General features: G+C 39.7%; 3 pseudogenes; 1 reads left to right on the plus strand and 2 right to left on the minus strand.

Moving 5' to 3' along the window:
* Window positions 1-5,982: 5,982 nt before the first annotated feature.
* On the plus strand, window positions 5,983-9,681 carry LOC147421961 (clavaminate synthase-like protein At3g21360; annotated as a pseudogene).
* Window positions 9,682-9,871: 190 nt separating this feature from the next.
* Window positions 9,872-11,665, minus strand: LOC147421962 (uncharacterized; annotated as a pseudogene).
* A 46,402-nt stretch (window positions 11,666-58,067) lies between these two features.
* On the minus strand, window positions 58,068-58,837 carry LOC147421963 (uncharacterized; annotated as a pseudogene).
* Window positions 58,838-72,089: the final 13,252 nt, after the last annotated feature.

The raw sequence follows: 72,089 nt of genomic DNA on the forward strand, positions 1-72,089 counted from the left end.
TGATCGCCGATGAGAGGCGCACTCTAACTGGGACATTCAAGGGATTAGTTGGCTAAGCATGGGCGCCCAAGTGTGAATGGGGTGAGCTCATATAAAAGCCAACTAAACCTAAAATTCACTCATTCTCTCATTTGTGCAATAGAAGAGTGCTCTTGCTCCATCTCCATCTCCATCTTCTTCTTCTTCACCTCCTTGTGTGTGTGTGTATGAGAGAGAGAGAGAGAGAGAGAGAGAGAGAGAGAGAGAGAGAGAGAGAGAGAGAGAGAGAGAGTGCGATCAAGCATTGCGGTGGCACGACGGCGGTGAAGCAGTTGAGCGCGACGTAGCGGCGTCTCCTTCTTCTTCGCGGCGAGGAATCCTCCACGACAGGAGCATAGAGCGGTGAGTGACACACCATTGCCCTCTTTTGAGCTTACTAGTTAAGCTAGTTGTGTGCTTGGAGCTGTCTGTGGCTCGCACACAGTGTTGGGCAAGGCCCTTGCTTCGACAGTGCGGCAAGGAGCGCACAGAGTTGCATTGAATGTGTGTGCGTGTACGTACACGTGCACGTGCACACGAGAGAGAGAGAGAGAGAGAGAGAGAGAGAGAGAGAGAGAGAGAGAGAGAGAGAGAGAGATTTTCCATTCGAGCTCATAGGGCTCCGTCTCACCAAGGACACCCTTCAAGCCCTTCAAATTTCTCGAGGGGTCACTTCATATTTGACTATCACGTGAGTACAACAAAAGGGGTTAATTTTTTTCCTCAGATTTTCACATACAAAAAGATACCATAAAATGTAATTGAATTTTTATATATATATATTGAATTGTTTGTCAAAAATTCGCAAATAAGGAGTTTAAAATGGTCCTTGAACACACGTGATATACAAAATTTATACTTAGTGACACACCAAGTCAAATTTCCAAGATAATATGGTTTTCTTAGAGTAACAGTGTAGTTTCAAAAGGGTAGCTAACATTTTTCACCCATAGAAAATAAATAAAATGCCTAACAAAAATCAACCCTCTCATTGGCACCCCAAATAGGGAGAGAGATTGCACAGTTAATGTACCTTTTACCAGTTCTTGGATATTTTGTCATTTTTGTTTTTAAGAGTGAAATCGTAAAAAATGGTTAAAAATCAATAAATTCTCTAAATTTTGATAGGCAAAGGTGCCTATCAAAAATCAACTCCCCCCCAACACACACACAGAGAAAAATATTTTAGTGTCGAATGAATGACGCAGCAAGTAGAAGGGAGAAGAGGAGAAAGAGATAATAAAATGTTTAAGGGTGTAAGAACAATCTAAAAAAGACGCTAAAGTTACACAACAAGTCTTTAACACTTGAATAAGAGAGAGAGAGAGAGAGAGAGAGAGAGAGAGAGAGAGAGAGAGAGAATAATAATAAATTTTTTAATCCCATAGGAACAATCATAGAAGATATATATGGCAACTTGGGTGAGAATAAAGTTATTTTTTGTTTCATCTTCTCTCTCTCTCTCACTCACACACACACACACACACACACACACACACACGCACGCGCATCTTGAAAAAAGAAGAATTTAAAATGTAGGAGCGATCCAATGAGATCTCAAAGATCTATTCGATGGTCTCAAGTTCAAGACCTGAGAGAGAGAGAGAGAGAGAGAGAGAGAGAGAGAGAGAGAGAGAGAGAGACCAATCATAGCCATCTATACTTTTCTTTACAGAGATTCAAAAAAGAAGTTTGCTCATCCTTTTTATGCATTGACTTGAGGTCATCACTTCAACCACACTGCCAAATTTTCAACTACTATACCATATGTGTATGCACACATGAGCTCCATGCAAACTGCTATCCATCTAATACGTGTGTGTGTGTGTGTGTGTGTGAGAGAGAGAGAGAGAGAGAGAGAGAGAGAGAGTTTGGGGGGGGGGGGGGGGGTGGGGGCGGGGGGCACGAAGGGAGCATAGTTATTGTACTATAACAAGAACAAGAAGCTTCAAGACCTACAAGACAAATCTTAGATATAAGAATATATATATGTATACACACACACACACACACACACACATGTATACATGTATATATATACACACACACACACACACACACACACACACACACACACACACACACACACACATATATATATGTGTATGTGTGTGTGTGTGTATAAATTTATATATTCTTATATATATATATATATATATATATATATATATATATATATAATATATATATATATAATATATATATATATATATATATGTATGTATGTATACACACACACACACACATACACATATATACATGTATGTGTGTGTGTGTGTGTGTGTGTGTACTCAAGTAGGGTATGATACTCATATTCTCAAAATTTCAAGGATCCTAATGTGTACACAAAAATAGGTTGTCCTACATTGCCTCATTGTCCAATCACACATTTAATAGAGCAATAATTAAGTCAAATGGTTGGTATAGTATAGATTGTGCGCAAGGAAATAGGTCAAGCTAGTTGAATTCAATCTGATCTCTCAAAGAGGAATATGGTTTTGTAATTAGAGGATAAAGATAGATAGAGATCAATGGCATGCATGATTTTAGTCACTACCTCAATTTTACACCACGCCCTTCAGTTTAGCATAATGGTGAAAACTCCTAACAAAATAAACAATTGAGCAACCTTACTTTGCTTTCATTTCTATCACATTTTAAGACGCAAATGATGTGAAAGTGTACATGAACAAATAGTGTGCACCTTATCATACTAAGATGCTTATGTATTGTTGTGATTAGGTGATGACGTAAATCATTACCATGCTTGGCAGCATAGATGTAATCAAATTCCTAATATGAAAAGAACGTCATCTCATCTCTTTGAAACTTGAAGGTTTTTTGATACATTGGAAACTACGAGCCCTTATATTTTCACAACTCTACTCTTAGACATGAAAAGTTTCATAATTACACACTATCTTAAAAAACTTGATGGCTTACCCAGTTTGTACTTCTCGACTTGGTAGCAGTTTTGTCAACTCTAGGTAGACCAAGGGAAAGATGGTCTTCTTGCCATATAAGAAGTTTTGATGTACACTTCTACCATGTCTTGCTCATAAAAAAGACGCAAGGATAGAAGTAAGTAAGAGAGTGGAGTAGAGAGATATTGAATTCAATTGTGTTCCTATGGTTGAAACCAATTCTAGAACGCACTCTATTTTCAAAAACAACTTTATTGCTACTGATTCCAAACGGCTTTCATCTCTTCATACCATGCTAACTTACCTAGTCTATATAATCAACATTGGTAGCATTGCTAAACCAAGATACACTAGAAGGAGGAGACTCTCTCTCTCTCTCTCTCTCTCTCTCTCTCTCTCTCTCTCTCTCTTACCACAATAGAAGTAGAGCACTCCTAAGTTTTTTGAACAAGGACTAGCATCTTATGAAAAACAATGTCTATGAGAAGCTCCCAAGCTTGGTATCAAAGAATTCTTTGTATAATCTTACATATATTTATGTTTGTTAGAATCTTCAAGAGGTTGTGAATGCGTTGCTTTTAGAAATGCAATAGAGTATACATGGAGGAATAGAGTATTGATAGTGTTTCAAGTGGAAGAGAAGATATCCCTACAAGAATAGAAGCCATGTTTCTTTGGCCGCAGCAACACGCGGGTCACATACTAGTTGTTTTCAATGCATGATGGAGACTTATCTTTCATTTCACATCCTGACATGTCTTTACCTTTTTTGCATTCTATTTTTTTAGAATGCTAAAGTGAAGCTTCACCTTGCATAATTTTAGTAAATTTTATACACACATACACATATATGTTTTCTTTTGCATTCTATTGTTTTAGAATGCTAAAGTGAAGCTTCACCTTGCGTAATTCTAATAAATTCTACTTACACACACATACATTAATTAGTTCTTTTTATTTTACCTTTCATTTCACAAGTTCACATGGTTTTACATTTTTTGCATTTTATAGCTTGATTCCAGTCAGTGTTAAGCGGCTGCTGCTCGAGTTTCCTCCTCACAAAGAAGAAAACTGAAAATACTAGCAGAAACTTTGAGATTTGCAAAATTTTTGGACGACTCTTTTACATATTTCATCGATTTTTCTTCCGTTTACCATGGTTTGTAGTCTCGATTTTCAATCGGCTCAAGACTAAGCTGAGACAATCCTTTCCCAAACACTGATACCACTTTAACTCAACCTAACAATTTTACCACTTTCTTATTGTTTTTGAAAGCTATCGTGACCATTTCACTTTTTTTCTTCTTGATCTACTTTTGTCATATAAAGAAGCTCTTGTTCTTTAACACTAGTTTGGTAACGTAACATGATATAAAAGTGTCCTTCCTGGTTTGGAAACAAGGTGAAAATTCACTATGGCCTACATAAGGCAATTGAGAAGAATTTCATAATAAGAGGCTTCTTTGTGTGAGAGAGAGAAATAGAAACCGGCACTAGTATTTTAAAACATGTGGTATCACAATAAAATATTGTGTTTTTTAATGGAAAAAAGTATGACTATCAACTATTTAGATTGCAATATATACAAAAAGCATAAAAAATAATGCTTGACACAATACTCAATGCTCCTCTTTAAAGAAAGAAGCACACAAATGTCAATATCCTCTCACAAGGATCTAAAAAAAATAATAAAAGAAAATTTTTTTATTAGTAGCCTGCCGTGTGGCTCTAATCTAAAAGCTTTATCCAATGGTCTAGAGATGCACCCAAAATCCAATATTTTATTAAGGACTACCTATGTAGTCCAATAATGAACAATTTAATCTTGAGATCCCATAATACCATCTAAAATTGTAGTTCTATCATGATCTTCTATTGAAAGATAACCAATCTTACTATGAAGAATTGCAAAATAAATTGTCTTTGGAGATGTTCGCAAGGTTAATGAGAAGTATTTTGGGAGTTTTGAAAAATTTGAAGGGCCTTTTTGAGTTTTTTGGCCGAATATGATATATCATTTTTTTTTTGAAATTTGATGGGTAATTTGAGAATTCAATAGTTTTCATAGGTATTTTGGTAATGCTCCCTAAAATCTCTCTGTGTGTGTGCGTGTGTATGTGCGCACACGTGTGTGCGTGTTGCATGCAACGGTGCCGATGGCCAGCCGATTGAGGGTGAACAATCACCATCGGGCCACCAAGAGTCTGCAAACATGCTGCAATTGCAATTGTCCTCAACAGCGTGGTCAATATCATCGATTGAGCTGTCATGTGTCATAGCCAATATGTTCTCTTCCCTCCATGGAAATGACTCTTCACCAAGGGTGACCATTTAGGTTTTAATACTGACGTCACATTGGTGTTGGTGAGAGCCTCGATAGCTGAGTGCAGGGGCGTGGTGAGGCTTTGGTGGGACTGTGGGGGGCTTTGTGCACTTTTGGATTTGAAGCAAGCACTGGTGGCCTGCTTGTGCGCAAGCTCTCTCTCTCTCTCTCTCTCTCTCTCTCTCTCTCTCTCTCTCTCTCTCTCTCTCTCGCGAAAGCTATTGATGGTACATATTACTATAAGGCGCGGTTCAGACAAGGCGGTGGCAGCCATGCAGTGTCCAGACTGGCATAAATTGATTGGGCTAAAAGAGAGGCTTGCATTTGTGGACGCTCCTTTTCATACACGAACAACCCCTCCCCCCCCCCCCCCCCCCCCCCCCCCCCCCCCCAAAAAAAAAAAAAAAAAACCCAGAAATATATTGCTATCGGACACTTTTCAGTGCCAATCGTGGGCGAGGAGATTTGAACAGGTAGCTGGAGGCATGTAAAACTCTCACATGCTGTCGTCGGATTCCTCTAAACCTAGCCTAGGATATGACTGATTTTTTGAACGATAAGACTGAATTTTAAATATGTATTACTATGGCCCCTGTCACACTTGGGCACCCAAAGCATGGCCAAGCAGAGATGGCACCCCCTGTCGTGATTTTGGGACCAGAAGCTTTGTCAGATGGATGGCCTCACCAGCCATCTGAATTTTAAATATGTATTACTATGGTCCCTGTCACACTTGGGCACCCAAAGCATGGCCAAGCAGAGATGGCACCCCCTGTCGTGATTTTGGGACCAGAAGCTTTGTCAGATGGCTGGCCTCACCAGCCCGACCAACTTTCCAAAGTGGTGGCCATCTCTCAAAAAGTACCCCGCGATCACATGTCATCAGTTTTGAGCTCTGATAGTCAGGGCAAGAGGGGGGAGGAAGTTGATTGTAATGGAAGGCCACCCACAATGCTATATCTCAGTGCCCACCCAAAAAATCCTTGTTTGGCAGGCGGCCCTGTGTTTTTACACACCAACCACCACTTGCACATTCCCCCTTTTTTTTTTGAGAGTACAAGAACTTTGAAACACATGCACACACCCTATGTACCACAGGTAGGGAGAGAGACATCCCATCACACACACACACACACACACACACACACACACACACACACACACACACACACACACACACACACACACACACACACACACACACACGCATATGGGAACAATCCCTAAGGACATGAAACATGTCTTGAGGTTGCTAAGGGGAGACTGATCTCAAGCCATTAGGTAGAGAGGCTATAACTCTACCAACTGAGCTAGCACCCGTTCACACATCCCCTTTCTAAATTTTACATCAAACGACGTAGTAGCCTATTGACTGAAGCTTTCGGCTTTTGTGCGGGTGGCAGCGTTCAGCTCGCGGAGTACCTGCCCATTAAGCGTGTGGTGTGCCGACTCTTGTACTGGGAGCTCGCGTACATCCCACGCAGAAGCTCCATGACTATGGCGGGGGAAGCTAGCTTGCTTTCCAGAGCAGCGTATGGTAGACGGCAAGGCCTTCCCTTTGGTAATCACTCCTTGTTCACCCCTGGAGTCCGCCATTGACGCATGCAAGCTATTCCACACATGCAGAGCTTTCTTGGAGCAGAAGCTCAAAGAGCATGGAACCATCTTTCTTCGTGGCTGCTGGCACACCCTTCCTTACATTGGTTGTAGGGTCTGTTCACACCGCCAATGACTCCGGTCCAGATGTTGTTATCAGCTTTCATCATGAGATGGCACACGTGTGAGAAGCGACACTGATTCGTGTGTGTGTGTGTGTGTGTGTGTGTGTGTGTGTGTGTGTGTGAGAGAGAGAGAGAGAGAGAGAGAGAGAGAGAGAGAGAGAGAGAGAGAGAGAGCTCTCGTCTTTCAAATCTCTTGCATCTGTGCAGGTGGTAGACGCATTGAGTTGGCCTTTCAAAGTTTTGTTCTTCTGTGAGACGCCATCGTCGGAAGGGGGGGAGACCCTCAGGACTAAGTAACACGGGGTATTGAATGATGTGGGAGCGGTGGGATTGACGAGCGGGAAGTGAGACACGAAAATAAAAAAGACGCTCAACTGTCCGATGTGTCCGAGTTTACTTTTTATGTCCTCCTAGTTTACCTTTCAGCATTTTCGTTTAATTTATATATTTATGTTTTCCCATCTTAGACAACCAAACGCTCGCGTGCACGTGATTAGGACGTGTGCCTCTCCCTGTGGCCGCCTGGATTTAAAACCTGCTCGCGACCCTGCGTTGACCTTTTGTGTGTCGTCCACCGTCCTCGAGATCCCCCCCCACTCAACCCCATCCGTCGATCCCACCGCTCGGGGTCATTTAAGACCCCGTGTTACTTAGTCATGAGGGAGAGAGACGTCGATGATCATGAGCCATAAAGTGACTCAAGGCCTATCACAAGAAGTTTTGGACAAATTCTCACAATAATTCCCACATTGTGACTTACCTCAACATCATGAGCTTCTGTGAGGGAGGCATCGCATACCTAGCTAGGTACGATTGGGGACAGGGGACCGCCGGCCCGATGGGGGGGCCGGTGGTCCCCTGCCCCCAATCGTACCTAGCTAGGTATGGGGTGCCTCTCGAGCAGAAGCATATGATGTTATTCATTGTATGAAAAACACTGGAAAAGGCTCCATTTTCCTACATGAGAAAATTTTGAAATCTTCTTGTGTATGGATGCAGTGCCCTGAGTTCATGCAGAAACTAGAGGACCTATGGTTGCTTTACCTCAAGGTTCTACCAATGGTGAAGTATCCCAAGTATTTAACAATCCAAGATTGGCCAATGGTGTTTGGGAGGAGCGATAAGAAAGAGGCTGAAGAAAGGTTGGTGTTACCAGCTGTTTAATTATGCTTCATATAGAGAGTCATGGAGGGTGATCTAGCAAAAACGCTAGCGAGGGAACTTTGGAGGGAGAGAGAGAACCAAAACGTTGGCAACTCTCTCTATTTAGGGAAAAAGCCAGGAAAACCCCACTACCCTAAAATAGGGGGAAAACTATTTCAATTGGCAATGTTTGTGGCTCAATAGGCTATCCTACTTTGGCTTTGGGATAAAATACCCTAAGCTTGGGCCCAGTAGAGCACACTATATGACATTGCCAGTAGGGAAAACGCCCTAAAATATTGTGAAAATTTGTCCAAAACTTCGTGTTAGGGAAAACGCCCGGTAGACCCCACGACCCAAAATAGGGGGAAAACGGGGAAAAACTATTTCAATTGGCAATGTTTGTGGCTTAATATTCTACTTTGGCTTTGTGAAAAAATACCTAAGCTTGGACCAGCATAGGCACTCGGGCAGGCAAATCAATAGTGGCAGTAGGCTGGAAATGAGAAAACGACGTCACATATACCGGGCACAGCCCCTCGGAGATATTGGAGTATAAATGCTTCGATAGAACACATTGGAGGTGCTTCCATTAATCGTTTTTAATTATTAAGTTCTCTGAGCCTAGAAGAATTTTAATGCTGAGGTGGAATGGTTTAAATGCCTTTGTAATTCATTGCATTTTCAGAGCCAAGAAGAATTTCAATGGCAAGGTGGAATGGCTTCGAGGAGGCAACATGGATCTGGCGACGGGTCCTTTTAAGGCAAAAAGGAATTTTGACCGAGAGGAGCGTGCAAATGCTCGGTTCAATCAGATTGCAGGTCTATCATACAGGTTGAAGCCACAAAGGGGGAATGTCTCTAGACCACCAACCTTACGATGTGGTCTTCGGTGATGGGTCTCCATTACCGACAAATGCCGTAGCAACTTGCAACAAGATACATGAGAAGAACAGTGTTGACATTCGATGGAAGCAAGGGGACTTGATGATTCGTGATAACTCATCTGTGATGCATGGTAGGCGAGCTTACAATCCTCCTCGTAACTTTGTGCAAGTAGAAGGGTTTCCCTACCCCACAAAGTGTCCAATTTTGCATTGCAGTAAGAGGTAAATGATTATCTTTCCAAGCCAAATAGCTATACTGGGTCTACGAGGCGCGCATTAATTTATTAGCCCGCGATATTCCGTCTGAAATTTTCTCCACAAGGAGAAGTGATGGTGGCTCTGTTTCCCACGCGGAATCCCCTGGCTGTGCAGTCGAGCCCAGGACACAGCTCCTCGAGTAGTGCATTCGGTGCGCTGGTCTGCGTGTAGTGCAAATCTGTGACAGCATAGACAAGGAGACCCTGCATTTGATTCAGCGCTGCCTTCAGTGGGGTGGTCTGCGTGCAGTGCAAGTGTGTGTCAGCACAGACAAGGAGACCCTGTGTTTGATTCAGATCACAGACAATGCATCAAGTATTTCCTGCAAGGGCTGCCTTCAGTGGGCTGGCATGCGTGCACTGCAAATGTGTGACAGCACAGAGAAGGAGCCCTGGTGTTTGATTTAGATGACAAACAATGCATCAACTATTCAGGCAAGAAAGAGAACATAACTGCACAAGCAACTAAGATAGAAACTGCTGTACAAACTGTGTATTTGAGCAAAAATACATGGATTTCATAGTATGATATAGTCGTGGTGTACAAACTGTCTGTTCCAGCAAAAATTACTTTTCCAATCTCATTGCAGAATGGGTGTTACATAGCGAGCCTAGCAAACACATTTGACATCCTCGACGCAATTGCATTTAGGCGGTTTAGTTGTGTTTTCAAATCGTTAACCTCTTTGCGTAACAAAAAGATTTGTTCCTCCAATTTTGTCACTTGCACATCAGTGACATTGACGTTGTAGGTATTGATGGTTTCTTTGATAGTGTCGATTGCTTCAAGAAGCACTGTTCAGAGAGATGGTTGGCTCGTTGTTCGATCTCCAAGAAACTCCTTCAAGATTGCAACCAACGCATCCTCTTGCAACACCGCTTCATTTTGGTCCGCGTCATCCATTTTTTCGTCTGCAAGACACAAGATACAAAGTTAGAGACACATTTTGATCAAAAACATACTGAACCAACAACATAGCAACTAGCAATACATCTCTAAGCGACTGTCATGACACCAATTCCGTGCACCAACGGGATATACTCGTCCCCTATCTCTGCATTTGGTGTGTTTGCATCTCCCAAGTCGACATCAGCCTCACAATTATCAACAATCGGACATCTTGGGCTGTTAGAGAGATCGACAATGAGATGCTACTTGAGTTTCCAAGAATGCAAAGCTGACACATTACCTTTGTCTTTCTTGCCAACGCGACAGGAACCAATCCGATCGCGGATGTGTTGTCACGCACATTTCATCATTGACAAAGATACTGACAATGTCTTGGTAGGTAGCAGTGCTTGGATGCACCATACTACGCCAAAGCGCTTTTATCTTCCTTAGTTGCATCCCTCGTCCTTGGTATGGAGTTATCCATGAAGACGACGGATAGTATCTCCCTGTCTTCACCATGCTATGCAGCATCGACAAGAAATCGTTCCCGGCTGGGTGGCGCATCTTGAACTTCAAGAACATTAGTGCTCTATCGAAGATATTCGCCGGTGTTAAGCAGACCTTGTTTTTGACTTCGTCCGCACCATATAGGCAATATAGTTCTATGCCTTTGTTTACATCATCGGCAGTGATGTTGTGCATCACTTTCTGGAAGTACACCTCACCGCTTTCCTTCAAACAGTATCCCACCATTCCCTCAAAAGTGTGTAGCTTCTGTTGCTTCAATCCCCGGCACAACACCATGCCACCTGCGGGCGTTTCTTTATCCCAACCCAAATAAGCTTTGTTCTTCTTGTTGACTGCAACCAACGACGACGCCCACAAACGCACAACCATTTGAAAGTGTAAGTGGCAGAGAGCACCTCCCCTCTCTACTGCGCACAAGCCAGCAAGAGCTTCATTTTCAAGAAAGGATTCCATCTGCTGCAGCAAGTTGACATCTATATCACCGCCCCCTACGGAGACGGTCACACTAATCTCCATGACTTTGCTAGCAGCTTTTGGTCGTCTACCAATCAGTCGTTGCACCTTGGTACGCTTTTCCCTTTTTGGAACAACAGATTCATCTTCCTTGCCCTTTGCTCGTGCTTCGGAAATTTTCAATCTAGGCATTGCAACTACACTCCATGCAACGACTCACTGTTGCTGTGTGTACCACCCCCAAGCAACATAAGAACACCGGATGAGTCTTTGCTCTGTAACCAGTCCGTGCTCATCTCCGTCCCACTACCACAACAAGCAACACCAGTCAACTAGGACTGCATCACAACAGTCCTTGATACAGCCTGATACTGACACACAATGCCACACCAATGCAATACAATAGCAGCACAACAACGTTTCACACAATGCAGAGAGCTATTTTCGAAAAAAACGCAGATAGCAACTGTACTCACCTTGTGTCCTGACTCCTCCGAAGCACTGCGACAAAAGCAACATGGCCACGTTCGAGCATAGATAAAGGATCCGGGGTCCGCCACCTGCTGCGATGTGTCCGCGCCCACGCTCGCGAGCGCCACGTCGCAGTCCATGCTTCTTTTCGATTTCAAGCCGAGGTCAAACAAAGCGCATCTCGCCCGATTCTGATTAATGTGTCCTGCTGCAAAGATTGGGACAACATACTAGCATCAAAATAAGACCTCCTTAAGTTTGTCTTTCTTGATGATAATTTCTCTTGGTACCTAACAATGATTTAGATAAAAATGCTAATGAGTTTGCATAAATCATGAACTTGAAAAGCTTTGTACTACTTGTGAATAACAAGTACCATGTCTAGTGTTGCAAAGAGGATTAAAGTATGTTTGAAAAATCAACAAAGTAAGAATCGGCTAGGCATTAATTTTAGTGAAGATGTAGTTTTTGCTCGAGGAGCACGTGCAATCAAATATTTTGCTCGATTGAGTCATTTGCATATTGAAGCTCAAGATAGCCTAGTTTATAAGTGGCATAACCTAATCATGACCAATCATGCAAGCACAATTTCAAGATCAATCATTTGGTCCCTTCGGCACCGAGGGACTGAGTGTAGATCTCCTCTTATTGCAATGACATGACCACCTCTCCAAGCATGTTCTCCTTGGAATTGAGTATAGCTCTTTGTATTTCTTTATACCTTGGAGTGAGCTTATATTGCAAACCATGTCACAACAATGCGGGCCTAGCATTTCTTATACCTCCAATGCTTATGCATCTTTGCATGGCTAGCGAAGTTTTGCTGAAAGCAATTTTTTTTTTTTTTTTGGTTCCAAGTGATAAATCCTATTTCCATCATCTCTCATATGGCTTCAAGGTAGCATGTGTGCAAATATGTACAACATGAATAATAGCCATGTAGAAATCAATTGTCCATTGAGTGGTCAAAATTCCAACCAATGCTGAAGGTGCCTTGATTGAGCCTATGGAGAGTAGCCTTGGAGTGTGACATTGTCAAAAATCGTCAATCAATACTCACAAATTTTTTGAAAACAATTACACAGAGTAGTGTGGGACTCTTGTGAACAACCTTTCAAAGTTTAACTAACCATACATCCACACATAAGTTTATGGACATCAAACACATGGAATCAATTCACCAAAAAATACCATAAAACATATATAAACCTTGCATCAAACCCACGACTCCATATGGTACCCTCCTCGGTAGCACTCCTACACATATAGGTAATCACGTACAAAGAACGAATAATACTTGCCCTTATGAGGTAATAACGATGATCTAAATATATTTATCATCATGTCTGCTTGAGGTTTTAATTTGTCTAAGTTGTTTTTCCCATTCGAAAAGTCTATATATAGTGGCTCTCTAAGGAGCTCGGGGTCCAAATGTTGACTGAGTGCATTGGACAACAAGCTAAATTTTAACCCCATGAATCTTCTAAAGAGGAATTTTCACATGATACATAGAAAAGAAAATTCTCTACATGATTTGGTTAATCTATATTTCAAATGTTTTGGCTTTATTTATAATGGTTTAGGAGATACAACCAAAATAGTATCCCTACCGCCTACATGATATGAAAGAAAATGGTGCTTGCTATGTACCTACGTGATCATAAATACAACATATGCATATATCAACATGCTAAATACGATGAGACAAGCATGGATCATCTACTTACGCTTTTGACAAGCCCATAACTGCCTATGTACACTTTAAAGTAACTATCGAGCGTGCAATTTTCTACACATAATGGAGAGAGAGAGAGAGAGAGAGAGAGAGAGATAGAGAGAGAGATGATGGCTATGGAGTTTAGATCTTCTTACTATGAAAAAGGAGTGATTATCGATGATTAAAAGGATTCTTACTTTGCTACAAGAGAACAATGATGAGAGCTACGTAGAGGATTCGGCCATGAAGTTAATGTAGAGCACGTACACCATGAAAAGAGAAAAGAATATAGTAATAGAGTAAAGAGAGAGATGGTTCTTCTTCTTCTTCCCACAAATGAGAGACAGATTCTTATGACGATAGTGACTTGCAACACCTTTGTATAATATGCACGTAGAGTTTTACTGTATTGTATGCAATTTTCAATAAAAGTTGAGTATCAGTGCACCTTATATAGCTCTTTTGCTACATGGAGTACTCCCTGAGGCAAAACTGGGTGCCCCCTCTCTTATTAGGAATAGCCATAGCTTTTGGAAAAATACTCCAGTTTGCTCTTAAAATGTGGTTTTTGCTTTTGGAAGTCAACTGTGTCCGAACGATTCAAATTTCCTATAGTAACTCACTTAGAAAAATGGTATCTAAGTAACTAATGAGACCATAAGAGCACTAGACCACCCCGTGGTGCGATATAATCATGATGCTCACAGTACCTTACGTATTTACAATGCCAATTTTTATAAAAAGAATCCTTGTAAAATCCTATTTAATCTTGTTTCTCCAATGTATGTCCGTTTTTCACTTATACGGTGACTTAAAATAATATTTTTGTAGTTAGCAGGTGTTTGTCATAATGATCGATTTTACTTAAAAAAACTGATGTTATTAATGGGATCTGAGTCTCGATGTTTTTAATTTTTTTGACAATTTGAGGTAGAGGCTTGGCTTGGTTCATATCACCATTTTATTGCTTGAACTGAGTAGGTGCTAGTCATAATGATTGATTTTACTTTAAAAAAACTTGATGGGAATAGTTTCAATTGTTTGATTTTTTTGATAATTTGAGGTAGAGGCTTGGCTCATTTGATTGAGGTCTTTATTGGGAAACCCTACCTCACTTCCTAGTTCTCGTCTCTTGTAATTTGAATGGCATATACCTATCTTAAGGGTTTACTCAAAACACTTGGAGCTACCTAATTGTGTTCTTGCAACATGCATGCTTATGACATTTTTTAATAGCTTTGGAAATGAGGCCTTGATGCCAGTCCCTAGCTAAATTGACTGAGGTTTTTTTTTTAATGTTTGCAAGAATTGATTTCACCCAATATATGACCTATTTTGATTTCAAAGTCCACATGATGATCGCTTGAAACCTTCGAAAGTGGGATACAAATATTTGGAAACTTTTGAGGTTTAAATAGATTTAGAGTCAATAGGTTGAGGGCAATGTGTTTTTGAAATTGGTTGACATCAAACCCCTCAGACTGGGCTAATGTTTACTCTTGCTTTAGGTAACAGTTAATAGTTGTATTATTGGATCCCTTTGATGATAAAGATACCTTTGGGCACATCTAAAGGATGATATATGCCTGATGCCCCTTAGTTTCTAAACAACTGCAGATTCTCTGTCTACTTGACAGATCCTTCATTAATTACCTTGATTGATCCTTACTATATGTCTTGGATGTCATTTTTTGATACCCAAAAAAACTAATGTAGACTTTACTAAATTATGTCTTTGTGAGATCCTTACACTCTGGATTTTGTCTCAACACTCTATTTCAAGTTATTGTTAAAGTTTACAAACAAGATTTTAAATTTGAATGGCTTGTAGTTGGTTGTACATCAAGGCCACCAAGAAAGTTTTATTTGGATATTGGAAATTCTTAATATTTGGATACTAATAATAAGAAGCTTCCCATGACTCTGATGATATTTCTCTACGTGTTTGAAGCTAGTCAAGCTTTGGTTGGATGATATGCAAGAAATGGAACAAGTGCTTAAAGACTGACTCTAAATTACTTGAAATATTCACTAAAGATTGTGTATATATATATATATATATATATATATATATATATATATATATATATATAGAGAGAGAGAGAGAGAGAGAGAGAGAGATAACTTGGAATAACCTCTTACAATAAGGAATCTTAAAAATGCTTAAATAACACACTCAAAAGGAGTGATGCCTTTGTTCATGGGTAAATAAGTTTTTGAAAGAAATACAAAACAAACTCTAGATAAGTTGGAATAAGTTCTTACAATAAGGAATCTTAAAAATGCTTAAATAACACCCTCAAAGGTGTGATGCCCTTGTTCATGGGTAAATAAGCTCTTTAAAGAAATACAAAACAAACTCTTCACGAATTAGAACATTAACTAATCTAATAATCTTTAATTAAGACAAAGATAACAAATGATAAGTTTTTTGACACTTGTAAAATGTATTCAAGGCTAATGAATTTGTTGTCTTTCTTATATGGATATGGATACAGGTGAAAACTCTAGAGAGGATTAGGTTTGCTAGTGGTCAACCATGAAGATCACAACATATTTCTATTATTGATAACTACATTTTGACAATATTGTAAAAAAATGATTTAAAGGTAGAAACATTTTTGTACAAATCTTCCTAATTCCTAAATCCAATTGTTTTTTAAACACAATGTTCTTTTGTGTACAAGTATTATTTTTGGAACAACAACCAACACACACACACACACACACTTATGGTAGTTAGTCTCTGACTCTTACTAATACTTCACCTCATATGACCAAAAATACGTAACAAAATCTTCAAAGCATTTTTTGCTATGGCCCATCAAGGGGGGTGATGGCCTTTTGATCAAAACCAAGGGAGGTGATGGCCTATCAAGAGGGGGGGGGGGGCTTTTAATGTCCTATGAATAATAATAATAATAAGAAAAAAAAGAACCTATGTCAAATTGAACATTTCCTAGATATATGGATGTAGGTGAGAGTCCTATCCTTGCTTAAACATGTTTAGGTTTTCTATATGTTTAGGTGAGAGTCCTATCCTTGCTTAAGCATGTTTAGGTTTTCTACATTCTGAACCTGAAGATGAGAATCTAATTCATCCACAAACTTCCTTTGGCCTTGATGTATAGGATAATTGGAATGATCCTTCATTTGTTTAGATTATACAAAAATGTTTTTGGGCAAATACTTTTTTGTGTCTAGAGGCAATTTTCTTTTGAATATGGTGTTCTTTTGTGTGCAAGAAGTGTGTTCAAAACAATATCACACACAAGCTAAACACAAGGCCCTCCTGGGAAACTTGGTGGGCTAGAATACTGGCTCTAGAGTACACTTTGTCTATGGTTTTTGAGAAAACTCACTATTTATGTCTACAAAGGTTGGCGATTGTTAATTAGGAGGATTGGAAAAAGACTCTAGATTCAAAGTTATTGTAGTCTCTTGACTTTATTAGTTTCACAATATAAAAACTATCAATTTTTTATTTCTAAAATAATTTTTTTACTCTAAAAAGATTACATGTATATAGTTAGCTTGCTTGATCATATTGTTTATAGCAACAATGTCTAAATACTCACTCACAAAGCCTTAAATCCCCTACTATAGTACAATGTTCACAAAAACATTGTCTACTAGTGTCTCTCAAAGCCTTAAAACTCCTATTGGAGCACAATGATCACAAATGTTACCATATACATGTGGTAGTGATGTGTGTGAACACACTAGGACCATCGGGGCATTTTTTCCCTCTGTAGGAGGTTTTTTCCCCCGTGCATTGTGTATACGCCCATCACTCTAGGGCTATCTATCTTTCCATTTCACACTAAGTAACACACTCTCTATTGTGTGCCTTGAGCTTCCTTCATCTTCTCCAAGCTGTGTGCGTTTCTCTGCAACTTTAATTCCAACAATTGGTATCAGAGCAGTTTGCGTCCTCTCGCGCTTAGTCTCCAGCTAGCTCCAGCACACGCCTGCTCACTTTCTCCGATCTTAGTGAGATTTAGCGAGCGTTCGTAGGTTGACAAATATTTCAGGACAGCTCGTAGAGCTGAGTCTGCTCAGATTTTGATTCGGGATCATTTCGGCCTCCGTCTTCACTATAGGTAGGTTTGCACATGCAATTTTGTCATTTTGTGCAAAATTTTTGTCAGTGCCGTTTTCTGCATAACAGGTGCCTTACAGTCTTCCACGGTTTGTGCTATATAGCATGTGTTGTTCCCGCTCCGTTTCTCCTCTTTTCAGGCATTTTTCACATCAGGTGCAACATTTACCATGGCTGACAACAACATAGATGTGTTCAAGATGTTTGCTGCTGAGGACAGGTTGGATGGGGACAATTACCCTATGTGGGCTTATATGATGCAACACGTTCTTGTGTCAAAGGCCGTTTGGAATATTGTGCAATGCATTGATGTACGTCCTGGTTCTGAGGATGTAGGCGATGTTGAGGATGTTACAGGTCTTGCTGCAAGGATTGCTGCTATTAGAGTAGTTTTGCCTACGGCTAAACAAGCTCGTTGGGATGTAAAGGATGCATGGGATCGTGCATTGATTGTGTTGTCTGTGAAGCGCACCATTGTTCCTCACATCGTTCAACAAAATCTGCAAAACAAGCTTGGGATATTCTCGCAAGTCTTTATGCAAGCCGCAATGAGGCTAAAATTGCTTTGCTATGTAAAGAGCTGGAGTCGAAGATTATGAATGAGGAAGATGATATGGAAACTTTCCTTGCTGGTGTCAAGGATATCAATGAGAAACTTATTTCTGTAGGTGAAGTCATTTCAAACAGTTCCCTTGTGCAGACTATTCTTGATGCCTTACCAGATTCTTACCAGACTTTTTCTAGTACGTGGAGACTTATGACCCAAGGAAATCCTGAAGTTGTCAAGTTTGATGCATTATGCACATTGCTGTTGCAAGAGTCACTTTCCAGGAAAAACAGGACTAAGAAACATGAACAGGATTTTATTGCTTCTCAAAGAAAGGGTGGTAACAGCAATGGAGCCACTTCTTATGGTTCTGCTGCGAGTGGCAAAACTTCTGTTCCTAATGCTTCTGCTGGCAGCCATTCGTCTGGAAATTTTGGTGATAAGGGCAAAAATAAGATGTGTTGCCATTATTGTAAAGCTAATGATCACTTGATCAAGCAGTGTCCTAAGTTCAAGGCCAAAGAGGCTAAGAAGAAAGAGGGTGGTTCCAATGCAAATGCTGGTTCCACTACAAATGCAGCCATTGTTGAGTCTTCTGTAAAAGGAGACTGTGTTGCTGATGTTGATGCAGAATGGGCTTTTAATGCAGAGTGCACTTACAATCTTGCTGTCCATGATGCATGCATGTCAGTTGCTGCAAATTCACATGTGTGGTATTTTAATAGTGGTGCTACAAAGCACATTACCTCACATCGTGAATTTTTCACCTCTCTCGAGTCTGTCCCTCATGGGTATTCAGTAACTTGTGACAATGCCTCTTATCCAGTTCAAAGAGTTGGAAAGATTGTGCTTACTGCTGAAAATGGCAGTTCCTTCACACTTGTTGATGCACTTTATGTACCTGGGATCAAGAAGAATCTTTTGTCTATATCTGCACTCGCTAGACTTGGACTTGTAGTCAAATTTGTGGATAACAGATGTACAGTTCATGATCTCAATTTTGGTGATGAAATTGTCGCATCTGGGATTTTGTGCCGTGGGTTGTATAAGCTCACTTTGTATGACAAGTGTGGATAAAATTTTGCAAATGCAATTGCAGATTCAAGGGCTATTTAAAATGCAAAACTTTGGCATGCACATTTTGGTCATTTGAATTTTGTCAGTTTGTCGCGTTTGCAAAAATCTGATATGGTTGCTTCTTTGCCGCCTCTTGAAGCACCTGTCAAACATGTTTGTGAAGGCTGTGTTTTGGGTAAAATGCAGCATTCTAAGTTTCCAAAGGATGGTTCAGTTAGGCCCACATGCAGGTTGCAGGTTGTGCATAGTGATGTTTGTGGGCCCATGCAAACTCCGTCCTTGGGCACTTACCTTTACTTCGTGACTTCATTGATGATTACTCCAGGCATGCATGGGTATTTCCGCTTAAAGCAAAGTCCGAAGTTTTATGTGCTTCAAACAATTTCTGGCTATGGCTGAAAATGTCTTGAAATGTACTATGGACAGCCTCCGTTCCAATTGAGGGGGGGAGTATATGTCTCATAAATTTAATGCATTTCTGGCTAGTCATGGGATAAAACACCAATGTACAGTGCCTTATACACCTCAACAAAATGGTGTTGCTGAGAGGAAAAAGAGGTCACTAATGGAAATGGCACAATGTATGGTCAAAAGTCAATTGCTTTGACGCATTCTTTTTGGCTTGAGGCCATCATGTGTGGACCTTATGTACTAAACAGGTCCTAAGCTTTGCAGTCTATTACTCCATATGAAGCATGGCATGATAGAAAGCCTTCTATTGAGCACATGCGTGTTTTTGGTTGTTTGGCATATGCTTTGGTGACACAAACACAACACAAAAAATTGGATGATAAGGTTGTCAAATGTATTTTTGTTGGTTATAGTGCTGAAAGCAAAGGTTACAGGTTGTATCATCCGCAAACAAAGTGTATTCTGGTTTCACGGGATGTAGTGTTTGTGGAAGATTTGATTCAGCCCTTGCTATCATGTACTAGAGACAGTAAGGTAAGCTCACAGGACATTTATGAAACTTTGTTGCCTCTTTTTAGTGGTGGAAGTTTGAATGTAAATTCCAATGAGGCAAATGTACAGCCTATGGGGGTTTTTGAAACTATTGTAGGTCAACCTATTACTAACACAAATGTACATGATGTACTTGATGAGGAAAGGACTGAAAATGAGTAGGCTAAAGGTATGCCAAAATGGATGGTGCACACTTTGCGTGACAGTAAATTGGATGCACCTTTGTCAAGTTGTACTCGTTCAGGCTCTAGGCATGCATCTTATGCATCAGAATGTTATGCTTTGCCTGTGTCTACCTTACATTATGTTGATGAACCTTTGCCTTTTGATGAAGCACAAATTTCATAAAATTGGATGGCTACCATGCAATCATAATATGATGCACTTATACAAAACTTTATGTGATTTGCCTCCTGGCAAAAAGGACATTGGTACGAAGTGGATTTACAAGTGAAACGCAAAGGGTTATGCACAGCAAAAAGGCATAGATTATGAAGAGACTTTTGCTCCCACTTGTCGGATGACTAGTGTGCATTTTCTATGTGCATTGGCAGCTCATTTTGGTTGGGATGTACATCAATCAGACATTGTTACCGCTTTCTTGAATGGTGACATATTTGAGGAAGTTTATACAATGTAGCCTTGCGGTTTTGTCAAGAAAGGAGAAGAGGACAAAGTGTGCAAATGTAGCAAGGCTTTGTATAAGTTGAAGCAACCTCCTCGTGCTTGGTATGAGAAAGCTGACACTCATTTGGTCAAACAAGGCTTTCATAACAGTCCAACAAAAAGCACATTGTATGTAAAGCGTGAGGGTGATGTCTTCTCATTGTGGTTCTTTATGTAGATGATTTGTTGATCGCTGGACCAAATGAGAGACATATTGCTGAATTTAAGGCTGATTTGAATGCTACTTTCGAGATGAAAGATTTGGGGCTGTTGCATCACTACTTGGGGATACAGTTTAAGCAATGTGATGGTGCTATTGCATTGTGTCAGAAAAGTTACATAGAGACATTGCTATGTAAGTTTGCACTTGAGGATTGCAAACCTATTGCCACCCCCATGGAAACAGGTTTGAAATTGAGTCTTCATGACGCTCATGATCCAGCTGATGTCACTCTGTTGTTGGATGCCTCATTTATGTATGCAACACAAGGCCAGATATTCAATTTGCAGTCTCACACATCAACAGATTTATGCATAGCCCAAGATCTAAGCATTGGCAGGTTGTCAAGAGGATTTTCGCTACCTTAGTGGCACTTTACATCTTGGCTTGTTTTATCCCAAGGAAGGATCATTACTGCCAGACTTACATGCTTTTTCCGAGTCAGATTGGGCTGGTTGTTTTGACACGCGAGTGTCCATAAGTGGTTTTTGTTTCATGCTTGGTAGTTCATGTATATCATGGTTGAGCAAGAAGCAACCTACTGTGGCCACTTCAAGTTGTGAGGTTGAGTATAGGGCGGTCTTCATAGCTACGGTTGAGTGTGTATGGCTCAGAAGCCTTATGGCTGATTTGGGTGTTGGACAGGAAATTGTCAACACTATCTACACTGACAGTTAGAGTGCATTGGCAGTTGCGAGGAACCCAATTTTTCATGCTCGCACCAAAGCACATTGAGGTGCATTACCACTATGTTAGGGAGAGGCTCTTAGCAGGAGAGATTAGCTTGGATTATGTGCCAACACAGGACAACCTTGCAGATCTTTTCACAAAGGCATTGTCTCGTGAGAAGCTTGAAGCTTTCCACAAAGCTTTGGGCTTACTCCCCTTTGTGGACCGATCATGTCCTCAGGGCATGGCACTTCCCTTTACTCATGTGCCAGCTCTTGTTCACCACATCACTCCAGGGGGGATTTGCTACCATATACATGTGGTAGTGATGTGTGTGAACACACTAGGACTGTCGGGGCATTTTTCCCCTCTTTAAGAGGTTTTTTCCCCCGTGCATTGTATATACGCCCATCACTCTAGGGCTATCTATCTTTCCATTGCACAGTAAGTAACACACTCTCTATTGTGTGCCTTGAGCTTCCTTCGTCTTCTTCAAGCTATGTGCCTTTCTCTACAACCCTAATTCCAACAACAAAGTCTTTGTTTATACTTTTTCAAGTTTCAAAATAAACTATGTAACTATAATGACTAGGGATGTGAAACCTTATCTCTTCACCCATCCATATACCTATATTTAGGCAACTCCGGAGCTAGCTTCACATTGGCCCTTGACCTTACATTACTCTCTCCTTGGAGAAGTGTTTTTGTTCTCCAAAATAAAAGTGGGATATTTCTTCTTAAGAACACTAATGTTTTGCCAAGTGGCACCTTCTTCAAATCGATATTTCCACTTAACCAATTCTTGTTGACTATGCACATGATAGAAAGTAAGTAAATCATGATAGTCTAAAATGTGTTTGGGTTCATGTAGCTGGGATGGAGGTTCAATGGAATCAGCCAAAATGTGTTGGTCAATGGCATTTTTGTCGCTATGCAAGCGTTTACATAAACGACTTACATGAAAAACCGAATGAATACAAGACTGCACAGGTAAAGAAATTTTGTAATCCATATCCCCAACTTGCTTATCTTAAAGGCCTGCAATATCTAGCTAATCTAGTTAGGTATTTCTTCTCTCTCTAATGTTGCAAGTTTTATGGCACCACTGGATGATATGTCACTAATCACGAATGGGCCATTACTTCGGTTTTTCCAATTTTTGGAGTGTTGTTTTAAAGTTCATACTAATACATAGTCACCCTTTTGAAACCCCTTGCTAATCACATATTGATCATGAAATTCCTTCATGTTTCTTTTTTGTGCGTAGATGGCAAGACAACTCATACGCGTGGTTCATCTAGATTCTTTCACCGATTTATTCATTCATAGGGTTCATGTCCTGTCCACTCTAAGTTCTTGGCTACTCAAAGTGTAGAATCAAGAATTCCATGGGTAGTATGACATTAATTCCAAACACCATATTGAAAGGTTTTGTTTCTATTGTTCTTTTGTAAGCAACTCGATATGCCCAAAGAGTTGAATGTAATGTTTGCCCCCAGTCTGCTCTTGATTCGTCCACTATTTTGGTGAGCACTATGCATAGAATTTTGTTTGTGCTCTCTGCTTCTGTGTTCGCTTGAGAGTGATATGGTGCTGATTCACAATGAATCACCATGAATTTCTTCAACAAGAATTCAATCATTTTGTTTATAAAGCGAGTCCCTTTGTCACTCACTATTTTGATCGGTAGCCCATATCTTGTAAAGACATTTTCATTCAAGAACCGTGCCATTGTTCATTGCCTCATTCCTTGTGCTGCTTTGGCTTTGACCCATTTGGTTAGATGACCTGTGGCCATAATGATATATTGAGCATGCATTCTATATGTAGGCGGTGTGATAGATCCAACAACGTCTATCCTTAATAGTTCCATGATGGAAGAAACGTCATTGGATTGGGGGCTCCAAGGCCATGGTAGCCAGCATGATCACATGCTTGTGTGGATTGAGAATGCACCAACACTAGACAAAGATCAAGACAACATTACCACTCAATTCATAGAAAAACAAGTGTCAACAACTGATAGCTCTATGCTCACATTGCACCTAAGCGACATACAAATACATCAACATTGCAAGGCATTCTAGAAAAATGATTTGGAACAATGTTGTTATGACTTTCCACGCTACCCAATGCCTTTCACACTCATCATTCATCCGAAGATAGAAAGGAAAACACATATTAAAAAATGTAAAAAAACAATAAAACATATTGAACAAAGCCTGGAATGGCTATGCTCTTTGGAAATAACATTCCAATGCTACACTGAAGCTCTTGTAAAACAATTTGTGTCATCACAATTGTACTCAAAAGGAATCCACAACATGCATACACAAACAACTTCAATAGCATTATAGCTAGCTTATGGGACGTCAACACAGATATCCAGGTTGCGTATGGAGAAGCCAACTATTGTACTTCATACATGAGAAAGTTTGATAGCATACTCATAGAAGCAATCAAGACACAACTAGATGAATGCATAAAAAACAATGTCGAGATGGTACATAGACTTTAAAATTTGGGAAATACCATCCTTAATACTACTCAACAAACTAGTGCTCAACAAGAAATATGCATTGCACTCTTACTCCCACTCCATAGCTCTACATATGAGTTCAATTTCATTAACATCATTGAAGCTTTGAATTGTGATTTATTCCTAAAGAGGAAATCCGTGTTAGAAAAGCTTGACCATTCCAACAATGACATATTCTTTGAAACAATGGTAGACAAATACGCTCAAAGACCAATGATATTCCACAATGTTTTCTTGAATAAATTTTTTTCAAACTTCAAAAGAGTAGGAGCCACTTACAAACAATTAGAGAAAGCAAAGATCGTTTTTTACATTTGTTACAACACTATAAAAGACCCAATCTATTTTTATAGAGAGAAATGCTTACAATTCTTTCCTTGGAGCCAAAATAGAAAACGGCACATTAATTATGATGGAAAGAAGTTTGTGAAAGAAACTTTGAAATTGTTGAAAGCAATGAGGTCAAATTCATTAAAGAATCCCAAGTTGATGACACATAAGATGCAACTCTACCCATAATCAAGTTGACATTGCCCTCAACCTAAGCATACACATCCCTCCAAGACAAAAACCATCTTTCCAAGCATGTAGAAGTCCAAGATTTTATTCGCTTTTTCAATTGCAAAGTACCTCTGGACCTTGAAGCACCAAAATCTTTACTCATGGCATACACAAGGAAAACTATTTTTAACATTAGAGGTACCACCATACACGTAGATCTACATCTTCCACTGGCGAGATGATTGTGCAAACAGAAGCTTAAGGGTAGAAACACTTGACACATTAACATTGCAATATAGGAAATTACACCCGATGCTGTTTGATGAACAATGTCTAATAGGGGCCAATCTATTAGCTTTCACTAATTCAAGCTTGCATGCTACAATTTTTTTTAAAGGATAAATCAATTGATGGTTTAGATGTGCTTCTCTATGATGACTTAAGTAAAGCTAGTCCCGTGAAAGAATCATGGATAATTGCTAAGAAAGCTTCCATACAAGAAACAATTGCACCATCTTATTAGCACAAATTCTTGAGGTGTTTTGAGCTCACAATCACAATGCACCAGAATGACTCTCAGTACATAAGCATTCTAAACAAAATATGCATAAACAAGCAAATAATCAAAGGCATATACCACTTAAACAAAAATATCACTATTTATAAACAAACAATCATTTTTTGTTTACTCAAACAAAAACAAACATGCCCGCAATCAGAGATTTTTGATGAAATGAAAGGATACATAGAAACTTGCACCACACTAGACACACTCAGCTCATCGTGTAGTAGGATATTGTCTGATCCCAAGACCTCTATGAAAAAATCAACCTCAAAACCAATATGCTCATATGTATGGTAGCAAACTAAACATCCTTGATGGACTAGTCAATGATGCTGATGGGATTTCCAGGTGTGCTTCCAATACACCTACCCACCAAGTGCTTTGGGTGTGCTTCAACAACCCCATAACAGGCAAAAGAAAATGTTATGAGAATAAATATCTCTACTCAAACACCACTTCAAAAAATGGATGCCCTTTGCAAGAATAACTCAAGAATTCCAAATTGCACAATTATATATAGGTCACAAGGCTTAACACTCAATACACTTTCTTTCAACCCATCAAATATAGAGGCACATGGTCCAACCTACAAAGCACTCTCACATATAAAAGACCCAAATAACATGTACCTACTAGAAAGATTATGCCCTAATCACATAAACGTAGACAATGTTGTCTTACAAGAAATTACTCGCTTACAAAAGGATATACAATGGGTTTTATTACAACAAAGCTTCAACTAAAATTGACCAACCATCTATTCTTATTCAACATCTCAATGTAGTCTCCTTTCATAAACACCATATTCAACTTGCTCGTAACTCAAACTTACTAACTTGCATTGCACTTTACTTACAAGAAACAAAGTTGCAAAATAAAATAGATTTGACCTTAAATAACTTTCATATTTTAAATCAAATGGCCTTAAAGGAGTCTCACTTATACACCAAAAAATATCACATCTCATTCACCACACAACCATGTCAATCCAATGGAGCTCTCAAAAGGCTATTGTTAACATCTTGATATCCAAGATGCTTGCAATTTGACTTCAAGGTGTACAAGTTCAGCCAAGTCAGCCAACCTCAAGATTTTGACACGGAGTTTTGTTTTGGCAAGCTCTTAAGGCTTTCATGATTGTATGTTGACACCTCTCAAAGCACGCTCAGGGCATCATAGCTCTTTAGGCTTCACCTTTGCTAATGGCAAGGTACTTTGGAATCAAAATTGATCTCGAAAAGGTAGTTCAACATAGGAACTTGGTTTGGCAGGGCCAATAAAATTTTTGAGCTTTATTTTTTCTCATAGACCAGCACTAAAGACTGATACGGACACAGTTTTGCAAGTCATTTCTTCTTATGAGGTTCAATATGACACCATTGACCACTATTCAGCAGTTAGAAATATTCATAAAGCAGGGATTGAATTTTATGGGTCCTTTTAAGAAAGTCACACCCAAAAAGAAAAATTACATATATATAAAAACTTGCTATGTCAATAAATATGTAGAAGCTAAGGCATTCCCCAACAAGTCCACAACCTAGTTCATATATGAACATATCATATGTTGGTATGGCTATCCTCTAGAGTAGTATTAGATAAAGGAAATCATTTCATTAGTGACACTATTCAGATCTAGGCTTAGATATTCTCTATTAAGCATAAAAAAGCAACACCAAATTATCCTAGATGCAATGGACATGCTAAAATCAATAACAAGACCATAAAAACTTTCTTTAGTAAGATTTTCTAGAAGGAGCCCCGCAACTGGGATGAAAAGCTTCAGACTTTGCTATGGGCATACCAAAGAGCCTACAAGATAACTAATGAACATATGTATTTGAGAAAGTGTTCAGTATGCTACTCACTAGAGATCTGAATAAGAATTATCCGTGCAATGTAACTTCTGTCCTCTATAAAAGCGTGGTAGCTTAGATAACATTTATTCAAAGCACAGTATATTTGGCAATTTTTCTACTGGACCACCTATGTGCCAACTCATCCCATAGTTGTAGCATTGGCACCAAAGTTGAAAGGACAATTAGGGAAGATTAGGCAGACACTAGCATTGACATGACCAAAGGCCAACCAGAGCTGTGTACCCTAGTGACAAAGAAACATGATCTTGTGACCACTATGAACACTTCTATTTGTTAAGCTGAGTACATGTTAGCTTTCATAGCTATGGTTGATTGTGTTTAGCTCAGATGCATGATGGATGACTTGGGTGTTGGTGTTATAATTTTAGAAATAAGTTCACCTTTTCAAGCATAATTAGTGGATCGATGTTTAAACTATAATCTTTAGGCAGATCTTAATTCCATATATGTATTGTTCATATGAGCTTTATACTAGTGCTTAACATGGTACATGCAAAAAAGTACAAATAAAGTTCTTTGACATTCCATTTATACTGAGACACATTTGCTAGTCTCACTATCTTTATTATTCTCAAAATTTAGACATGTTTCAGGTTCTTTTTGCATGTAGAATTTTACCACTAGTCTAAAGCTCATATGAACAATGTATGTATGGAAATACACCCTTAGTAAGGGCTATGGATGAAAAATCCATCCACCACTTTGCCCTGGAAAATGTGAAATTATTAATGGCATTATAACAATTGGGTAGTAGTCGATCATCTCCATCTTCAGTAATAGTCATAGTGCACTGGAAGTTGTTGTGAGAACCCCAGTGGCTTTATACTACACGACAACCTTGTAGACCTTTTTGCAAAGGCTCTATCCTCATGGGAAGCTCAAAGTCTAACATGGATTGATCTCAATCCATAGATCTTGGCACTTCCATATTCATAAGTGCTAGATCATGTTCATAAGTGCTAGATCTTGGCACTTCCATATTCATAAGTGCTAGATCATGTTCATAAGTGCTAGATCTTGGCACTTCCATATTCATAAGTGCTAGATCATGTTCACCACATCAATCCCAAGGGAGGTTTGTTACATATTATTGCAATGATGTGTGTAAACACAATTAGGACAATAGGGGCACTTTTTTCTTTCTTTAGGATTTTGTTCTCTATCACCTTGTATGCACATCCATAACCCTAGGGCACACTATTTTTTTTTACATTGATACATGCTAAAACCTCCTATGTCGTTTTTCCACAACCCTAATTTTGAAACACATAAGGGAAACACTCAAGGAAAAGTTCAAGCCACATCACCCAACATGGCTGGATTATGTCGCATGCCCCTCTCCATGGAAAATTACCCCATTGATGAGATGATTTCCACTCTAAACACCACTCTAGAGCAATACAAGGGCATCCTAAATTTATCTTGCATGATGCTTGTAACAATTTTAAAAATGCTAGTCACCTACATAACCATCTTCCATTATAGAAAATCTATAGGCACAACATGGCTATCTTTCATAGAAAGAGTACAAAGGTTATGAAAGAATTTGCATGATTCACCACCCAACAATGTGCTATATGGGTTTATGTGCATATATGTTTTATCCAACCCACTACATGGCAACCTAGCAATGCTAGAAGATCTCTATAGTAAAACGTTTGAATTTGAATGGGAGGCCTTTTCACTCATCCATATAGATCCACTGGCAAGTTTTTCTAGCTTAGAATGCAAAGAATATCATTACATGGCCAAAACTCCTTGCATGCAAGAGCAACTCAAAGAGAAGTAAAATGAATGAAAAAGAGCACATGAATATCTTATGAAGTGGCTTTGTGTGCACAATTCTAAACCCATTCTAAAGCTTTGTGTGCACGTGCACAAGTTTATGTTCTAGCATGGAATACTTGGGATAATTTTGAGCCGGTTTTGAAATTTTGAGAGAGGTGGTAGCCACATTATTAATTTTTAAATATAGCTATGGAGTCCCATGAGCCCATGATTTCTCATTTTCTATATTGAATGGAATTTGTAAAAACATTTTGACTATAAGAGTCACCTCAGTACATACCTTTTTTGTAAATCTTAGTGCCTAATTGAAGCCCTAAGTATGAATACCAAGTTTTAAGGATTTTTATGAAAGACCATGGGACCTACAACCCCATAGCCTAAACTTGGTTCCTTGCATGTGGAGGGAACTAACATGTTAGTCTCCATCCAACCATGCCCTTTTATAGCCTTGATATAGCTCATATGCCCCCTAGCATACACAGTGAGTGGTAGGGCCCATGTCCTAATATTCTAAGGTTCACACCTTTTTGTAAGAGACTTACTGAAAACATTTTGAAAAATTGTGACAATGTCTGTACTTGTGAAGAGCTTTTTATCCAAGCTAGTTTTGTTATTATATGTTTTGAAACCATCATGGCTCAGCTCATAGGGAATCCACGTATATGACAGTATTGAGGTCAAGATAGTCTAGTAGGACTCCTTTATGTTTCGAATCAAATCCCATTTCCTCCCATAGAGAAAGGGAATCGGACACCAAGGAAAATTTTTTAGCTCCTACAAATGCAGTAAACCAAAGTTTGAAAGGTAGAAAATTGTAGAAACCAATACCTCAATGATAAATGTGTCTCATATGGAGACTACTAACCACTATAGTAATGGGGGAGTCCATTGTTACCATATACATGTGGTAGTGATGTGTGTGAACAAACTTAGGACCGTCGGGGCATTTTTTCCCTCACTAGGAGGTTTTCCCTCCCGTGCATTGTATATACGCCCATCACTCTAGGGCTATCTTATCTTCCATTGCACACTAAGTAATGCACTCTCTGTTGTGTGCCTTGAGCCTCCTTCGTCTTCTCCAAGATGTGTGTGTTTTCTTGCAACCCCAATTCCAACAGTTGGTATCAGAGCAGTTTGCATCCTCTTGGGCTTAGTTGCCAGCAGCTCTAGCACATGCCTGCTCACTTTCTCCATTTTTTGTGAGCTTTGGCAAGCGTTAGTAGGTCGACAAATAATTTGGGAAGCCTTGTAGAGCTCTCTCTGCTCAGATTTTTGATTCGACCTCATTTCGAGCCCCGTTTCCTCTACAAGCAGTACTGCATGTGCTATTTTTTCATTTTGTGCAAATTTTTTGTCAGTGCCATTTTTTGCATAACAGTCCCTTATAGTCTTCTATGGTTTTTTCTATATAGCATGCATTGTTCCCGCTTTGGTTCTCCTCTTTTTGGGCAGTTTTCACATCAAGTGGGGGGGGGGGGGGGGGGGGGGGCACCATTTATCATGACTGACAACAACACAGATGTGTTCAAGATGTTTGCTGTTAAGGATAAATTGGTGGATGGGGACAACTATCCTATGTGGGCTTATATGATGCAACATGTGCTAGTGTCAAAGGGCGTTTGGAACATTTTGCAGGGCATTGATGTACGTCTTGGTTCTAATGATGTAGGCGACGTTGATGATGTTGCAAGTTTTGGTGGCAGGATTGCTGCTTCCAAAGTTGTTTTGCCTACGGTTGAGCATGCTCGTTGGAATGTAAAAGATGTGCAAGCTCATGTATTGATTGCATTTTTAGTGAAGTGCACTATTACTCCTCACATTCATTCAAAGAAATCTGCAAAACAGGTTTGGGATATTCTACCTGGTCTTTATGTAAGTAGTAATGAGGCTAAAATGTATTGTTGCGTAAAGAGCTGGAGTCAAAGATTATGCATGAGGAAGATGACATGGAAAATTTCCTTGCTGGTGTCAAGGATATAAGAAACTAATTCTGCAAAAGAAGTCATTTCTAACAGTTCCCTTGTGCAGACTGTTCTTGATGCTTTGCCAGATTCGTACCAGACTTTTGCTAGTACTTGGAGACTTATGAACTAAGGAAATCCAAAAGTTGTCAAGTTTGATGCATTATGCACATTGTTGTTGTAAGAGTCACTTTCCAAAAAAAACAAGACTAGGCAAAGTGCAGTTGAATATGCCTTTATTGCTGCTCAAAGAAAAGGTGGTAACAACAACGTATCCACTTCTCATGGTCCGTTTGCGACCTGTAATTTACATGTTCCCAAAGCTTTTGCTGGCAAAAATTCGTTTGGGGGTTCTAGTGAAAAGGGAAAAAAGAAGATCATTACACAAAATTGTAGGTTGTTGCCTCAGGTTCAAAAAAGACATATATCCCAACCCCAAAGCATATTTCTAGAGCTATGCAAAGAACTTTAGATCCCTTATGATATGCTAATGGTGGAAAGATTATCATTGCAATTATTGCCTAAGATTTTTGATAACGTTGTTGTATATACCAATAGTAGAATTGCTTTATTTCAATTGAGCCAAAGCATTTTTCTAACAAACCCACTCGCTTGTAATGTACAGATATTTGTGTGTCACTAATATGACATATACTTATAGAGATGTAGGTCTCTATGAGTATGAACCATATTATGGCTTGTTCGAGTCATTACCAGACAAGGGGTTTGGACAAGCATTCCTTTTTTCAGATTGTGGAGTGACACACCTTGTCAAAGAATATCTACAACAATAGATGCAAAAAGAAAAGATGCTAGAAGATCAACCTAAAGACAACCCTAGACCTATGTCTCATCAACAAAAGCAATCCTTGAAAACACCATCTCCAAGAGAATTATCAAAGTCGTGCTACAAAGATCACCTCCTAGGAGACAAGTGTTGTCAAAAAGTACCATAGATATCTTGAAGTGCAATTCATGACGATACAAGCCAACAATGGAAAGCAATGTCAAGGTAAAGATGCTTCACTCCAAACTTTTGTGATAGAATCCAAGTGGACTCAATTGCAAAATTTGACGAAGAAAACACAAAAGAAAGTCAAGGAGTGTCAAGCAGATATACCTTTCCAAGTAGAATAAGTCAAGGAGTGTCAAGCAGATAAACCACTAGAAGAAGCCGATGCCAAATTTCAAGATCAAGGAGGTAAATCAAGGTCATATTGAAGTAGGAAAAGGACACACACAATTGAAAATGAAGCAATCAAACACCCTAATTGATCTATAGGTGATAAATACACAACACAAGTCAGGATACTGATACCTCCTTAGCCAGCATAGAAAAGGGAAAGCAAGGAAGCCTTGCCAACAAATACAAAAGATATGTCAAAACCATATACAAGTCAAGGCCATATCCCTAGATGCTCAACTAGCAAAGCAGACACTAAATCCACATTTCCCAATCACCATTAGAAATAATTAACTAGAAATCTAGAATTTGGAGCCGACACTACAAGAGGTTATGTGCACTTGTGACGTCTATAGCGACGAAAATACAATGGGTTTTTTAATCCCTCGATGTTGCTAAAAGCGTCACAACAAGAATGCCACTATAAGCGTCACTGTATGCATCTCTATATAGCAACACTTATAGTGATACATACAATTTCTAATTTAGCGACGTTCATAGAGATGCTACAGAACCTTATATAGAGACACCTATAGCGATGCCCGAGAATGGCAAGGCAATGAATGCCCTACCACCCATCAACCGTATTGAACATTGTTTAATAAAGATGCAAAACTGAAAAAAATATTTGGACGAAAGTGAATTTACAAAAGTGATACAATGACAAAATTATACACATCATAGCAAAATCACTTGATTGTTAAGCTTTGACCAAAATGTAATAGTTACAATACAATTTTCATTATTGAAAAAATACATCGTTGACCAATAGTTATAAAAATGATGTACACACATGATCTCATTATACATGCTATGACAAAAGAAAACTTGTGCTATCTGGCTCTGGCTAGATTGACGTCGTCTAATCAGATGTCTAATCACATCCAAGAGGCATATCTTTCGGATTTTGCAAAAAAAAACAATGAGACTTTTTGTAAGTATAAACATATAATTACAAACAAAACAATATATTTTTTAGCTTATCATTAATACAACAAATGTAAGAGAGTAAAGTTAAATACTAACCATGCCAGAGCGAGAATTGAGAATGTTCATAAGGGAATTTAAGCCCTTTCTGCCCGCATATCGTGCTCGTACAGTGTGGGGTCACGTCGTGTCATCGACCACTATTAAAAGCATACAAAGAATTCGTTATGTTAGAATTTAAAAGTACAATTATTCATAACTACCAACCTTAAAGGGCAATGCAAAAACACTTACAAAGTCGGCCTCAAATGATGCCCACCCACCGCTCCCCAAGAGGTGCGAGCTCCCTACCTCTACTCGCGCTTTGGCTGCCTCCTTTTTTTGCTTCCATTTGTCAGGATTCTCGTGCACTCCTTGCTTTGCATTGTTCCAATCTTCTTTGGCCAACCAATCTGGCATGTTCCATCCATGCTTTATTGCCTTTTGCACTTCAGAACACTTGTGCTTGCATTATTCGCGCATCCGCACCTTCATCAGGTCTTCATTGAAGCGCTCATCCCGACTTGACAAGGAAAACTTGTCATACAACATGCTGATGACTCTGTCTTTTAATTCATTTGGCACTTCACTCCAGGTGTTATGTAGTGTCAAAACACTTGAGAGCAAAGGCCACACATGTGCAAGGTCACCTTCTTGCAGTCTTCATCCAAGATGATGCTGCTGTTGATGTCGATCGAGTATGGCAAGCCCTCTCGCCTATGACGCATGAATCTAGGTGTCTCGACAACGGTCTTGAGTGGCATCTCGATGGGGGTACGGACAACAGGTGTCTCCACTAGATTTTGGACCCCGAAGCGAGGAGTGTCGAGTGGGGTAACTTTTGGAGGAGTAGCGAGTGGTGTGTCGCCAGGAACAGCCAATAGTCATACAAAACCTGGACTAGAGGGCGATGCCGCGGCTGGTGTGGGGCAGGCAAAGATGGGGAAGGTAAGGAGCCTAGCCTACTATGAGGCGGTGTCGAAGCATCAACGGTGGCATCTCCACAGCAACCGCCATCGCCCACCACTAGAGCATCGATGCCTAGAAGAGTGTGTAGATTGTCTAGTCGACATCGAACTCTCGGAGCACACTGATTGCTCCAAAGCAGAGGGAGACACTGAAGAGTGGAACGACATGACGGTTCTCTAGAGCGATGACGCTCCTCATACCACCTCCTCTGCTCGGGGTCCAAGGAAGAAGGAAATAAATCATCATCCATACTTGCATTAAATACACTGACATTAGATCTTAATGACGAATGGAGAAGAAAATCTGAACAAGTTATAATTTGATTAATCACAATTTAAATTTCACAAGTATAGCATATAGACAAGAATGGACAAAACTCCAAATGAATACAATATATATTATAAAAAGGAGTAAAATTGCTCAGATGCAATGTTTATGGCTTTAAGTGGTTTCTCTCTCATCCTCGCATTACTCATCATAACTCCCTATGTCTATATAGAGCTCTCGGGCAGATGTCCTCCGTTTCATTTTGTAGGTCCCACAACAGATTACCCACATTCTTGAATATGTGCATTGGAGTGAGCAAGTGATTGATCATGAGTCTGGGTCAATATGGTAGCTTATACCATAGAGAGAGTCTGTTCATTCCTAGGGACAACACATCTCTTTTTTCTCTAATCATGCTCGAGCAGACATCCTCGGTGGCTCTCTTCCCTAAAAATCATCGCGTAACTCGTGATTCTCTGGAAGATGCACTTGATGACCTTCGTAGATTTTCTTCTTCGGTGAGGGTGCCCAACGTGCATTGAGTCTAGGTCCACATGTGACACATGCTCTGTATCCGCTTGTTTGAAGCCTTGCATGTATACACATGATAATAGATAAGCTTGAGAAAAACAAAGGTTTATAGTGTTTGAGTTTGAGTATATATCACATGAGCATTCTCTTAGTCCGAGATACTCATGCACGGTCCACATTAGAATGCCTATGATCAAAGCATTGCGTTGACATGTGTGTCGGCTCATATACACCACTTCTATACCAATCCACAATTGTTCTAGCTCTTCCAATAGTGGACAAAGATACACATCCATATTCTTCACTTTATACCGCCGTGGCAAAATCAAGCTTAGAAACAAGTGCCCCTTCTTGGTAGTCAACCACGGGGGAATGTTGTAGTTGACGATGACAACTGGCCATACACTATAAAATGTTGACCTCTAACCAAATGGATTTACGCCATTCGTATCCAGGTTGAGGTGAAAATTTTGATCTTCCTTGGAAAAATCTGGCCATGTGTCATCTATATGCTTCTAGGCTGTGCAATCTATAGGAATCCGCAACACACCATCCGAAGATCTATTCTCCTCATGCCATGATGCTAGGGTGGCCATGGACTTACATTCGAAGAAATATTTGATGCAAGGTAGCAGAAGAAAGTGTCACAAAACCTTTTGCAAAATTTTTTGTCCGTGAAGATCTACTCGATATCGCTCGAAATCACATTTTGGACACTTCTCCATGCCTATGTATTCCCCTCCGAAAAGAATGCAATCGTTAGGACAAGCTTAAATAGAATTGTAATCCATCCCTAAGTTTTGCAAGATCTTTCTTACTTTCTCTTTAGAATCTGGCATCACATTATTAGTTGACAGTATGTGCTCTTTGAGCAATCTACACAGCAAAAAAAATGCGGTACTCTTGTGTAAGTATCTATTGAATCACTATACATTTATAGTTTTTTATTGAAGTAAATAGATTGTAATAGATCACTTGAAGAGTGCTGTGATGCTAGTGTCACTCCATCCAAACTTTTCCTGCATGTTGAGAAGAACAAGGGGCACCTTTAATCTAGACACACGTGCTCCGCCATATAGTGGCGTATCGGCTCCACTTTTCATGCCATCATAGATAAGCCTTTCTAAATCCATGATCGTCTCGATCATTTCATCAATCTCGAGCTCAAACATAGCCTCATTGGGAATGTGGTCTGCATCACACATGATCACCCTCTGAGCTGGCAGAGGCTACATCTTGTGGCCTCACGTATGCTTCTTGACCAAAGCGCCTGCAAACACGTTTTTCAGGTTGCAAGATTGCTGCCAGCTAGCCAGCGTTAGAGTTCGACGAGTTGTAATTGGCAACAACTTGATCTATAATAGATGGATCAAACTCGCCAAATTTGCAAACTTGCTGACAACATGTTTGCATTGATTACAAGGACATAAGATCCTTGCTAAGAGATAAGAGTTTTAGTTGGACGGCCCCACATCATTTTCACTACTCATAATGAATGTAAAAAAATTATTGCCTGAACATAAATTTAATCTTCTATTGACATCTTCTATCTCTTACCTTCTCTCTTAATCTCCCTCACAATCAAGAAAGCATAAATCACACTGTAAACTACCTCAAATTCTCTAGGCATGTCCGATCCTCGCACACCTCAATGTAGAGGTGCAGGGAGATCAGAACCATTGGATTATAATCTCGTCTTTATTGGGCAATGCCTATATTTGTGGGTACATGAAATCTACACACCACCCACGTTAACATGACAATGCATGTAGTGGACAAAACCCCTTTGCCTCTTATTCACTTGTAGCAATTCACAGCAGCTTAACATCTCTTCACAACAACTCCTTGTTCAAGGGATTATTGTGCACATTACATGTCTGCCTCCATTCTGAGTATCATGCCGTAAGCTTTCCAACTTAATGCCGCAACCGTGGAGAGGAAGAGAGAGATTACCATAAACCTAAATCTAAATTTAAACCATAATCCTAAAGCTAAACTTTAATATAAAAACCAAATCCAAAATTTAATCTTAAATCTAACCTAATCTCTCTCTCTCTCTCTCTCTCTCTCAAATATGCATGCACATAGACATAACAAAAATGCAGATTTTTTTTTCAAATGAAAACTACTCTTGCTACGTCTTTTGCTTCAACTGCTCTTATTTCTACTCAGTATTGCAAGTGCTCCCTCTCTCTCTCTCTCTCTCTCTCTCTCTCTCTCTCACACACACACACACACACACACACACACACACACACACACACACACACACACACACACACACACACACACACACACACACACACACACACACACACACACACACACACACACACATGCTAATACACGAGTCGTTTCTCAAGTGTCACCACTTTATTTAGTTTGAAAGAAACTTGGTTTTTTCCAAAAAAAACCCCCCTCCTTGCTCTTCACTTTTACATGTCTAGTAGACCATCCATGACATGATCACACAAACAACTGTCATAGTAGAAACAGGTGTTTGGATGTTCTGACAAAGGTAGGATTCGAGTAGATAAAAGTACACCACACTCCAAGGTTCGTGGTGTGATATTGAAATACCCTATGAGTGGCTGGCCATAACTGCGATACAAAAAAATCTTTCGAAATGGAAGAAACTGCGCTAGCAGATATAATCGTTCTGAAAAACCTCGCTTCATTGAATATTCTACATAATAGTATCGTGGCCCTATACCCATTGCTTCAGTTACCATCGCCAGACGAATGTTCTTCCTAAAATGTTCTCTACCCCAAAGTGTCACCCTGGTCACTCGGTTCTGATATGTCCACCACTTCGTCTGAGTCACAGATGTTCCTAACTGCGGAAATAAAAGCCGTTCATAACGGAGGAGTGTGGCTCGCTTAGTAGACTCACTTGACTGCTGAAGATGTGCAATAGATATTGCTAAAACCTGCTCCCCAGTATGAGCCATAAACAAATAAATATGTAGAATACACCCGATGACAATGTTAGATGTTTACTTTTAACTCGCAATCAGCTACTCTCAACAGCTACTATACATTGGTTTGTTAAAGAGATGCTCGTCTTATATAGACTGATTGATGACTGAACCCAATGGTTGTAACAAGAAAAAAAGCACTTTACTTTGTAGGCCTCGTCTAGTTTTGCTTGAGCGTCTTTCTCTAAATCTGTCCTAATGGATGGAGCTTTTACCTTAGACTCTGAAGGGATAAGATGTTATGGATTACTGGCGGTTTGTATCCAACCAAGATTGAGAGCACTAGATCGTATAAAGACCGTATATCGGTTTTTTAAAAATATGGGCTTACATACACTTGCTATCTATTGCCACTTGCATGTTAACACATAAATTGGTTTGATAGTTTGTTGTAGTGTGTTATTCTGAATGTGGGACCGCCTTATACATCAAGGGAAAACATACCTTGTATAACTCTCACTGTATGAGGTTTTCGTATTCTCTGCAGTACCCTATTGTGTGTATCGCGCACTGGCGTTCTGCCGCTTGTAAGGAATTCCCTTGCTTTGCTGAGCTGAGACGTTTCGTGAGCTCTCTTCTGGCTTCTCATTCCCAGATCTTCTGGCCGGCCTCGATGGGGAAGCGTGCAATTTTCATGCCCGTATGTAGCGTGACATAAGCTCGCCTATAAATGGATCATCAGGTGAGTGCCTATGCTCACTTAGCACTATGATTTGTGACCTCTGTGTTGCTTTCAATTCTGCGTTGCTGTGTGACTTCATCATGCCGAAAAAAGTGATAAAGCTATCATGGAGGCTTCTGCTTCAAACTTACAGGTTATATTTCTGTTGGTTTCTAAATTTTAAAAAAAGAGGAGATATTGTAGATCGGATTTTGCATGTTTTCTTAATGGGAAGTCATGCTTCAAATTTATGATTGATATATTGTGAACATTGGTAAAATGTAACTGCTCTTGGATCTGGTGCTTGAGGAATTGTTTGGACTGGGTACTGGATGAATTTTGAAAATTATGGCTGGGGCATTTGGCTACCGGATGATTATGACTCTAGAAGTTTACTATAGGGCAGCCGAATGGGTTGTAATGTGATGAGGATGTTGATGGTATGCATATCATTAAATGGTTGGTGATTTGAAAGCATTTAAAACTGAGAAATTTTAAAAGCTTGAAAATATCTGCTGACATGGCTTTTTTACCGGGGTTGTTGCTTACTAAGGTATAATTTGCAGGTTATGTTTCTGTTGGTTTCTAATTTTTTAACAAAGGGGGGGATACTGTTAATCAGATGCTGCCTGTTTGCTTAACAAGAATTAATGCTTCAAAATTATGATTGAGATATCAGTTAACATTGGTAAATTTTAACTGCTCTTTCAACTTGATCTGGTGTTTGAGGAATTGTTCGGACTGGTTACTGGATGGAATTTTGGAAACTGTTGCTGGGGCATAATTTTACCGGATGACTGTGACTCGAGCAGTTTACTGTATGGCAGCCTAGTGGGATGTAATGAGATGAATATATTGAAGTTATGCATATCATTAAATGGTTGTTGATTTGAAGCATTATAAAATGTCTGTTGACATTGCTTTTTGCCGGGGGTGTTGCTTACTAGTTGTAATTTGGAGGCCAAAATGAAACTTTTTAGGAATTGTTGTAACTCACCAAAGGTAAGAAACCCTAAAAATGGTTAGCTCAAGGGTGACTTACTCCTTCTCGCTTGGTTCTGTACTTGGAATTATGAGTATTTACCAGCATGGATATGGATTTTTTACTCTCTCTAGCTTACTATACAGACTGAAGGTAAGTAGTCTTGTTTTAATTTTTTAATAATAAACCCGGTTTTGGAACCGATTTATCTGATATAGGGAAATATGGTATTTGTTTACCTCTCGACTGTTGGAAGATATGAGCCTCGTAGACTAAAGTTGAAGATTCCCGTTTTATAAACATGTTGAAAGAACAAATTCCTGGTTCTATAAATCGTGGTATTTTTGGGATTTGATAAATATGACTTTGTTGGATTGGAAATGACAGCTCTCTTGTTGATATATCTGTATGGCTGTATTATGGTTTGGAAGGCATTCTGTCTATTAAGGAAAGGGTAGTTCTGACTGGATGAGGATGCCGATTTCTTGAAGAAGGTAAGTATGAATCAGTTACTGCAGGGATTTGAATCGGGCTGATGGTTTTATAAAAAAATATATAAAATATGTATTGCTCAAAAATGGGAGCAGAGATTGTCGGATTCCATGATAAAGTTGTAAAACTAAAGGTTCGGTTTACAGCCCAATATCTCGTATTTATGTGAACTTTACTTGGCCTACTGGTATGCAATATCTACTACTGGAAGTTTATAGATGTTCTTGGCTTGATACATTTACTTCGATTATATTTCGGAAATTGTCTGGACTTGCTCTATTGACTCAGCTATCTAAAAAACTTTTGTATGATGTCTGGTTTTATTACGAACTTTGACAAAAGTTTGTCAGTCATTGCATAATGACAGCGGTAGTTTTTTATAATATTTTGGATTATAGCTTGAAAGGGCTTAGATATGAAAAGTAGTTAAATATCTCTGGTTTATAAAAAATATATATATACTTGAATTTTTTTTTTGGATTAAGATTGTGTTCGAAAGTCAAATTTTTTTTTCTCATTTCGAATTAGGTGCTGTCCATAACTGAAATCTTGCCTTTAATGGCAGTTAGTTTGTAGTTCTCTCTAGTCGGATTAAGAAGGTAGTTCGTGTCTGGCTTGGATAATCTGCCCAAAAAAACCTACTAAGGTTTTGAATTTTTTAAAAAAGTTTTTAGATCCTAAAATTAAATAGCTACACTATGATGAATTCACTTTCCGTATTGGATTGGCAATAATCCATGGATCTTTTTTATTTTAAACAAGATACTAGATAAGAACTGTGTTTTTTTAAAAGCGACATGGATAACAACTGGGATGCCCAGCATCACCTTCGTACAGTCACGTGCTAACGAATTGTTTTCTTGTGGTTATGGGTGCAGGTGAGAGCTACCTTCTTTTAAAGCATTCAGTTCTAAGTTATTGATGACTATGGATGTTCGCTTAACTTGAAGCTACATTACTCCGAAGCTGGGGATGGCTTCACCCCATGATTTACATTGATATCTTTACTACCTTGTACAAAATTTATTTTCAACTGCAAATAGATTATTGTACAATTCCATTGTACTGTCCTAGAATTAGTGGTTTGTGAACTGTAGTGTTCGTTTGCGTATATATAGGTTTATATATATATTTAGAACTGCTACACTCTCTCTCTCTCTCTCTCTCTCTTGCACACAAGCCAACTTGATACGTTTTGAAAGTCATGAGTTATTGACTTTCCTCTTCCATCACTCAAGCTCAACAGAAGGAGAACACTTTCAATAGCTAGTGTTGCTATCTAGCCTTTGAACGTTCCAAATCTAACTAGCTTCAAACACCTTTAAGCTCTACAAAAAAGAGGGAGACGGTTGGACCTCTTCTTCAGCTCTAAACCTTAAATCTTGAGTTAAATCCTAAACTCTAACTTAAATATAAAAACTAAAACGTATGTCGACTCTCTCTCTCTCTGTCTCTCTCTCTTTCCTCTCTCTTTATCTTTATATGTCAGAGTACGTCTATTTACAAAGATAGACATTGACAAAGATCTTCATCGAGAAATGCACTATTTTCTTTGACAACACAGACAATATATTAGATCCACAAGGGTTTTATCAAGTTGGTATCATAAATCATTTTGAAATTTTAAAGATGTTTAACATAGCATTTCATTTCATATTCTCTCTCTCTCTTTCTCTATTTTTTAATCTCTCTAGCTCTCTCTCTTTGTTTTCTCCCCTTATCTACCTCTCTCTCTCTCTCTCTCTCTCTCTCTCTCTCTCTCTCTCTCTCTCTCTCTTCCTCTCTCAATGTGTGTGTGTATGCGTTCTTCGTTTATGCATGTCTGTATAGACTCTTTGCTTTCTCTCTCTCTCTCTCTCTCTCTCTCTCTCTCTCTCTCTCACTCTCAATGTGTGTGTGTATGTGTTCTTTGTTTATGCATGTGCGTACATTCTCTCTCTCTCTCTCTCTCTCTCTCTCTCTCTCACACACACACACACACACACACACACACACACACACACACACACACACACACACACACACACACACACACACACACACACACACACACACACACACACACACACACACACACACACACACACACACACACACACACACAATGTGCTACTTCAAAGATTCCTAACTTATTTGTTGCTCTCCCTTTGAAAAAACTTCAAAGTATTGAGTTTTCACTATGGGACTTGGTCCTTCAGGATTACTAAAGGCTTGGTGAGGTGGTGTTATTTTTGCCTTGGCTAAATGGCATGCGGACACGGATATTGTACCACCTAACTTAAGTGTATTCCTGAGCTTACTTGGCTCCTGGGACTCTATTAAAACCCACCGCCTATGGGCACTACCATGGGACGTTGCCCTTCTCATTACATGAGTGACTAACATTGTGGTATTACCTCGGGTGAAACCCGGTCATGAAAGCACCTGGTTGCCTCTTCATTGCACCTTGTAGCAGGCGGCCTCACCATCTCTGCTGGAGATCTCCCTACTCATGGATAACTGCGTGCTTTGCAGTTATGGCGACCTCCCTCCCTCATCTATTTAAAAGGTGAGGGCGCATCTCTGCCCCTCACTTAGCTTTGGTTGTACTCTATTTGTTTGCATAAAGAAAGTAACTACGTATCTGATCTCCACTACATCGAAGCATGGAGCTCTCAACTCAAGTGACACAGGTCAACAACTATTATTTTATGGTTTTTTCTCACCTGTTTTATGGCTATATGTGTATGCTGCGAAAGCATGTCACTCTGAGAGGATTTTTTACACAAATGTAGTAGGAAGCTATGGGTTGTGTCTTCTTGCAAGGTTTTAATCCCAAACATGGGGGTTCTTTGAGTCACATGATTGCTGATGGTTCACAACCTGTTGTCGATGTTAAAAACTTGGTTTTTTAAATAAAAATATACTTACTAGGTCGTTGGTTTGAGCACTAGGTTGGCTATGGCCGTTTTTTTCCGTGGTAATCGGTACAAACAGGGATTTTTTGCATGCTAATTTTGGTTGTAGGATGGCAGGTTATCTGGTGCCTCTTTAGATGAGCCTAGTTTAGGACTAGATCCTAAATAGGTAGCCGCTTCTAAAGACATATTTGTAGATTGCTTAGCAGGAACCATTAAAGCCTCCCAAGAGAGAAACTCAAAGCTAGTATTGGAGTCGTTTTATTCCATTGCACCTACATGCCCACAAGAAGAACTAGTTCTAGGAAACCAATACATCAAATAGTATAGCCATTGGCTACAACAAACCTTATAATGGTTACCAATTTTTGGTATTGACCTAACAGTCTAGTGAAAGGAACCCTAATTCATCAAATCCTCATAGCTTCAACATGAGAGATCAATCACAACTTGGAAAAAAATCTATGATAGTGTGAATCTGATTTAGTTGAAGTCTAGAACCTTCCGACATTCCCCCTTCCGTACCTAGTGCCGGTTCTTGACACTGGTGAAATTTTCTAGGAAGCTCTTTAATTGTTGTCATTATTGAGAGGAGATTTTTATCGGTTCATTTGGTAGCAAGTGACTTTGTCAATCTTGAAGCTCGTGATGCATTGTTCCATTTGTAGTAGTTGTTGTTGCTGCAAAAAGCATTGAAGCTTAGAAGCATAAATTCTCTTAGAAAAAGGTTTGTTGTTGAAAGCAATGTCCATTTTAGCTTTACATGAGAAAAATAAATGGCATAAAAGGAAAATATTTCAAGGTCTAAATACCTGGATGACCAAAGGGAAAAACCCAATGAGAAAAAAGAGCATTTGGTATACTTGCATGTGATTATATTCACTTAAATGCGATGTAATATTAAGTAGTGATTAAATGTGGAGTAAGGTACATTTGTATTATGAATGTGCTACTACAATAAGATGTGATCATAATGGTTATGTTAGTAGCAGTTGTTGAAGTCAAGTCATGTCTTTGTTTGCATTTTTTGAGGGTGGGTCAAACTTATTGTTTGGACTTGCAAGGTGAGTGCATGGATGGGATAAAAATAAGTGTTTAATGCATATGTGCAATTATAGGACATCCTATTATGAACCTATTATGCATACTCAAACATGAAGAATAATATACTCTGCAAGAGAGGATTATGAGGGATTCTTCTATGAGTATGTATGCATAAAACATATGTCCTTCACAAGCTTCTATTACTTTCTAGAATAGTTTTTGTGGATGAGATTTGTCCACTCTCCTCACAATGCACAAGTGTGTGAGTGTTTTTCTTTTGGAATCTCTTACATTATTTTCAACGACTTATAAAATAAATAAACTTTAATTCTTATGCTCTCCTATAAAAAAAAAGCTAAAGGGAATAATAAGAAAATGTTCATTGTGCACTCTACCATCTGTTTTATATGGACACAAAAAGTCTTTTGACTTTCCACTTTCATGGATCTTTTCATTTCCTAATCTCACCCTTCACTTATGCACTTAAGATGTTTTGAAAGGTTTTTTATTTTTTTGAGATTGGTGAGGCCTAATAGCATGCATGTCATAAGTATGCTTAACGCTTCCAGCTTGAGTTATAGCCTAAAAAGCTAAACTCATAGACCAAGAAAACTATTATTTGAAGCTTTGGGCCTGATGCTTTGCTAGTTTATTGGTTGAGTTGTTCGACTCTGACTATGCCAATAAAGAGAATTTTTTGTCCCTAGCAACTTGACTTAAATTCTCAACCTTTCCACAAAAATGAGATCTTGAAATCTTCAACTCAAGTCCTCAAATAGAGCATTAGTAAAGGACCATCTTGGAAAAATAGGTTCTATTTGCAATACCTTGTTGATGTTTGCCATGTATGTTGTAGTTGTTTGGTCCTTGGATGAAATTGACTCCTTTTTTTTCTTGAAATTCCTGTGGTTCCAAAATCTTCATCGTTGTTTCTTTTTTTGGCCATTCTTGATGGATTTGTGGACTTCTAGCACCTTGGGTTTGTGAGCCATCATCGTTTGGAATGGAAGTTTGTTGTTGTGGAGCCCAAGAGGATTTTGGAATCCACTTTTGCATTGGCTTTGTCCATTTTATTGATGTAGATGTCTCTAAAGTAGTAGTGTTTTGTCTTGGTCTTTGTTTTGGTTGTCGCACTAACTTCTAATAAGTTGTCGAGACATGGCCTTGTTTCTTGCCGGCTGCCATCAAATCATACATATCTTTGACTACTCTACATAGGCTACCAATTGTGGGTTTGGAAACCATAGCTATGTGTGTCCTTCATTGTTTCCTTGTGCTTGAAAGCTAGAGCAAGAATCTATCCATCCCTTATGTATCCCATGTTGTGGTGATGTTGGTGAGTTGTCAAGTTAGAGTAGAGCATAGGTTTAAAGAGAGCCCATTATTACAAACACTCTCTTGGCCTGGCTTCTTCGTTGATCTCCTAGGGAAGGATACTTTGGTTGGTAAATTCATTGTCACAATTTAAAATTCCCTTCAACTATTGTAGAAGATGTTTGTGGAACTGAATTTTTCCTCGGATGCTACTTTGCTTCTAAAGGATTTTGATAGGCTCTAACTTCTTAGACTAGTATAAAGACAATGATCCACTTCACTTTTGCTAAAACCTTGAGACTTCATGAATGCATCAAACTTATGATACCATTCTCTTCTGGATTGATTTAGCCTTTAAAGAGTCTTCTTAACTTGCATACCAAGTGCTCTTTGCTTTTTACAACAAATTTTTTTGCTTATTGCATGTAAATGTCTTCATGAAGATCGCCAAGTAAGAAATTTGTCTTAACACCCATTTGAACAAGCTCCATATCCTCTCTCATAGCCAAAGCAACTGCTCTTTGAAGAGAGTTCATCTTGAAAACTAGGGAGAAAGTTTCATCAAAGTACACACCCTTCTCCTACTTGAAACCTTTGGCAACCAAGCGAGCCTTGTACCTAAGCCAACCATCATTTAGTTGATGTTCAACTTGTTAACCCATTTACATGGAAAAGAATATTTCCCTTTGGGTGAAACCATGACTGGGTGGACACCAAAGCTGTGTCCGGGACATCACTATTTGGCAAATTAATAGATGTAATATGTTTGACAAAGATAGAAGAACCCAAGGCGTGTGATATATCATTGGATAGCTCTTGAAGAGGAGAATCTAAAAAGCTGTTTGGCGCCAAATTTAGAATTAATTTGCAAAAATTTTACCGCGCACCACGTCTAATAGTGCAGCTATTCAAAACTAGTAATCAACCCATAAAAGTGTACCACCCAGTCATGCTTTCACCCCTTTAGGTAAAGATACTAAATCCCTCCTAAATCCCATGTTGTATTTGGTAAAGTTTAGTAATCTCAAGTGAACTGCACAATGTGATTCCATTATTTAGTTTGGCTTTTACGTATTTATTTTACTTATTTGTTAAAGTCTTGGGCAGGGCAATTTCCTAGGCTTGCTATATAAGAAACCCCTTGCCTCCATTGTATATATATTCATTTATTCATTGCCAATGTTGATTGGTCCAGGACTCTCTCTCTCTCTCTCTCTCTCTCACTCTTGGTCTCTACGCTTCCGCATCGTCGACTTTGACATGGTATCAGACTCTCTCTCTCTCTCTCTCTCTCTCTCTCTCTCTCTCTCTCTCTCTCTCTCTCTCTCTCTCTCTCTCTCTCTCTCTCTCTCTCTCCTTGGTCTCTACACTTCTGCATCGGCGACTTTGACATGGTATGAGAGCTTTGTGCTCCTTGAAGACTTGGCATGGTGGAGCTACAGCAAAGAGGAGAAGAAAAAATGGTATTGTGAATGCGCCGAGGCAGTATGGGAAATTCATAATTATGTTGGGACTTCATGGTGCATCATGGTCTAGTCCCGATTTCATTAGTTGCTCGGATACTGTCAATTAGTCAGTTTTATTTTAAAAATTGAATGGAAAGTGGAAGAGTGGACCACCAAAAGCCAAGCCATGCTTTTAGCAAAGTTCCAAAAAGAAAGAAGCTAATCTAGGCTGAGAAGGGGGTGCTAGCAGCTAGCTTGGGGCTCACTCGAGCCTACTTTAGTGCCTATAAAATCACCTACAAGTCTCAATTTTCAGTTCTGTCAGTTGCGTCTACTATCGCAAGGCAATACATACCTATTATACAGAGTGGTGTAAGCTCTTCATCACCATCTCCACCATAAGCTCTTCTCTCTCATTCACGGGAAGAAGAAGAAGAAAACTACTCTCTCTTTACCTTCTCTCTTGTTTTATGACATACACGCTCTGTAAGGCTCTTGTGGTGGTGAAAACCTCTACGTAGCTCTCATCACCACTCTCTTGTGGCAAATCAATAACCCTTTCGACAGCTCCTCATCAATTCTAAAGCATGATGAGAAGCTCTAAACTCCATAGCCATCATCTCTCTCTCTCTCTCTCTCTCTCTCTCTCTCTCTCTCTCTCTCTCTCTCTCTCTCTCTCTCTCTCTCTCTCTCCCTCTCCCTGTGTGTGTGTGTGTGTGTGGTTTTTCTGAGTAGATACCCTCTCGATGGTGCTTTTTTCATACACGAGTGCATGCATGGACTTTTTGAGTACGTACAAAGTTGCTTCATGCTTATTTCATCATGTTTAACACGTTGATTCATACACACGATGTGTTTATGGTCACGTGTGTACATAAAAAGGACTTTTTGTTTCATGTCACTAAGCAGTAGGAACACTGTTTTGGTCATAACTCACAAACCGTTATGAATTAGCCCAAACCCTCTAAACCAGAGCTAAAACACATCATTTAAAAAATTTTATCTCTTGGGTGTCATGTGAAAATCATGCATGAGCTAAGCGTTATGAAAAAAAAAGCTTGTTATCCGCACAGTCAATTTTTTGGACCCCAAGCTCCTTGCAGGACCACTATATAGATAAACTGGATGAGAAAATCCACTTAACCAATTGAAAAAATTGATTAAACTTGATGATGAATGTATTTAGGTCTCTGCTATCACTTAGGAAATGCGAGTCATTATTTCATAACCGGGTTTACCTAGGCATGTAGGGGTGCTACCAACGGGGAGTACCATATGACATCGTAAGTTGATCAATCTGTTTATATATGATTTATGATTTATTTTGGTGAGCTGATTTTAAATATTATATGTCTATAAACTTATGTGAGGATATATGATTAGTCAACCCGAACTGTACGGGCATATATGAATAAAGTGGCTTTCTTTTGTATTACCGTTTGTTGCATGTTTATCATATGGGTAATGTGATGAGGTGTTAGTCTATATTATGGATCTGAGCTTGATGCATTGGTTTAAGGCAAAACTATTTCCTTTGCATGATTTTACATACCCAAAAATGATAAAAGTTGTTTTTTACATATATATGAAGTTATGGTTTATGATCGACCTAAGTACTGTCAGAATGTTTTGCATCATGTTTATCTGAATGAAATGATATAAAATGATGCATGGAACCTCATGGATAGATGTGGATGCCTCATGTGTATGTGTATGATTGCTTTCCACCTCTCTAGGTCAAAACTAGCTCTATGTGCTAGAGGGGTGAAGTACAAATATGCTGCATCAATTATGCATGATTGGATGTTGTCAAAATTTGATTTTGATATCATGTTTAGTTTCTTGTTGGCCTTATTTTATTCATAAAAGGTTCATGCCTTAAGGGCCCTGTGTGTGGGCTCGGTTGGATTGCAGTGGATACGTCAAACTCCAAGTATGGGAGTTGATTCAGTGTGAATATGGTTTATGGTCAATGGTTGAGATCCCTTGTGAAATCCGGTGTGGCTCTTGGATTTTTTTTTTGGATATGGTTATGCTACCAAAATTTTTGCAACCATGTTGTGTTCTAAAGTGGTTATGCAGAATCGGTTGTACATCACCCTAAGTTGGGTGGAGTGCTCACCCATGTGATGTGATTGGATTATGGTTTATGGTTATGGAGTGGATCATGAAGTGATTTGGATGTTTTGTGGTAGACGTGCAAGGGTAGAGACCTTGTACATTGTGACTACTTTGTAAAGATTGTTTGTGCTTTCATATGGAAGATGCTATTGTGATTGGACTCATGTGTTGTGTTCGTCATGGCAACCTTGCTATAAGACTAAAATTACCTACATCACTTAGCCTTAGATAAAAGGATCATCGACCTCTGGCTTTGCTTGATCGGGGGTGTTGCCTAGGTTTGTTTTTTGTTAAGCTCATCTACAAGGTTGGTGCGTCGGAGGTTGAATGACCTACATGGCGAACAAGATTTCTTTGAATGCTTGTTTTTTTGTAGTAACAAATGGCTCTAAAGTGACATTTGAATGCTTTAGCAAGGAAAATGAGGTTTTGGCCATAATATTCAATAATATGGGAAAACGGTTATCAAGAGATGCAAGGGAACTCTTTTAATTAAAAATCAGGACCAAAGTCTTTGCAATGCCAAGCAACACAATTTGTTGGAAGAGTGTTGACCGTAGTTACCTTACTTGTTTCATTGATGATAATCCAAGAGATGGATTTGCCAAGCTCACGCTACTTCAACTCAGAATATGGTTAGGTCTAAAAGATATATTCTACTACTTGAAAATGCATTCCCAAATGGATTGCTAAAGTTGCTAATAAGTTTGAAGCTCTTGCAGGTGTCATAGGGAAAGAACATCTAGAAGATAACTATAGACCATGTTGTCGTGTGGGAGGTCTAAGAGAATACCCAGTTATGAGAGTTAAAAGAATATTTAGAGAGTTGGATTTGAAACATTGATAATATTGTAATAAAATCATAAATATCGGATTTTGATGAATAAAAGGCATAGACTCAATTTTAATCCGTATGAATTTTAAGTCTTCTCTGTCCTTGTCTTGTTTTTAGATGGACTTTATTAATTGTCTAGATGAACTCCCAATTGATTTTGCACAAAAATTCTTTTTCAACTATGTTGTTGGATTCAATATTCATTGGGAGATTGAAGTGGTTCGAACTTCAAAGGGGTTACCCTGTTCTAAACACTTACACAGCATATGAGTTTTATGTTAAAGCCCACCCTGAACATTGGAACCAAATGCCTGATAACTTTGGGTCAAGGAAAAGATCCAAGAAGGCGACGTCAGAATACAGGGATGTGTTTTTTACCTTAACCTATGCTAAATCAAAGATAAAACTTTTGTGGAAAATTTATAATCAGAGTCTGGAAGAAGTCAAATGGTGGCAATCAATTCTATTATGTGCCTCAGGATTGATTCAATAGAGTCTATGGACCTATTCTCTATAGAAATGATGTAAATGAATGACACGCTCATGTGAACTGCTTTAATTCCATACCGCCCACATACGTATCTAGAGGGGAAGAATGGTAAGAGAAGGAGAATGTAGATCTTAGTGCACAAGTTGAAGTTCTAAACTTTGAACTTGTAATGTAAACAAATATAAAGATAGAACCTAGATTATAGGAACCAAGAATTGGTTCATAGGACCCTTTTGTATTTATGTATTTTACCTAAAGCACCTTGTGTCTTTTTGACTCTTATGATTATAAAAATTTGATTTTGATATGATTCATATTGTTTTAAGGTCACTATAATTAAGTTTGGATCTTTTGTTTTACCATTCTAACTAACTTGAGTGATGGGGTGTGTGTGTAGATGACTAATATCTTACCTCGAGGGATATGGACGAATATACTTTCTGGCCTTACGGTGGCAGAGAATCGTCAGACAAGAGTGGAAGTGGAACAACTTGTCACAACCACACATGTGGGGAAAGAGAAGAAAAGGTTATATCCACTGATTGTATTGTGCCTAATAAATTTTGAGCTTGGTACCATGACGATGTAGGAAACCCCGAGTTTAGACCACCCGGGCATAAACCCTCACCTGTTGGGAGTACTGAATGGCTTCAATCCAATTTAGGGAAGGAGAACTATCACTAGCCAAATTTTGTATATAAATGTTTATAAACTTACCCTGAGATCCACAAAGGAAACTTGAATAGCTAGGAACATACTTCCCTTGGCAATGGCTACAGGATTTTTCAGCATCATCATTCTCAATGTATGGGGGCATCAATGCAAGACCAATGACCAACATTCCTTTAGTCTAGACCCAAGAAGTTGTTCTTTGACTTGTTTGGAAAGTCTATAATGCACAATCCTCACCATGGAAAAATTTTGTACAACGCCTATAATAGATCCTAGTGCCTCACAGATTGTGCGAATGTATGCTTTATGTGGTTTTCTAGGCCAAAAGGGCTATACAAGAGGCCTGACAAGGTGATAGGTGAAGGAGGATCAATGTGCTGGTTTTTTGTTGGAAAATGTAAAGCTCAAAGTGTTGAGGGAGTAGGTCTAGACGACTTATCAAATGGAGCCACAAAGTGAAAGATATGGATTCTTGAAGCTAGACTTGCATTGCAGATCTAAGACAAATATGGCAAGTGATGCTAGGTGGTCCGAGCCAGTTTGAAGTGACGGATATGTAGTGCTTGAATTATGGAGCATGTCGGTCTTTTCACATCGTCATTTGAGGTTTTGATTGCCAAGATATTGTCAGTCAAATTTTCAATGGGGGACCAATTCTATGCTAGTTTGATCGCCTTGATTAGTGTGTTATTTGAGGTTTTTGGAGCCTTGCCAAGGTTTTTATGTATTCTATGTGGCAAGGAAAGGCCACAAGAAGTGACGTCTCACCCATTGAACCTACAATTGTCAAGTTACCATTTTGCCATTTTGGTACTCGTTGTTCAAGGCTATGCAAACATTAAAAGGTGGAGAGATTGGCACAATTTGAAGTAAAAAACTATGGCTTCCATGTGCGTTTTACAACCCAATCATGTGGGTTTTACAACCCAATCACAGGAGCTCTGGGTAGAAAGTGGCAAGCAATAGAAGTTGGGAGGAAATTTAAAAAAATCATAGCTTTGGTGGAGTTTATTCAAGCCTTGGAGGGGGAAACTGTCCATGGGTTGCCACATGTACGCCTTAAATCCCACATGCATGGAAGGCTCATATGGTAGAGTATATTGGCTACATTGATGTCCTCATTGTGTGCATTAAGTGGAGAGTGGAGCTCCGAGAGCTCTTTGGTAGCCATGGCAACGTAGTGCGTGGTGTTGTGATGGGCGATGACGCCGGTGATTTGGCTTGTGGTGTCACCTTGGGGTTGTATGGGGCATTGCTTTCTTTGCACGGTGCTGATGTGGCATTCTAAGGTGGCCTAATTCACACACGTTCATAAAGGGCCCCACCTTTTTGATGGTGAGTGCCATCAGTGCCTCACATAGGGCATGATACATGCGAAGCTTGGAGATCATGCCGAGTGCCAAGAATAGTAGCCAAGGGTGGCCTCACATGCAATGACAGTTGAGAATAGGAAATTTTGAAGAAAAAGAGGGTTGTGCCCATGCCTTAGGGGGCCGTCTTTTTTGAATTGGGGGGGCTCTTTTGGAGAGGGTAAGAAGTCCTTAGGTGAGCTCAATGAGGAGCTTGCAGGCCGAGTACGGAGGAGCTCACGGGGATAGATTTTTGCCAAGGTGGAGCTCCCAACAGTGGAGGAGGTGGACTCCTTGGACTATTTTGGATCCAACGTGGAAAACCAAAACAGGAGGGCCACACGACAATGAACTCAGTAATTGTCCCAATTTTTACTACGCTAGTCGTGCTCATACGGATGGAGCCGGGTTGTAGAAGCATGGTTCAAGGTCGTTGTTCTTCCCGCTTTCCCCCCTTATTCTCTTTGCTTTGTTCTAATCATCTAGTGCCAATATTTGAGACGTGTACATGCCTCCCCGGTTCTGTGTGAGTGTGTGTGAGAGAAAGAGAGAGCAGTGTGTGCTGCTGCATGGTTGCAAACGAGAAAAATTGGTGTGGTGTTCTTTTCAATTTCATGACTTTTGAAGGTGAACTCTAGTGGATTGGGGTGCAATGATTATCCTCGGCTATAGAGAGGTAAACTATTTGGGTTCCGGGTGTGTTCCCCTTTCCCTTATCCATCTTTTGGTGCCCCCACAAAGGAGCACACTGATGCTACGATCTGAAGTCAAAAGTGATGTTTGAAGATAGTAGAGATGATGGAGTCAAGCTTTGGCCCCATATTTACAGGTGTTGAAGATTCCAAAGACTGGCTAGCTGATTTTGAGTTATGGATGTTGTCTATGTATATTCTGACAGATGCAAAGAAATTGCAAACGGTATCGCTGTTGATGCGTGCATGTGCGAAGTTATGGCTCAATGATCTAAAGTGTGATGATCAAGGTTCGTGGTGGCAAGATCTTCAAGATAAATTTTTAAAGCGATTTCAACAGGTGGTTTCTCCACAAGAGGCTGTTGCAAAGTTGAAGGCGGTATGCCAAGATGTAAGTCAAGATTTTTGGGTTTTGTGCACCCAAATTTTTTTGATATGCTAATTGGAATATTCTTTCTACTACAAAAAGCGTGTTACATTAACATGATTTTAACCAAATACTCAAGGATTCCAGGCATCCCCTTTACCTCCATTATTCTAGACTGTGCAGGGGTTCTCTTTGCTTTGCTAGCTCATTACGTGGAGGGGTCTGATCTTCAAATGCAAGTTCTTGCATCATGTTCTTCAAGGTCATGTGGCTTGGTAAACCGCGGGAAGGTCACTTTATAGTGCGGCCTGTGCAAAGAAGGAACAGAAGGGCTAATGCCTAGAGAGTAGCTCGAGTACATATAGGGTGGGAATGCAAAAACAAGACATGCAAGAATGTCATGCATGGAGAGAAACTCAAATAGAGATTAGGGTTTACCTTTCAAGTCCAATCGAGCTCCTCAAGGAACAAAGCAATCCTAGCATGAAGGAAGCCTGAAGTTGGGATACTCCTTAAGTGCACCCACATAGGAAGTTTTGAGTGGGAATGGGAATGCAAAAAATGGGACATTTGAGAAGGACAACATGTCCCATCGTTATGTGCAATAAGTGACCCACCCCTCCCATACGATGAGTGGTTTTGCACTAATGAGATCTGGGATACATGCAAGGTGTCTAGGCACTGGGGGTGCCCTCCTTCCTCCATGTACTTGTTTCCATGCTTCTCTCTCTTGCAAACACCTTGCCTTTGCCATTGTTCACAAGTCCACCCACTTGGTCATAACCTTTGCATTGGGAATACAAAAGCTATTGACCACTCGGCATAGATTCATATCTATGTTAAATAATTTTCCCTTTCCACTTGGAAACTGTGAAGTCATCCTTGCATCTTGCTCGTCTAACCACATGCGAGGTTGAAGGATAAACTTGTGCCAAATACTTTGAGATGTAAAAAAATGCCTCTTGCATGATCCACCCTTTGGCCATACATGCCTCTGGTTGAGACCGTAGCTATACAAAACCTTTAAGAGTCTTTAAAAGCCTCTCTAAAAAGAACATCCATCGTGCGTGCACTACTCCACATATAGCGATCTCCTCCACCACATGACCCAAGAGGTGGATTTGACTAAGAAGGACGGATCGAGGAAATGCATCCTCAATGGCATACACAGTTTCTGCTGCAAGTGTTTGAGCAGCATGGATAGCATCTATTTTAATTTCGTTGGAGCTCACAAGTCTGCAAGAAAACACACAAGAATACACTAAGTACTAGTTGAGGTTATTGTGTACATTAAAAAAGTTCAATTGAGTGGAGTATTATGGTGTACCTTACTAGATCTCCAAGTTAAAAAATAGCATCCCTGGCTTTCTTGTCACGACATATACACGTACTCACCGAAAAAATGAACAACAATGTAAATTAGGGAAATGGAAAGTGAGAGAAGGTCATACACACAAACAATAAATAGAATAGAGAAAGGGACATTACTTGAAGCATCTTGTGACAATCATGGGACTTCAACCCATACAATTGAACGCTTCCACCTTTCTTCGGTTTTGTGAAAGCTCCCTTTAGCGACCTCATGTATCTTGGTGGTGTGCGAATAGACGCAATGGTACCCTTCACTTTGTCTAATTCATCTTTGGCTAGCATCCATGGTGCTTTAGGAAGCACAATCTTCCCATTGGGGGCACGTCGTGGAGTAGCAGAGATGGGGAGACGTTGCAAGACCCTCAAATCCTATGTTGCCCCGGCCAATGAGTCCTTCTTGTGAATAATGTGGTCCCACAGGGTGTGGGCTACATTCTTGATTATGTGCATGGGATGCAAGAGGTGTTGTATTTATAATTCTTTCCAATATAGAAGCCTTAAAAATATGGATTACCTTGACATACCTTTTGGTGGAGTACTCGGAGACGGATTGTTGTTTTAGCGCTCTTCCCAAATGGTTGCTCAATTTGCTATCGTGAGCTTTAAAGGCGTCTTCCCCTTCGTTGGAGCCTTGTGCTTGCTATGACCTTGGGGTAAGAAGTGATGTTTGTTTGGATAGATTACCTTGTGCAAGGTATCCGGCCTCTCTATCACCAATGATGGCCCGCAAATAGGATATGCATTGTGACCTGATGTGCAAGACTTTGCATACATATCATATCATTAGAGAGAAGCTTCAAACTAAAGGGAGAGAGAATAGAGAGAGAAGGAGAAGAAAGATGCCAAAAATCTCCAAGCCCATGATAGTCATGCATAGTCCACATAAGGATTCCCCTCACAATGGCTTCTTTCCCCCCCTTTGCAAGTGAAACATCTATAATAGGGATGCCTCTCCATAACTCCTCCAACTCATCAATGAGGGGCTCGAGGTAGATGTTAATATTCGACACTTTGTACTTCCCTGACACAAGCAAGGAAATAAGTATATTGCCCTTCTTGGTTGTCTCCCATGGTGGAATATTGTAGTTGACGATCACCACATGCCAAGTGATCCATGAAGTAGACTTAGTGTCGAAGGGGTTGACACCCTCACTTGCTAACCCAAGCCTCAAGGTCGAAGCTCCAACACAAACTCTAGCCATTGAGTTTTGATGTGCCTCCATGCAGGTGAATTGGCAGGGACACACATCATTCCATGATTTGAGGGGTGGTTGGTGTGCCACACGAGAAGCTCCACGATAGACCTACTTTTAAACATGCGATGAATGTGAGGGACTAATGGAAAATGTCTCAATATTTTGCGGGGTAGGTACGCCCCGCTCACTCCGGTCTTGTATCGTGCTTCTTTGCATATGGGACATGAGGTAGCATGTGCGTGCTCATTGTAGTATAGTATGCAATCGTTGACACACGTGTGGATGCGCTCATGCTCCATGCCAAGTGCAGTGACATATGATCTAGCTTGTTGATGATCCGGAGGCATGTGGTGATCTTTTGGCAACATTTTGCCCATCAAACTACAACAAACAGGCGTATTAATACAATTTCAAGGAGGCACCATGAAGCGAGAGAGATGTATAAAAGGCCATATAAAAACTTACCCGAGGAGTGCATCGACATTTGCATTGCTCCAACAAAATTTGCTTACAAAGTGAGGACTTCCAACGATGCCCGGAGCACTGAGTACTGTGCATCGTCGTGAGGGAAGGGAGAAAGAGATGGATAGATAGAGAGAGAGACCAAGTACTCTGCACATTTAATTAGAGAAAATAGTGTCAATTACATATTTCAATTAAAAAAGAGAAATGACTAAAAATGCAAAGAGAATAAAGTACAATGAGTGCTACAATTTTTTAAAAATAAATTGCAAATGTTACAAAAAGATCGAAAATACACTTTAAAAGCATCTCAAAGTCCTCTAAAAATAAGTACTCATTAAAAAAATCAAAAGGCTAAAAATGACATTATTGATATCTAAGGGTAGAGGCCCCTGCTATCTTGGATATGTTCGTATCTGCTTGAAATGGTAATAGATGCGGCAATATCGCGGTGATCACTGGCGCTTAAAAAGGAAAGAAGGGTAGAGTATGCCACGTTTTTGCAGCATACTCTACTTTCCTTCTTCGCCATCGCACCTGCACCAGGCCCCCTCCTCCCTACTCCACCTCTCACACCCTCTACCTCTGTCTCCCTTGTCCATCTCTCTCCACCTTCTCCCCCCCCCTCTCTCCCTCTCTCACACACACACACACACACCCACACATTTTTGGTTCGTTTGTGAAGGAGTCTTTGAAGGGGGCTTATTGTAATTGTCATAGGACGCTCAACCTAACAGTCAACCATATCTACAACTTAAGGTAATCACAAAACATCTCCCCCTCCCCCCCCCCCCCCCCCCCCCCTTTCCCTGTTGTATTCTACTCCACACACACACACACACACACACAAACTTACATGCATAAAGATAGAAACAATAGGAGATTAATAAGTGCACATACCTCATTCATTTGACCAATTGATGCAATAGGGAGTATTGTTAACTATTTTTTGATGTAGGTTGCTTATGACATAGATGAAATCTTCTCGTGCATCATTGTAAACTTGTTTGCTTTGTTTGCAAACGGATGTAAGAGCTAGATTTTTTGGGAAATGGATTGTGAGAGAAATAGATAAAGAAATAGGTTAAAGTAAATAAAGTAGGAAAAAACTTGAGAAAGAGAGGAGAAAGAGAGGGATAGAGAGAATAGAGAGAAAGAGAGGGAGAGAAATAGAGAGAAAGATAGGGAGAGAGAGAGAATATAGAAAGAGAGAGAGGGAGAGAGAGAAAATGAGTAAGATAGGGAGAGATAGAGAGAAAGAATAAAAATAGAGGGAGAGAAATAGAGAAAGAGAGGAGAAAGAGAGGGAGAGAGAGAGAGAGAGAAAAGAGCAAGAGAGAGTGAGAGATAGAGAGAATACAGAGAGAAAACGAGTAAGATAGGGAGAGATAGAGAGAGAGTAGAAATAGAGGGGGAGAAATAGAGAAAGAGAGGGAGAGAAAGAGTGGGAGAGAAATAGAGAAAAAAGAGGGAGAGAAAGAGAGGGAGAGAGAGAAATAGAGAAAGAATAGAGAGGGAGAGAGAGAAAAAGAATAGAGGGAGAGAGAGAATAGAGATAAAGAGAGTGAGAGAGAGGGGGAGAGAGAGAGAGAGAGAAAGAGGAAGGGAGAAAGAGATAGATAGATAGAGAGAGAGGGAGATAGAGAGAAAGATGAAGGTTGAAAGACACACACACACACACAGAGTAGAGAGAGAGAGAGGGGGGAGAGAGAGAGAATAGAGAAAGAGGGAGAGAGATAGAGGGAGAAAGAGAGAGGAAGGGAAAGAGAAAAGAGAAATAGAGTAAGATAGGGAGAGAGAGAATAGATAGATAGATAGATAGATAGATAGATAGAGAGAGAGAGAGAGAGAGAGAGAGAGAGAGAGAGAAAGAGAGATTGTATTATCATCCACGGAGGTCAAATATGACCCATGGGACCGGGTGCAAAACATTAGAGCGGCATGGTTGAACATAAAGACAGGATATACATACTAGTCAAGGACTGAGGGTCCATCAAGAGGGTAAAAAGAAAGGGAACAAAAAACATAAGGGGGGGTAGTTGAGGTGAGAGCCCCTTTTGAAGTTTGAAACTCCTGAATGATAGTTTTACCGCCTCGATAGACTGCCCATTTACCTTGTTTGTGGGGTTCAGACATCTTCTTGAGCTCGTCCTTCTTAATTTTGAGTTGATTTGTTGTCAACTCCTTGGTAATCCAAAGCTTTGTTCCTTTGAGAAGACAGGATTGGCATAGAAACTTTAACCGCTCCTCTTTGTCCTTGAAAGTAAGGATGCAATTCTCGGGACGCACATGTCGATGTGTGTCATTGATCCAAGTGACGACCTTTGGCTTGATGTTGACTGGCTGAAGAATGTCGTTGAGATTGGTAATTGCTTCTTCAAGGGTGTCCTCAATAGTGCACCACTGCAAGTGAAGCCCACTAATGTGGACCTTGAGGGCATTCTCTTCTTGACGTCTTTGTTTGCAGAGCTCCTTTGTTACACAAGTCTTCACTTGGGTGAGGTTTCTGAGTGAGCTTGGCTAACCTTCGCCTTTACCTCTTTTACCTTGTCAGTGGTGAGGTCAACCATGGAATTGAAGTGTTCTTCTAACTTGTTGAGGCAATTTTTGAGCTCAAAATTCTCTTCCATGACTCGGTCGAGCACTGCTTGAAGCTGGGTAAAACGATCGAGTTTGCTAGGGGCTATTACCACCGCTGCAAAACTCGGTCGTGTTCTCGCAGGTGTCTTTGGGGTATTCATCCCAATGCTTAGGATGGTATATAGGTCCGAGAAGAGCTTAAGGGAAATCTTATGGGAACCATAGACAGTCCTAGAGGGGAGCAACAAAGAAATATCTTTATCCAGATGCTACTAGCTGAGCGGAGTCAAGCCTACAGGCGTGTGTCGAGCAAGTCATGCCAAGAGCCGAGCCTGCTGGACTGCTTGTGTACTGCTGCAGACCTGCTCCAGGAAAAATGTGGAATTGTGTACTGCTGTAGAAGTCGCAAAACACAGACCTATGTACTGCTGTGGACCTTCTGTTGTTCGCGATCTATTGCTGCTGATGTTTGTGACCTTGCTGCTGTCGCTACTGCGGGCCTGTGTATTGCTTGACGGGCTGGGCAGAGTCGTAAGGGTGTCGACGATGACCGAGACAGGCAGAGGCTGAGGAAGTAGCAACAACTTCAAACAGGGCCGACACTAACAAGCTATAGAGTTAGAGTTATAGAGAGAGAGAGAGAGAGAGAGAGGGAGAGAATAGAGGAAAAGAGAGGGAGAGAGAGATAGATAGATAGAGAGAGAGAGAGTGAGATAGAGCAATGATTGCAAGTAAGTAAGGAGCAATGATTGTAAGCGAAGCCACCATTTTGTGGGGTGAGTCATGCATGAGTGCAGAGGCTTCTATAGAGTGCTTTGAAAAAAATCTTTTTTATGTCCCCAGGATGGAGTTGACTTTCTATGTTCTTCTCTCTACCTTCTCTATCTTTCTCTCACTCTTTCTGTCTATCTCTCTCTTTCTCTCTACGGATGAGGCATTAGGTCAAAGAAGCAACTGTTGTGAAGAGATGTTGCACAAGAAGCAAATAAAAAATCTCTTCTTCAAAGCACCCTACAGAGACAGAAGCACTCTCACATTGCGCACAACACAAAGTGATGGCTACATTAACATAATTTTATTTACTTAAATTATAATTAATTGTAGAGAGTATGTAATTGTATTTAATTAAAATGATTTGTTATTGCTATTGCTAACTTAGAAAAATATCACTCTTAGTGAACCGACCAGAGAGATGGTCAAGTTTTGGGTGCGGAATACAAAATTTGAAACTTGGCAATGGTTGTTAGAGGACAACCCTATCTCATGTGATCAATTTGACACAGTGGTTGGATCACTATAAGCGGTAAGTTTAAACAAATAATTTTGTATCAATTGTTTTGAGCTGATGATATTTGTCTCAGTTGGTTTGGGTTTATGTAGAGTCTAGGTGATCAAACGCACGTGTCTGTGGACAAGGAGGAGGAGGAGGAGGATTACATGGAAAAATATTTGTTTAAACTTTCATAAAGTTCCAATGTGGCACAATAGTTGATCTTGTAACTTTTTTAAATAGTTGATCTTTTGTCAAGGTAAAGTAAATTCAATTTTGCTTTTTTGTTTTTTTTGTATACTCTTTCAAAAAACAATTGATGTCTCATTGTTTTATGCAAGTCAAAAATAAAGGTGCTCATTTGGTGTAATGTACCCAACATTTTAATAAAAGTGTTTCATTTACTTTGCAAATATTAAAATAAAGGTGCTCATTTGGTGTAATGTACCCAACATTTTAATAAAAATATTTTATTTACTTTGCAAATATTACAGGTTCGTATTTTGTTAAGTCTTAAAGCTTTCAAACGAAACGATTGGATCAGAAATCGGACTCTAGAACTACTAATTATGATCCTTATTCACTTGAAAACAATAGGTTAATGGGAAACTTAAGCCTCAAGACTGTATCTAAAGATAAGACTTGACCTTTTAGAAAAGAGAGAGAAATTTCAGAAGAGAAGGAGTAGGAGGAGTACCTTTAGGAAAGAAAGAGTCTTTTTAAAAAAGAGAGGAGAAGTTTAGTTTAGAGCTCTTTTTTTTTGGAATCCAAGCTTCTTCTTACAGAATCAAAATCGCGCATTGGAATCCTTGTTCGCAAAAAAATAAAATAAAAATAAAAATAAAATCTTTAACAAACGTGATCATGCGCGAACTTATCTCTCTTTACTTTTCTCTGTTCTTAGCTGGCTTTGAGAGCCTATATAAAGACCCCTCTCCCTTCACTTTGGGGACACACACTCTCAGAAGTGGAAGCTCTCTTGCCTTGACATCGGAGTTACCTTCTCTTCCTCAACCTCTCTCCCATGAGCTCTTACCTTCAAGCCATCTCCATCTCCAAATCTTTCTCTACCATCGTCATGTTGCCCTTCGCATTTTTGAGTTCACTTTCTCTCTTTTCCTTTTCTCTACCTCGTTATGATGGCCCCGAAGCGAGTGACCTGAAGCTTGAAGGATTCTCATGTTGTTTCATCTTCACCAAAGGTTCAAAAGAAGGTATCATCTACTCCAATCATAACTCAAGCTGAGGTATTGACTCCGAAAGAAGGAGAAATCGTCCAACATCAAGTACGGGAGATAATCAAGCATGCTGCTAATTAGGTAGGATAAATTTATAATTTTGTATTGCTATTCATATTGGCCTAGGAAGTCAAGCATAGAGAATCCCTTAAACCATCCAAGAAACGTGATTCTATCACAAGAAACAAACACATGTTTTCATAGATTAGTGAAAGGACTGTTTGATAAATTGTCACTGTTTGTTAAATTGTTATTGCTTGATAAATTATTATTATTTGATAAGTTGTTAGTGATTGATATAAAGAGTTGGTTGATCATGTTTGAAGAATATTAAAGAGAAGAATTGTTGAAAGAATATGTTTGGTTCCTCGCAGGTTAGTGATATGATTTCGCGGTTAGCGGAGATTAAGCTGAGGTTATCGGTTCTCTTTTGTTCCTCGTCGTTAGCGGGATGCCTCGCGGTTAGCGGGATGCCTGGTGGTTAGCAAGATACCTCATGGTTAGCGAGATGGGAAGATTGCAAAAGTCCGTGGGTAGCAGCAACTCATGAGAAATTAGAAAAGTTATTTTTGCTAAAGTCATGTGATTGGATAACCCATGACTAGTTAAGTCATGTGATTGAGTTTTGATGGACTTGATAAGTCAAGATTGGTTAAGTCATGTGATTGAGTTTGAATGCATCAGATAAATAATGATTGGTTAAGTCATATGATTAAGCTGTTAGTGGACTGGATAAGTCTAAGTTTGGAAAATACCCTATTGATTTGAGTTATTATAAACATTGATGTACACTAAGGAGAATCCTCAAATCGCACTTATACATTGGAAAACCCTTTGAACGATGTTATTTACAAAAAAATTCAAGAAAAGAAATTGTTGCACAAACAAATGCAATCACCTTCTTTTAAAGGAGAGGGTGATGATATTGAGAAAGATGCATAACTTATGGATCGAAGCTATAGATGATTACTTCTCTGCTGCAAGGACCACACTTGCAAATCAAGCGATGCTAGGAATGTTCCACCTCTCAGGGGAAGCAAAATTATGGTGGAAACAACATTGTCGTGATATGGGAGTATTAGAGAACTCTCAGAGTTGGTGGGAAATCAAACAAGCAATGAAAGAAAGAAACTTGCCCTCTGTACATGAAGCAATAAAGATGAGTGAGTTCTTTAAATTAAAATAATATGGCTTATCCTTGGAAGAGTATTACTCAAAGTTTGTAAGGCTTAGACGTTACGCACTGTCAATGACCATAGAGCAGCAGGTAGATCGCTTTTGTCAAGGTTTAAGAGAACCCATTAGCTCACAATTGGAAGTCTTGAAACCTACCAATGTACAAGATGCTTTACTATGAGCTAAACCTTTAATGAAGGTGGCATAATAACTAATATCTAATTCTCCTAAATGATTTTCTCATGTTAAGCTGATCATTTAATATGGGGAAGTGCCATAAGAGAAAAAGCTAGAATATTGGTATAGATAGAAGACCGGCCACAATAGGGATCCAAAGGAGGTAAAATAGGAATCCAAAGGGGGGGCCATCTGCAAAAGAGAAAAGTGCAACAATGGGCTAAAAAGACCCTAAGGTTAGCCCATTAAGACTTCCAAAATGCTAAGGTTCCAAAATTCAAAGGTTGTGGCATTATGAAAAATTTGGACTCACAAAGGGGCCCTTTAAGGAGTTTGACTTTACCTCTCTCTACCAAAATGGGCGCATGGATAAATTTTTGTAAACAAACTCCAAAGTTGGCAGAGGTTTGACAATTAGAATGTCCTCTTCAAGCTCTATCTACTGATATATAGCACGCCATGAGATTCCTCATATTTTAAAAGATTCTTTTTTTGATTCACTTAGATTCCGACAGAGTTGTCACATCATAGGTGAATCAAAAAAAGAATCTTCTAAAATATGAGGAATCTCATGGCGTGCTATATATTAGTAGATAGAGCTTGAAGAGGACATTCTAACTGTCAAACCTCCGCCAACTTTGGAGTTTGTTTGCAAAAATTTATCCATGCGCCCGTTTTGGTAGAGAGAGGTAAAGTCAAACTCCTTAAAGGGCCCCTTTGTGAGTCCAAATTTTGCCTAATGCCAAAGACCAAACACTAGGGAAATTGGATGCTTTGTGTGTGTCCCATAAGTCTTCATGTATCCCTACATAGGAGGGGGCGAGCCCTAGTTGTAGGAGATGAGAGAGAAACTCACACACACACACACAAGCTCCCTTTACACAAAGGGAATGAGGGACACATGTCAGCTCCCTAGCCCAGATGCCCACAAGGTGTACTCAAATCCTATTGGATGGCCTTGGAGGTGGACCAATGAGAATTAGCCTAGAGTAAATCTAGTTTAATTAATTTAGAAATATTTAATAAAATAACCATTAAGAATTAAGCTCTCAAGAAGACTGTTGGATAGTCTCCCAAGAGGTCCAATGAGCATCATCAGCCCAATGGCTTGCCTGATTCATATTGGCCAAGAGGCAAAGGGGTCCAATGAGAGTTTAATTGCATTTATTAATTACCTAAAGCTCCCACAAAAGGGGAAAGGGGGACACATGTTAGAAGGCTATCACTTATGCTCCTGAAATCCTGTTGGCTAAGCCTGGGAAAGGTCCAATGAGGTGCTAGAGCAAGAGCAAATAGCAAGAGGGGTCAACCAAGAGAGAGAGGGGGCTGATTTTTCAAAGGCAATTATCCACACACACTCACATAAGCTCATGTGTAGAGTAAGAAGACTCTCTCTCTCTCTTCTCCAGCTTTAATGAAAATCTTATCACCTACTCCAAGCTTGTGAGAAGGCCTACACCAACAACTCTTGGCTTTGTGATGCAAATCCAACCAAGAGCCAAGCTTCAATGCATGATCATATCCTCTACCATGCTAATTACTAAGCTAAACTATGCTAATATGAGTTATTATGCTCGGGGGGTTCACTATGTGTAAAACTACCATATCACGTGCGTTCAAGATATGTTTGTAAAACCCCTTACCTGTGAATTTTGTTAAGAATATAATGTACCCTTTTCTTTTAAAATCTGTAAGTTTTTTTCAAATTTGAAAAAATAATGCCCTTTTGTATATAGATTTATGTAAGTTTCACGAAATTTAAATACCCTTCTGTTGAACTCACGTGATAGGTTACATTTTTATTAGGTGACCTCCCCGGGTGATTATGTGAGGAGATGTACACCTTGCTTGTAAGACTACTCCTTCCTCTCAATCGACTGTCATACCCCGCTATCTCTCAGCATCTTTGAAGGTGTGTGAGGTCTTGGGTCTGAGACCGTGAGGGAATTGATGTTGTGTTTGATAAGTGTTTTGCTTAGTGCTTGAAGTTTCCATCTTCATTGCACTAGCTAGTATTGAAGGAACACAAAGAATTGTATTGTAAAATGTCTCTCTTGATGGGAGAAACCATATTAAAAAGCCTTTTGGAGGGGGGACCAGCTCCATGTAAATCAGGTCCTCAATTGTTGTCAATAGCTTAATTTCTCTCTCTTTTGAAGTATTGTGCATGCTATCTAACTAGGTGCTATACTTTTTGTTGCTCTCTCCACCCAAGCACTCTTGTTGTTCTCATAAGGATTCTATTCTAATGAAATTCTCATTATGTTCATGCTAAATTCCGCTACACACAAGTTACTAGGCCATTAAATGTTACATTGGTATTAGAGCACAAGGTTTGTCTTTTCTTGCTCAAGAAGGGAGCTCCTCAAGCTAGCTATAAATGGTTGGTAGTATTAATTTCATGTGAGTAAGTAGAATTTGGGAAATTTTCAGCCTTGCAGTGCGCCTGCCTTCGTGCAGATAACGGGGCATCACCGTTAAGAGCTATGGTCTTAATAGTGGTGTCCTACGGGGCTTGCCTATGGCTTAACCACTATTGAGCTATTAGAAGCTTGACATGAGCCGGTGCTGTTTTAGTGTTGAACGACCCTCTCTTCTATTCCTTGCAATTAATGGTATTTGAGCCACGGGTACAATAGCTTGAGTGATTTCTATAAAGGGGTAAAGAGGAGTATCAACTAGGGCTTAAAGTGCCAACGTACACCTAAAAAGTCTACACCTAAAAGTTATTAGAATGGCTGACAATAGTAAAGAGAGTGAAATTAATGTTGATAACTTTGATTTTGCTAATGAGTAGGCTACTAATGATGCCCCTATGTTTGTTAACTACCTTGTTTCTAGGCTTCAACAAGCCATGGGCAATCCATCCCTCCAAAGTGAAGTACAACGGTAGCTTCGTGCTCATGGGATTCTCCAAGCTCTCCACCATGATGGAGAGTACCCCGGAAGCCTCCTTGTGAGACTTCCAAAAGAGGCCTCTCTCCAATTCGAGAAGAAGAAGAGGATCCATACGAAGGGTTCAAAGATTTTCTCCTTGACGATCCGCCTCCTTCCCATAGGAGAATTCAAGAGCTCCCACCGAAGGAACGAGAAAGAAGTGAGTCTCCCACCACCTCGACGGAGATGGCTCCACAAAGACGGCGGGCTAAACACTCTTCATCACCTCCAGAACAAAAAAGAACATCGCACAGTTCTCCACACCATAGTTCAAAGAGGGATGATAAAAAGCAAGAGAAGAAAAAGGCAAGAAAGAGGACACCCTCTTCTCCATCTTCTTCATCCCCTTCCTCTTATGAAAGTGATAGTGAAGACCAAGAAGATCAAGGCAAGAAAAAGGAGAGAAAGAGGTTACTCTCTTCTCCATCTTCCTCAAATTCTTCATCTTCTGAAGAACGTGATGGTGCAACTTTTGAATCATAAAAAAGAAGAGTCCATCGAAAATCCTATGCCACATCGAAGAGGTCGTCCAAGCTCAAGAAGTTCAAAGAGGGAGGGAAGAGCATCTCTTTCCTTACCTACAATGGTAGCTTTGGTGCTACAGACAAACTCTTGGTCTTTATCTAACAGTTTGATGTGCCGTTTGGAAATGAGGGCTTCATGGAGTCCTCTAAGCTACAACATGTAGCTATGTACTTTCAAAAGTCCACCAGGCAATGGTGGTCCGACGGTGAAGCTCCACAAACCTAGAAAGCTTTAAGAGCTTCCATTATGAAGCAGGTTTTGGCCACAGATGCCAAAGACAAAGTACTCACCGAATGGAAAATCTTGAAGCTCTCTCCCTACGAATCCATTCACAAATATGTAGACAAGTTTTGGGACTTACAACTCAAAGCAAGTGTCTTTAAGAAGTTGGATTTTGGAGAGAAAAAGCAACAGTTTTGTGCGGGCTTAATTGAAGAAATGGTGGAGTATGTCAACTCCTAAAGGCCATGCACCATATTGGTGGTTATACACCATACTATGGTGGCTTCTCGAATCAATTTCCAAATGGGGGCTAAAAGAAATTTTAAGCCCACAAAAAACAAGGGTTCCAAATGAGCCTAAGGGGAAGGACAGTCCAAAAGTCTCCTAAGGGAAACTCCAACAAAGCTAAGGAGAAGGGAGTTTACAAAGGTAAAAACAATCTCTCTCTTGAAGAGCTTGAGCGTTATTTCAAGGATAACCATTGTTTCAAGTGTGGCAAGCAAGAGCATGTGTACCGCACTTGTCCCCAAAAGAACACCCCCACCGTGAGCCTCCTAGAGCTACCTTGGTCGAAATCAAAGAGGAGGAAACTCACCACAAAGGATCTCCTCTGGTAAGAGAACATGATGCTTTTATTCTCTTCTGGTTCTAATGACAATTTCATATCCACAGAGTTGGATACCAAGCTAGGCATACAAGCTTACGAGATGGGAAATGTCCTACCAGCAGACGATGCTTTCAAAGGGCAAGAAGCTTCAGTTACTCCCTTTATCGGGAAATTGAGACTCCATGTCCAAAGCTATGTGGACAAAGAGGACTTCTTTATATCTCCTCTCAAGCATGAGGATGTAATCTTAGGGTCACCATGGTTTGATCGCATAGCTGCCAATGTTAAATTCCCTGAAAGGAGAATCTCCTTTAGGTTCAGGGAAAAAGACATGTACGTAGATGCTAAGGAAATAGGTAACACCATAATTGTACATATGCAAGCTTTCAATAAGTCAATAAAGAGCTCTATTTCCATGTACATGATTTTTGTTAAAGACTTTCAAAATGAACCTAATGTTTTAGCAAAAGAAAATATACACAATCAAAAGGAATTAGAGTTATCCAATTTTCTCAAGGGGGTTCAAGATGTCTCTATTGACGACATCCCTTGTGAGCTAATTCCTAAACGAGGCAATGATGAGCATGCAATTGAACTTCTTCCAGGAAGTTCACCGCCTAACAAACCTCCTTATAGAGTTTCTCAAGCTCAACAAGAGGAGATTATGTGGCAAGTGCATGAGTTAGTTGAGAAGGGCATGGTTAGGCCTAGCTCATCTCCATTTTGCTCACCTGTGCTATTAGTGCAAAAGAAAAATTGCACATATCGTATGTGTGTCGACTATAGAGCACTAAACAGGATCACTATCAAAAATAGGTTTCCCGTTCCACGGGTAGAAGACCTATTTGATAAGCTAAAAGGCTCCATCTACTTCAGTAGGATTGACCTAAAAAGTGGCTATCATCAAATAAGGATAGTTGATCAAGAAATTGTAAATACCACATTTAACACTACTTTTGGTCTTTACGAATATACTGTCATGCCTTTTGGCTTGACCAATGCACCAGCCACATTTATTCGCTTGATGGAGAAGCTATTCAGGCCTCACCGAACCTTTACTGGAGTGCTCTTTGATGATATCATCATCTACTATAATTCATTCGACAAACACAAGCGGCACCTCCAGGTAATATTTCAAGTTTTAAGAGAGAATAAACTTTCTGTTAATCAAAAGAAAAGTGAATTCTTCTACAAGAGATTCAGTATTTAGGTCACATTATCTTTCAAGATGGCATCCAAATGGATCCATCAAAGTTAGAGGTAATAAAAGGATGGCCCAAACCAAGGAATCTTCATGAACTAAGAAGCTTTATAGGTATGTGTGCATACTATAGATGCATCATAGAAAAGTTCTCACTAATAGCAGAACCATTACATGACCTAACAAAGAAAAACGTTAGATACACATGGTGTGCCAAGGAGAACCATGCTTTTGAAAAGCTTAAAGAAAAGCTTATCTCTCAACCTGTGCTTACACTACCGGATCTCTCAAATCCATTTGAGATCCAATGTGATGCTTGTGGTGATTCCCTTGGACCTGTTTTGCTCCAAGAAGGGCACGCCATAGGCTATGAAAGTCAAAGGATTGACCCTGTTGAGCAAGCTCTAGGAATATATGAAAAGGAACTCCTTACATTTCTACATGCCTTAGACTCATGGAAACACTATTTTATTGGGGACTCCTTTCATTTTGTGAATAGATCACCAAAGTCTTAAGTACTTCATGACGCAGACCAAGATCTTCGACAAAAAAATGAGGTGGAAAAATTTCCTTTCGCAATTTTATTTTCATATTGCTCACATTGCTGCAAGCATAATCAAGTAGCTGATGCACTCTCAAAATGGCCAAGAGTGAATGCGGTTTCCATAGCAACTCACAATGATCTATCTTCTATGATAGATGAGTATGCTATTGATCCCAATTTTAGAGATGTGATTTCAACCCTTGCACTAGGGAAGAGATAGGAAATTTACTTTACAAGATGGTTATCTTCTCTATGGCAATAGATTATGCGTTACTAACGTGATAAAGTTATATATGAATATCATGCTCCTCCTTATGCACGGCATATAGTCTACCCTAAAAGGGATTGAAACATATTTCTATTGGCCTGCCATGAAAGCAAACATACAAGGCTATGTTTCTAAATGTGTGGTATGCCAAAAGACAAAATTTGATAGAGGGAAGCAACCTGGATGGCTTCAACCCTTGCCAATCCCTAATTCACCATGGGAGAGCATATCCATGGATTTTATCTTTGGAATGACTAATTCTATCCATGGGAATACGGGAATATGGATGATAGTAGACATGTTCAATAAACAAGCTCATTTTATACGTGTCAAAAAGACTATGAAAGCCCATCAAATGGCAACCCTCTTCATTTCAGAAATCTTCACGTACCGTGTCTTGCCAATGTCCATAGTGTCGGATAGAGATCCTAGAATGACCAGTAATTTCTGGAAGGGTCTCTTTGAGAATTTAGGAACAAGGCTAAACTTCTCTTCGGTCTATATCCCACAAACGAATGGCCAAAGTGAAATAGCTAACGTAACAATTCTCGATCTACTAAAAGCCTATGTAACGGAAGTAGATCAAAGACCCAATGGGAGAAATACTTACAATTAGTGGAGTATGCCTACAATAACATTGTACATACTTCCATGAGAAAAGCACCTTTCCAGGTAATTGAGGGAAGATAAAAAAGTCCCCTCCTACTTAAGGTACACGGGAAGATCTTTGCTACTACAAATGAGTATAGCCGAGACCTACAAGAATCTTTCCAAAATATTAAGGATGCTATCTCTACCTCACAACAAAGGCAAAAGGCTGATGCTGACAAGCACAAAATAGGCCAAGCCTTTAAAGAAAATGATTGGGTCTTACTCAAATTTCCAAGGCTCGATTAAGGCACACGATGGGCAAGAATCCTACGAGACACCAAAAGTACTATACTAAATTAGCAAAAAGGTACTATGGTCCCTTCCAGATTCTTAGGCCAATCAATGAGATGACATATCAACTCAAGTTGCCTAGCCACTGGCTCATACACAATGCTTTTCATGTAAGTCTATTAAAGCCTTACAAAGGAGAGCCACATCAAGAACCTACTATTGAAGACCCACCGGAGATCGAGGACCAAGAAGAGGTGCTACAGCCCGAGTCCATTCTCCGACATGAAGACAAGGTACTAAGAGGCGGTAAGACTATCCGACGATATCTTATTAAGTTTAAGAATTATCCTTTAAAGATGCGAGATGGATGCAAGGCATACAATTAAAGGATAACCTAAACCTTGTCAATGCTTACAATGCTTCCCAAGAGTAAGCAAATGTACATATGTTAAAAATGAACAAGTTTTGGTCTTATAAGACTCTCTTTTTCTTTATTGTGCACAAATATGAAGTAGTATGCATGCTTAGATCAAGTTTGTGGAGACAAAGTCTCCCAAACACCAAGTAGAGATTGTCACTTTACTATGGAAGATTGATAGGACTAATGTGCAAACATGCTTGCGGCAGCTTAGGCTTCAAGCGCCAAATGGACTAGTCATCCATTCTGGAATGATGTCTTAGGGTAACATAGGGATCCTCTACCCGCTAAGAAAAGGACTAATGAATATGATTTATCTTCTCTACCTCATAGTCAAGGACAACTATGATTTCAAGAGAGAGGTAATGTCATAATAACTAATATCTAATTCTCCTAAATTATTTTCTCATGTTAAACTGATCATTTAATATGGGGAAGTGCCAAGGGAGAAAAAGCTAGAATATTGGTTAAGCTAGCAAACCGGCCACAATAGGGATTTAAAGGAGGAAAAATAGGGATCCACAGGGGGGGGCCATCTGCAAAAGAGCAAGGTGCAACAATGGGCTAAAAAAACCCTAAGGTTCAATCCATTAAGACTTCCAAAATGCCAAGGTTCCAAAATTGGATGCTTTGTGTGTGTCCCAAAACACTAGAGAAATTGGATGCTTTGTGTGTGTCCCAAAAGTCTTCATGCATCCCTGCATAGGAGGGGGTGAGCACTAGTTGTAGGAGATGAGAGAGAAACTCACACACACACACAAGCTCCCTTTATGAAAAAGGAATGAGGGACACATGTCAGCTCCCTAGCCCAGATGCCCACAAGGTGTACTCAAATCCTATTGGATGGCCTTGGAAGTGGACCAATGAGAATTAGGCTAGAGTAAATCTAGTTTAATTACTTTAAAAATACTTAATAAAATAACAGATAAGAATTAAGCTCTCTAAGAGACTATTGGACAGTCTCCCAAGGGGTCCAATGAGCATTCAACAGCCCAATGGCTTGCCTGATTCCTATTGGCGAGGAGGCAAAGGGGTCCAATGAGAGTTTAGTTGCATTTATTAATTACCTAAAGCTCTCACAAAAGGGGAAAGGGGGACACATGTTAGAAGGCTATCACTTATGCTCCTGAAATCCTATTGTCTAAGCCTGGGAGAGGTCCAATGAAGTGCTAGCAAGAGCAAATAGCAAGAGGGGTCAACCAAGAGAGAGAGGGGGCTGATTTTCAGAGGCAATTATCCACACACACTCACATAAGCTCATGTGTAGAGTAAGAAGACTCTCTCTCTCTCTCTCTTCTCAAGATTTAATGAAAAGCTTATCACCTACTCCAAGCTTGTGAGAAGGGAGGCCTACACCAACAACTCTTGGCTCTGTGATGCAAATCCAACCAAGAGCAAATCTTCAATGCATGGTCATATCCTCTACCATGCTAATTACTAAGCTAAACTATGCTAATATGAGTGATTATGTGAGGAGATATATACCTTGCTTGTAAGAATACTCCTTCTTCCTCTCAATCTACTCTCATACCCCGCTAGCTCTTAGCATCTTTGAAGGTGTGTGAGGTCTTGGGTCTGAGACCGTGAGGGAATTGATGTTGTGTTTGATAAGTGTTTTGCTTAGTGCTTGAAGTTTTCATCTTCATTGCACTAGCTAGTATTGAAGGAACACAAAGAATTGTATTGTAAAATGTCTCTCTTGATGGGAGAAACCATAATACAAAGCCTTTTGGAGGGTGGACCGGCTCCATATAAATATGGTCCTCAACTATTGTCAATAGCTTAATTTCTCTCTCTTTTGAAGTATTGTTCATGCTATCTAACTAGGTGCTATACGTTTTCTTGCTCTCTCCACCCAAGCAGTCTTGTTATTCTCATTTCTATTCTAATGAAATGCTCACTATGGTCATTCTAAATTCCGCTACACACAAGTTACTAGGCCAGTAAA

The sequence above is a fragment of the Adiantum capillus-veneris genome, chromosome 27 (assembly GCF_014529385.1).
Source record: "Adiantum capillus-veneris isolate H3 chromosome 27, ASM1452938v2, whole genome shotgun sequence".
NCBI lineage: Eukaryota > Viridiplantae > Streptophyta > Polypodiopsida > Polypodiales > Pteridaceae > Adiantum > Adiantum capillus-veneris.